This window comes from Gymnodraco acuticeps, unplaced genomic scaffold (genome assembly GCF_902827175.1).
Source record: "Gymnodraco acuticeps unplaced genomic scaffold, fGymAcu1.1, whole genome shotgun sequence".
NCBI lineage: Eukaryota > Metazoa > Chordata > Actinopteri > Perciformes > Bathydraconidae > Gymnodraco > Gymnodraco acuticeps.
The window spans coordinates 1-52,500 of NW_022992353.1; the positions used below are offsets into that span (position 1 = coordinate 1).

General features: G+C 40.2%; 3 protein-coding genes across 6 annotated transcripts; all 3 read right to left on the minus strand.

Annotated features, from left to right (window-relative positions):
- Nucleotides 1-2,201: 2,201 nt before the first annotated feature.
- si:dkey-118j18.2 lies at nucleotides 2,202-8,198 on the minus strand (the record flags this gene model as incomplete). Of its 2 annotated transcripts, none has more annotated exon segments than XM_034209619.1 (4): nucleotides 2,202-2,334; nucleotides 7,118-7,277; nucleotides 7,530-7,631; nucleotides 7,837-8,198. In XM_034209619.1, coding segments are annotated over 3 exon segments (313 nt in total), but the record flags the coding sequence as incomplete, so codon positions are not given.
- Nucleotides 8,199-8,978: 780 nt separating this feature from the next.
- timm21 (translocase of inner mitochondrial membrane 21) lies at nucleotides 8,979-12,224 on the minus strand. Its single transcript, XM_034209617.1, has 6 exons — nucleotides 11,711-12,224; nucleotides 10,869-10,931; nucleotides 10,686-10,783; nucleotides 9,723-9,796; nucleotides 9,458-9,563; nucleotides 8,979-9,376 (listed from the first exon to the last, which is right to left on the minus strand). Exons 1-6 carry the CDS (start codon nucleotides 12,027-12,029, stop codon nucleotides 9,284-9,286), a joined length of 753 nt encoding a protein of 250 aa, XP_034065508.1. The 5' UTR covers nucleotides 12,030-12,224; the 3' UTR covers nucleotides 8,979-9,283.
- A 608-nt stretch (nucleotides 12,225-12,832) lies between these two features.
- Nucleotides 12,833-44,702, minus strand: neto1l (neuropilin (NRP) and tolloid (TLL)-like 1, like). Of its 3 annotated transcripts, none has more exons than XM_034209613.1 (7): nucleotides 43,917-44,701; nucleotides 36,858-36,940; nucleotides 35,378-35,523; nucleotides 23,886-23,999; nucleotides 17,558-18,176; nucleotides 16,724-16,798; nucleotides 12,833-13,490 (listed from the first exon to the last, which is right to left on the minus strand). In XM_034209613.1, exons 1-6 carry the CDS (start codon nucleotides 44,028-44,030, stop codon nucleotides 16,738-16,740), a joined length of 1,137 nt encoding a protein of 378 aa, XP_034065504.1. In that variant the 5' UTR covers nucleotides 44,031-44,701; the 3' UTR covers nucleotides 12,833-13,490; nucleotides 16,724-16,737. The 3 variants fall into 3 exon arrangements, with proteins under 3 accessions (XP_034065504.1, XP_034065507.1, XP_034065505.1); XM_034209614.1 differs by lacking the exon at nucleotides 12,833-13,490 and adding an exon at nucleotides 14,138-15,373; XM_034209616.1 differs by lacking the exon at nucleotides 16,724-16,798 and having other exon boundaries at nucleotides 43,917-44,702.
- Between the last annotated feature and the right edge of the window lie 7,798 nt (nucleotides 44,703-52,500).

The window sequence follows — 52,500 nt, forward strand, 5'->3', positions numbered from 1 at the left end:
GTCTGTCTGTGTGTATCTGTGTGTATCTGTGTGTGTGTCTGTGTATGTGTGCGTCTGTCTGTGTGTCTGTGTGTGTCTGCCTGTATGAGCGTGTCTCTGTGTCTGTGGGTGTGTGTATCTGTGTGTGTGTGTGTTTGTCTTTGTGTGTGCGTGTGTCTGTATGAGCGTGTGTCTTTGTGTCTTTGTGCCTGTATGAGTGTGTGTGTGTGTGTGTGTGTGTGTGTGTTTATTTCAATCAGAGGAGATACAGATAGAAGTGCTTGACTCTTGAACAACACTTCAGACTCCAGATTCTGATGGAGCCGTGATGATGATAGGTGTTTGAGATGGATTCCTTAAAACATGTAAGATTAGTTTGAGGGTGAAACTAGCATTTCTCCTTCTGTGTGGTTTCAGTGAAGCCACAGTGTTTCTGTTCCAGTAGAGAGTGCATGTTGAAACAAATGCTCAGCTATCTTCTCCTTTTCAGAAACACACATCTATGAAAGCCAAAGGCCTCTCAGCGACCTCTGCTTACAGCTAGCGAGAGTGGAAGTATGTAAACACACCGACCGCGGGGACATTCAGAAATAAAACAAGGAGGGCTTTCCCGTTACTATCGCTGTGGCTGACAGGAAGTCAACAATGAAGACGTATGAGGGCAGAAATAAGAATGAAGCTTGACTTTTGATCCACATGCTGAAGGAGGAAGCAGGCAGACGTGTGTGTGTGTGTGTGTGTGTGTGTGTGTGTGTGGGATGGGAATTTGAAAGCAACAAAAAAACATTTTAAATAATGAATACATTTTCGTTTGTTGTGTAGGACTCTCCGTTAGAGTTCAGGGGTTAAGTTGGGATTTGATATGTGTGTGGGGGGGGGGGGGGGTGGCTCTCTGTGGAGGAACGAGGGTATATATACAATTATTAATATACACACAAAAAGGTTTAAAAATATCCAACCTTAAAATTGCTATTTTGAATCAGCATTGCTCGGCACACTTGTGAAATATCAAAGTGTGTGGTAACCCCTGGTAACGTTACACATTTAAAAGGGCACTGTCGTATACATGTAATTTATTTATTTTATAATATGTAATCAACTTAGGCACCCCTCCCATTACAAAAATTTAAATTACAATACAAATATTCTAATGCTGTCAAAATTATCGCGTTAACGGCGGTAATTAATTTTTTGAATTAATTGCGTTAAAATATTTAACGCATTTAACGCATGTGCAGAATGGCCCGCCCCATACGTACCACCAGTGGCAGCGCCAGGGTATGGCTGGGGCAGGCTACAGCCATACCAACAAATGGCTTAGCCCCACCATGAACAATGATGTTAAAGGAAGCGAAATAAAGTCCGCCAACTCGCGCGGAGTAAATTGCACAGACAGCAGTTAGTCAGATTGATTTCAGCCACTTGTCTGGAAATACCGAAGACCAGAAACGGTTTTAGAAAACTTTTGTCATGTAGTGATCGTCTTCTCATTAGAACATCTTTGATAATGTCTTCTGGCCAATCAGAATCAAGATAACGGCGTGGTGTTGTTGCAGGAAGTCCCGACGGAGAATACTTTTGCTGTAGTACAGGTAACACATAACTGGTACGCAGGTTATGTGTGTAATCTGAAATGCGTACCGTCACTTGTGCCACAAAGCGCATTTGCGTACCGACGTACTTGTGAAGCTTTTCCAGAAGGCGGTTAGATCACCGGACGACAGAGTCGGTCTCCGTGTGCACAGACAGGGCTGCTGTTAACGTCGGTCTGTACAACGGAACTGTGCCAAAACTACGCCAACCGGCTGCGGAGGGAGACTCTCTCTCTCCCCCCTTCACTGGAGCACTGCGCTAAAACAGCTGATCACAACGTTCACACTCTGTGGTCATGAAGTACTCCACTAGGCCCCCCCCCCCCCCCGACTTTCCTGAAGTACTCCCCCGTTGATAGAAATCAACACGTAATGAATTAAGACCCCACGGTTTGATGATTGATAGGTGTGTGGGCTGTCTTTCATTTTGACACACAGAAAAATGTTATAATAAACATACATATGTGAAATGGATATATCCGCCTTCTTTCATTTATCTTTCCATTCCCAACAATATACATAAAGAAATGGCATATTTTGGGCATAGTTCGAATGGTGATTAATCATGATCCCTTGTGTGTGTGCGTGTGCGTGTGTGTGTGCGTGTGTGTGTGTGTGTGTGTGTGTTACCTCCAGAGACGGCCTCATATGGAGGGGGCATGTCGAGCTGAGAGAAGGAAGCATCTGGAGGCAGGGCGGCGGCGGAGGGCTCCTCTGTGGACAGATCATCCTGAGCTCCATACCAACTGGGCCACACAGAGGTCTGCTGCAGGGGGGGGGGGGGGGGGGCACAGGGAGAGTTCATTACACAATAAACAGACGTACAGAAAAAAGTCATTCAAGATACATTAATAATAACATGTATATTTGAATACCAGTCCCTTTAAATAAGGGAGGACTGGAATGATAGCATCCAGGATAGCATTCTCTGCATGGCGGCTTTGAGTGTAATCACACAGATGTCAGTGTTTGTCTCCCCTCTTTCCCAGTGAAGAAGCTCGAGAGTCAGAATGAGTTCCTTGCCAAGTATGGTTTCACATTTTCTTTGAATTTATGACTAAAATAAAGAGTCAAATACATTTGAGTTAAAAAATAAGAGCAAGTAGTGCAAGAATCCATCATATATCAATCACTGAGTATAAGACAGATATAGAAACCGTAGAAGAAGAATAAGAAACACAGAAATATATATATAATTAAAATGTATTAGCTGTGCTGGTTGAAGTGGTTGTTTTGTAGAGAAAGGAGCAACCGTTTACAATAACAAGCTATTAAAAATATGTACAGCAAAAGGCCCGCAGAGATGAAGTGAGTAAATAGAGTTATGAAGAAAGCCGCAGCACAAACACACCGAGTTCAAGATAATAACGAGACACACACCCTACATGAGTCACCACTACTTCTAAAGAACTGATCAAAAAATCTCTCTCACTCACTCTCACTCTCTCTCTCTCTCACTCTCTCTCTCTCACACTCTCTCTCTCACACTCTCTCTCGCTCTCCGGCCCACATGCATCTCCTCCATCTCTCTCTCCGCCCCCCCCCCCCCCCCCCTGTGTTTGATTCATTTAACCCAGGACTCGAGTCGTCTTGGCGTTTCTCCAGAAGACGCTCAGTGTGCCAGGTTATGGACGACCACAGGGACCCTGCTGCACATTCTATTACAACCTTAACAGGAACATTATACACCGGAGAGGAGGAGAGACAGAGGAGAGGAGGAGAGACTAGAGGAGAGGAGGAGAGACAGAGGAGAGGAGGAGAGACAGAGGAGAGGAGGAGAGACAGAGGAGAGGAGGAGAGCCAGAGGAGAGGAGGAGAGACAGAGGAGAGGAGGAGAGACAGAGGAGAGGAGGAGAGCCAGAGGAGAGACTAGAGGAGAGGAGGAGAGCCAGAGGAGAGGAGGAGAGACAGAGGAGAGACTAGAGGAGAGGAGGAGAGCCAGAGGAGAAGAGGAGAGACTAGAGGAGAGGAGGAGAGACAGAGGAGAGGAGGAGAGACAGAGGAGAGGAGGAGAGACAGAGGAGAGACTAGAGGAGAGGAGGAGAGACAGAGGAGAGAGGAGAGGAGGAGAGCCAGAGGAGAAGAGGAGAGACTAGAGGAGAGGAGGAGAGACAGAGGAGAGGAGGAGAGACAGAGGAGAGGAGGAGAGACAGAGGAGAGACTAGAGGAGAGGAGGAGAGACAGAGGAGAGAGGAGAGGAGGAGAGACAGAGGAGAGGAAGAAGTAGGGGAAGTAAAAAAAGATTAAAATGTGTGTGTGCAAAAGGGAGAGAATGAGAGGAAGTAGTGGGACATTCTACTTGTATTATGAACCCTCCAGAGGTCAAATATGTTTAAACGTAGCACCACATCTGTGTAACAAATGGTTCAAACCTACAAATAGCTTCAACAACCCACAAGACATAATAGAGCTTGGGAATGACCCTCAAACACTTCAATTATAATGTTTGTATGCACTTTTACATGTTATTTTAATTAACTATTACATTTTTGGGAACATTTATATGTCTGATTTATGAGTAGAGCAGCTGCACACAAAGCGCTTCTCAAATCTATCTTCAGATGATCTCCCTCTGAACATGCCCTTTCCCCTAAACCTCTCTTATAAATAAAAGTGGTTAAACCGAATGTAACTTCTTATAAGAATCTGAGAAATGCAGGCTTTATAACGAGAGTGGTGTGTTTGAAATGGGGCATTTCCTGTTGCACAAATATTCCAAACAATGCTAAAAATACCCCAGCCTCTGCCTCTTAGATTTAACAACCATGATAGATATCTCAGAAGCCGGGGCGGCAGCAAGAACAAACCGGATTTATTTTTCCATTTAAAGGGGACCTATCATGCAAAATGCACTTTTTGATGTCTCTTATAGATCACTATGTGTCCCCGGTGTGTCGGGGAACTCACGCAGCGTCAGAAAACAAAACCCTCTCTCTTTTCCTCCGTACCCAAATCTCTAAAAACGGGGAATAAAAAAGTATTCAAAAGTAAAGATACCCTTATTACTTATCGAAACTGCACATACAATATATCCGATTAAAGCTGAGACTCCACAGATTATTTAAGTATAGTATCTAAAGGAAGCAAACACAGACATCACAACACGTACCTTTTACCGAGCTTTTACGGGAGATCGTCTCACCGTAGCTGTCAATCTGATCAAAAGACGTGTTCAATGGCATTAAAACGAGAAAAAACGCGGCTGAATCGGTTGATCCATAGGTTGATAATGTATCTGTGGCTTTGAAGCAATTGTTGATAATCCATAATTCCATTTTTATGTAAAAATCGGAGCACAAAAGTTAGCTGCTAATGGTAGCCACCACTAGCTATGCAGCTTCCGGTTTTGGCTACGCGTCGTCACTCTCACTCCTTATTTGGTAATGTGTGTGTGTTAGACTGCTGCCAAGACCGGAAGCAGCAGCCACTCTGGTGGCTACCATTAGCAGCTAACTTTTGCTCTGCGATATTTACATAAAAATGGAATTATGGATTATAAATGAAATGAAATGTTTTTTTTATACAGAGACGTTACAAACCTATGGATTAACCGATTCAGCCGCGTTTTTTCTCGTTGTAATGCCATTGAACACGTCTTTTGATCAGATTGACAGCTACGGTGAGACGATCTCCCCTAGAAGCTCCGTAAAGGTACGTGTTGTGATGTCTGTGTTTGCTTCCCCTGGTCGAGTTCGGATGACTCAGTGATAATACTATATACCTAAATAATCTGTGGAACCTCAGTTTTAATCGGATATCTTGTAAGTGCAGCTACGATAAGTAATAAGGGTACTTTTATCTTGAGTTCTGTGCCAATGTCCGTTAGCATTTTTCGCTCAGGGGTCATTTCGATGCTTCGTATGAGACTTGTGTTTTGGTAAAAATGGTTTGTATCGTCAGTTAGCTGAGATTATTTCCGTTAATCTGGTATAAGACATGAATAGGTTCTTAAATATTAAGATCCCCTGAGACACAGTGTCGTGAAAAAAAAAGTAAAGTACCCGCCGGGACTTTGGGGCTTAACAGGTTAAAAAAAAACCCGCAATATATATCACAGGGGAACAAAAAACCGCAATGTCAGTTTTTTTCAATATCGTGCAGCCCTAGATAAAACATTTAACCGGTGCTCGAGGGGAACAATAAACGATAAGCCTGTGATTTGTAGCTGATATCAAAATATGAATAAAAAGCATGTGGCAGCAAAAGTAAGAAACCAACAACTCTTACCAGGGATCAACTGACTCTTGAACAGCAGCTCAAAATATCCACAGACTAACCACGATGTCAAGCTAATTAAATATAATAAGAGATCTCAAGATAAATGGCGCTTATCAGTGGATGACATTTAGACTTTTTTAGAGTCAGGGAACAACAAGACCTTGGAAGAGGCACACAGTGCTCTCTGTGAATCAGTCCTCTCCTGCCTTGCTGTCTGCACTGATCATATTTGCACAAAGGAAATCTCACACGCTGGGTTGACATTTTACAAACTTGTTTAAAAACAAACAAGTTGAGTTTAGAAGAGTAAACCAGAACGACCTATTTACTCATCTTCACTCGCTTAGTATGTCACTGACAATTAAATGTCACGCCTCTCCTCTTTGCACTCAATGTGAAAGTGACTGAAACCAAAAGCCCTCTCTCTTTCTTCAGAGTGAGAGATAGCAAACAGCTCCTCTGCAAAAATGTAACACAACCGTGACCCTGCTTGACTTTCTCTGACTCCAGCGAAATCCAGTCGGATGGAAAAGTCCTGAGAGTCGGCACGGACTTCCCTTTGAGATGCGAACACTTTCTGTGGCCAAATGAAGCTAGAGTGGATAAAGAGGAACTACAGAATGTACTTTTTCATTGTAAGGACAATAAAATAGATTCTTGTTTGCATATAATGTTATGTTGTGTGAAAAAAGAAATCCTACCTTTTCAACTTGAAATTAGCCTATATGCTTCTGCTTGTAAATGTGTTTGCACTGCGCTGATGTTTTTCTATAGTTTTCCTGTTGATAAACGCTGCGCCTATTTAATTCAATTCATGAAGACTTCTCTGTTATTGGATTCCTTGTTCACCAAGCACGAAAAACAGCATTTCATCAAGCATTCAAGGTTACATGGGGTGAGTTATGACATATTAATGGTCTTTTGATGGGTACAAATTCCTTTAAAGTGAAATGTGTCTGCCGGGTTGAACTCAGACACCCACCCCTACACTGCAGATACAAAAAAACGATTTGGATGGCGAAAACACGAGGATGCCACATTGTTGCCGCTATGCAACGCACACTTTTTGCTCAGTGACCATTCTTCAGTCTCTCAGCCGCTATAAATAGATCATCTTTGTTACAAAAAAGTATTTTAGTTAGCCTTGTGCCTTAATAATGAGATATCCTCGAGGCGCTAAAGCACTCAAGTAGTTGACAGCTAGATTGCATGTTTCAAATGTAGGACGTGTGTGTGTGTGTGTGTGTGTGTGTGTGTGTGTGTGTGTGTGTGTGTGTGTGTGTGTGTGTGTGTGTGTGTGTGTGTGTGTGTGTGTGGTCTGAACTTACACTCTGTCTCTCATACATCTGATGGAGGTAGGCCCTTCCTCCGACGATGACTATCTGAGCGTTGCGTGGGTTGTTCAGGTACGCCGCCAGCTGCCTCTGTCTCGATCGATACCAGCACACATAGAAGCATATCTTGATAACGATGAATACAATGACAACTCTGGAGACGAAAGAGGAGAGGGGGGGTGATGAGACATCAGTTTTAAAATATTTTATCCAATTATAACTAATTATAACCAGTTACAAACTCAACAGGAAAACCATTGGAAACAGTTATTTTGTATATTTCTAATAACACACTGACACTGTGATATTTTGTTAACATGAAGGTAAAACATTCACAGAAAAGGCTCATAAGTGGATTGCTAGTGTTTAACCACAGACTGGTGAATTATATATCGTTGATACTGACATGTACCAGTACAGCTCCATTTCTCTGAGATGTCAGTCAGTGGTGAGAGGCTCTCATAGCTGGGGACAACTTTCTGATCCCTAGCCAACACCACAACGTGTCCTGAAAACAGTAACAACAAGAGACAGTATTCACTAACTTGCTTAATGTAATCAATTACAATAAAAGGCTATAAGTCAACTCCACGCTCAGATCGTCTCAGCTAAAGCACTATTCGGTAACTTAAAACAGATGTTAAGTTAAGCAGCTTATTCGTTCACTTAGCTACTTAACTTAGCTAAAAGCAGACAGAAGATGTTGTACTTACTTTACAGAGACAGCTCTTGAGAGTTAGCTGTGAAGGTGTGCCATTTCCCCCTCTTCGTTTCTGAGACGCAAAGAGGAACCAGCTGAAGCTAATGCTAGCTTAGCTATGCTAGCTTAGCTATGCTAGTTAGCAGGCCACAACAACAACAACAGCCTATGTATCCACTCCGCGATTAAAACAAACAGTGATAATGAACCACTTTATCCACATATCTTCTTGGGGTAACACACAAGGTTACTAACTAGTTACCTGGCAAACTACTCGTTAATTTAACATTGAATAAACAACTTATAATCGCGTTATTCATGAAGAGTTTCAACCGTTTCAACTAGCGCATCGCAACCGTTGGTTTGGTAAGTGGGCGGTGTTTATACAGTGGGTGTCCATAACAAATGTTGCCTTCACTAATACCCGGGAAATGCAGCTCCTAATGACACACGATTTTGTAACCATCAGAATGAGCCTATGTTAATGTAATGAAATTATACAAAATATGTATAAGATTGGGCCAAAGTAACTGTTTAAATGTTAAAAATATTCATAGGACCTAATTTCCTCCCCACAAAGGAAATATCAGTCGCAGCCTTTTCGACTGTTGATAATTATTTGGCGTTGTATTCAGTTTCATCAAAAATAGCGATGTTTCCGAGTGTTCGTGAAGGTAGCATACTTCAGTCTTTCAAAATGGTAAAATGGGATAAAATCAAAAGACTATTTCATTAATGTTGTCCTTATATAATCAAAATACCTTTTGTAGTTATTCCAACTCATATAGAATGGTTGTTTATAATTTAGAATCAATGATATATGATAAATTATAGACTACTTTAAAGGGTTATATCAGGTTGTTCCCCTCTCGAACCGTTGCATCCATCTAGTGGTCATGGTTGTGTATTGCAGTCTACAATTTAAAGAGACAACCACATAGTTATGTATTAAACAAAGACTAAAATAACAATGTAAATTGAATAAAAAAGGTAAATATTGTATTAAAAAAACTTCAAATGCCAATTAAAATACACCCAATTCAATAAAGCTGAAGAATCAAAGCTCCATCCATAATCTTGTCCCGAAGTAAAAGCACTGATACCTTTTTTTCTTGTATGTCTGTTCCTGTGCATAAAATAGACAAACAGTTCTTATTACAATCAAAAAGCATCTTTAATTACAGGTTGGCATCCAGGAAAACAATGCGTAGCATGTGTATTATTTACAAAACAATAACACATAAGAGTCCATGATAATTTCCTGTGAAAGAGACTGTGCTTCCCAAATGCTCCAGTGTTGTGGCAAAGTTAAAATCAACCAAAACTGTTGATTTTGAACACAACACCTTTTAATAGTCAATAACATTTAGACTTAATCTTAAGCTATTTATCCAATAACTCAAACACATTTTCCCACAATACTTTTTCAGCGAAGTGACACTCATATATTTATTTCTTTCTTATCGGTTATCCTCCACGATGATGGTTCGTCTCGGGTAGGTGTCCATTTCCACAATTATGTAACGAAACTCATATTTTCCAGTTTTGGGATTCTGTGAAATAACAACAGTATCTCAATTTGGAGGAAATCTGTGTAATGAAATGGTGCATCTTTAGAAATGAATAAAACAAACCTCTCTTGACTCTGTGTGCACCGTCCCTTTGCGTCCTGGCTCCGATCCTTCGACGTAAAACTTCAGTCTCAGATGCTTCACTTCGTCCTTCAGGAACTCATGATGACTGAGGTGGAAACACAAACAGGTTAAAAAACTCTGTAACACCTCAGCAGTACCACCACACAGATGCCTACCTATAAACAACACAATATATTTTAAACTGTACAAAGAAATGTGTACAAATGAAAAATGTATTCACTAGAAATAAGAATAAAACTCCTACCTGACTTGCTGCCTCCTCCCTCGGCGCGTCGTCTCTCCGTAACACTTGATCGGCTCCCCAAAAGCACCAACAACCTACAATTTCAATATACATATATGTTTTTAAACTTTGCTTTTCAACAGATGACTTCTTTAAGATATGCACTGAAATCAAAGTAGAGGAGGTAACATACAATACAACATAAATTGCAAATAAAGTGCAACTATAGCTGTGATGACTTGTTGAATCCATTTGTAGATCGACAGAATAATAATTCAAATATTTTGATAGTTGATGATAAATGTCAAAGTATTTAAGTTTGTACGTTTCATGCAGAAAATGCTGTTTTCAGCCTCTCAAATATGGAGATATCAAGCTGTTTACATCACATTAAAGTGGATGTTTTTGGACTGACAAATCAAGGCACGTAGAGAGAAACTAGGATGGATCCCTATCTCCCCAAAAGCACCAACAACCTTCAATTTCAATACACAGAAACTATTTTAAACTTTGCTTTTTAACAGATGACTTCTTTAAGATGTGCCCTGAAATCAACGCAGAGGAGGTAACATACAATACAACAAATTCCAATTAATGTCACAAATGTTTTTATCTATGTGCAACTAGAGCTGTGATGGCTTGTTCAATTAATGTGTAAATCGACAGAAGAAGAATTCATTTGATCAAATATTATGATAATTGATTAAATGTCAAAAGTATTTCGATGTAATGTTGTACGTTTCATGCAGAACATGCTGTTTTCAGCCTCTCAAATATGGAGATAAGTGGATATTTGTGCTTTTTGGACTGAAAAACAAGGCATGTTCAGACTTTGAGACCGTATGGATATGCGTCTCTATTTACAGACGTTTGATACACCAAACAAGTAATGAACTATCTAGAAACAAAATGTATTGTACCATTTCAGGAGATGTTGTATAGTTATTAACTGTAAAGATGAGAGATGCAATTTTATCCTCTTACCCCGGGGTCTAACCGGATTATGTTGAAGGCTTTCCCGTACACTTTGTTTGGACTCGAGGTGGAAAACAGCTCCTGGAAAACCACATACAGCAGCCCACCTGGAACATAAAGAACACATTGTAATGCTCATATCAATTATTTAACTTCAGATGATAAATCTGCCTGAAATCGTCTTGTAGTTACCCGTCACTCCCAGTCCGATGAGAACAACGATCAGGTAGGTGAAGTCTCTACCGGCCGCTATCACTGCAACATATATTTCACAATGAGTTAATGTAGACTCTTACTATGACTTTGGTACTTGTAAAAGCACTAACACACATATACTGGGTACAATCTAACATGTGCTTGATTTCATTAATAAAATAACGAATAAATAATGTTTTTACGTCCCCTTTTTTGTCTACCGTGCTATTTGAGAGTGTTACAACACTGTCAATGTTATAGTATTTCATGCTGCTACTTGTTGTCTTACCTTGAATATGTTTTTTATTAAGATTTAAAATCAGACATCCTGTAATTGTCCCACAGTGGGGACATGTACAATGTTACAGCAAAGGGCACAGTGTGGACACATTAAGACAAAAGGACAATACTAACATGTCATATGCACATGAATGCAATACCTGTTTGAACATGTTTTATCATAAGATAAATCCCCGTGGGGAAATTCAGTAGTTTAACAGCAACAGGGTGAGATTGAAAAACAGGACAGCACAGATTCATTAATACAATTAAAGATCTAAATTAAAAAATAACTATAAAATAAGAAATGAATCAAAATGAACATATATACATATTGGGTCATATATTAGTCATATTTAAATGTGTGTGTGAAAACAGTGTGTATTCTATGTCCAGTAATTGTGTCGTGCAATTCAGTTCCCAACAGAGGTCCACACTCCTCTGTGTTTCTAGTAAAACTACTTCAGTGTCTCGCTGACCTGAATGCAATACCTGTTTGAGCATATCTTATAATTAAGTACAGTATATTTCTAGTAAAACGTCTTCAGTGTTTCGCTGACCTTTCTGAGCCGCGGAGGGCTTCGGGCTCCCACTCGGATACCGGGACACAGACCGGTCTCTGTCCCCGGAGCTGCTGCTCAGGTTCCGGGCTGCAGAGCGGAGACAGACTCCCCGCTGTGCCCGGAGGAAGCAGCTCAGCACGGGCAGGAAACACCGGGGAGCCTCGGTCCTCTGGAGGGTCAAACCGGACACCGTGCACGCGTTCCGGAGTGTGTCTCTTATTATACATCCATGGTGTGTGTGCACGAGAAAACTCACGTGTGTGTATTTGTGTGTCGCTGTCCGGTGGAGAGCTCTCAATATCTGCGTGTAAGCCATGATTACTGTGTCCTCTGTGAGTGAGTACTTTAGCACGGACAACTAGCTAAAGCTGCACGCACACACGCGCACACACACCGAGCACAGGATCAACTAATATAAAGTTAATTATTATTCTTAGTCGTGTATGCACAACCTAACACACTAACTATTTGACATGCTGTGCTATCTGTGTCAAATTGTGTTTATGATTCAGAGGCGCATACTGTTGACGTCACGCACAATTTCAAGGACTCATGGGAAACTGAGTTTTGACCAGTAAGATCTAATCAACATTTTGCACAATATACCAAACAAATATATATATTTGAACACGTTTCTAGATATTTAAATATACCTCAATATATATGTTTACTATTGTATATTCAGTTCAGCTATTTAATAATATCAAAATTGATCTAAAATGGTTATACATTTATAATCATAAATGTAACAGTACATTTATCGTGAACCTCATTGTTAATATAAGGTCAATTTGACATGAATAAATGCAACATAACAAAAAGTACTCCTAATTGAACTGGATTTCTATGTGAATTTAAAGAATATATTAAGACTATTTAACGTGTAATCACTTAATAATTCCTTAGAAGTACATAGTGACCACTTTAAGCAAGAACAACATCTGTTTTTTATGTTTTCTTCTTATATACATTCAATTAAACATCCTCATGTCCTCATTTGAAAATATTAGTTTCTTAAGTCAGCTGTTTGCATCGATTTGATGTCATATATAATGGCCATTCGGGGCAAGTGGTAATAGACATTGTATGATACTGACAAAATCAATAATCACCAAACGATCAGTAAACATCAGTTTATTGAAAACATTTTATCCAGCATTTTCTGTTATCAAATCAAAAGTAAAGGGGTTTAAAAAACACCACAATGAAGTGAAGTGTGACCAAAGAGAAAGTAAATAACATTCATCAGAGAGAGAGAGGGGTAAATAAACAGTAGTGGACGGTCATAATCACGCTTTACGAGGTTTAACATCACTTTGTTTCAGACATTCTTCGTCTTCTCAAAAAGGCGTCTCTTGTTTAGATATAAAAACAACCTGATACTCTACTGTAAAGAGATGACATCAGGAACTAAAAGTGAAATCAGCAGCTGCAATGTGATACAATGATTAAAAAACCTGATTCTGTTTTGAACCACTTTACATTAAAGGTACTCTTTAAAACACACGTTCAGTCCCGTGTCAGATTTACCCGCTGCTCGTGTTTCCCAGCAGGTGTTCGGGGGAAATGCACCTCTGCTGTCCCAAAGCAAAGAAGACAAACTTGCGTACATCACAAACCTTATTTTTTTTTTTTTACTTTTACATTTTTCTCATCACAACACTCTACATTGGTAAAGTTGCTCAGTTCACTCAAGATGCATGGGAGAGAAAAGGTTAGCTCCGAATGCTGTCAAAGCTGGCAAGATGCAGAGGAATGATGCATCTGTCTGATGTATCTGCAGAGAAATGAAAACACTATTACTTTGAGTCTGTCCTCCTGGCCCTTTTCCATCTCCTGCTGCTCTGATCGAATTGGTGCAGACTAATTACTGAGCTGTCGGCCTCTGTCTATACGCTGGCAGATTACTTTGTGACGGTGTGTGTGTGTGTGTTCAAGATAACAGTTAAGAAGAGGGTTGCTTTCTAAATATATATGGTGGCGAAACAGAAAGACAACACACAGATGTGCAATGTGCATAGAAAAGAAACATTTTATTCAAGTCTCTGCAAAAGTGGAAAAGAAGATGGCCGAGCATGGATGTAAATAATACATGACATTGAATTCAGAAAAAGAAATGCACACATAGATGGTTACTACCATAAAAACTGACAGTAAGAAATCAACTCGGACAATGACAGAGTGGGAAAAAGGTGTGTGTGTGTGTGTGGCCTAGCATTACTATCCTTGTGGGGACCTAAATCTGTTTACACAGTCACGTGCGGGGACTCGCCTCCCTTATGGGGACAAAATGGAGGGGAATCATTAATTTTAGGGTGAAGACTTGGTCAGGTTTAGGGTTAGGCATGTGTTGGTTATGGTTAAGGTTAGGATAAGTCTCCAGGAAATGCATGTAAGTCAATGTAATGTCCCCTGAAGTGATGTATACATGGTATGTGTGTGTGTGTGTGTGTGTGTGTGTGTGTTGTGTGTGTGTGTGTGTGTGTGTGTTGTTTAAGTCAAAGCTAATCTCTCTTTCTGTGTATTGCAAGATGTTTTTGAGGGAGTGTGTGAGGCTGATCCGTCCTTTCTGCAGAGTGTGTGGGGTTAATCTCATGAGGGCAAACACCAAAAGTCAATTAACTTGTCCGTCACATACCGGCCATTATTTGGACTCTTTTTTATTGTCCTGTTATATGAAACTAATCCTCTAAAGATAATAAAGCAACAAGTAAAGAAAATGTGTGTGTGCTGCTGACAGTTTGAGGACACACGGAAAAGTAAAAGCCAATAAAACAAAGGTGAAGCTTTATTGTTATTTATTTTACAAAGCATCAGTAAAATCAGCCCTGAAAGATATTTAGAGTAAATGTAAAAACGGTCAATTCGCCCTATAGTATAAAAGTCTGTTTCCATACAAAGAGGCTCCTACAGTAGAAGAAGGCTAGAAGACAACCAGACTTTAAGTAATTAAAAAAAACAAGTATTCTAAAAGTGCAAAAAGTTTTTTGAAAAGGAGTTCAAATGAAAATGGTGCAACTCTCAACATGCAATGCAAAGATGCTTTTCTTCCACTACTTTGATGTGTTACTGAATGGGGGCTTTTTATATTTGAACGTTAGTTTATTAATGTTAATGGCTATAGACGAAGCATGCACAAACCTTGAAGGGTTATCAAAATTATTTTAGCTTTCATTTTGATTAGGTTAGTAACTAATGCCAATAAAACAAATCATCCTAGATTTTAAAAACAGCAAGCTTCTATAATTATCTTTAAAAATCATAATATGTATGCTATTCATTTGAAAAACACATGCTTCAAAGTAACTTTAATATACTTTATTACATTAATTTCAGTGAGGGATCTATGATAATGACACATTTAAAGTTTAATAATCAATAATCATGTTTATTCTAAAAGGTCCATTTCTTTCCAGAGAGACAAAATAAATCTGGATTTAGAGCTGACGCGTCTCACAGCACGGTGAGTGTTTCATCTAGTCCTTTGTGTTCATCACATGGTTACATATTCAATCTCCTCTCGTCAAAGTGTCCCTTCGTCATCATCATCATCATCATCATCATCATCATCATCATGCAGGTGTAAATCCCCGCTCCGCTTTCTCATATGTCAGTGACGCCCGTTCGTACTGATCCAGGATCGCACTATTCTCAAGAAGTCTACATGATGGAGACAATGCAACATAATGTAGAACATAAGAACACACACACACACACACACACACACACACACACACACACACACACACACACACACACACACACACACACACACACACACACACACACACACACACACACACACACACACACACACACACACTGTTCACCATAAAAGACAAAACTACCGGTAACACTTCCTGTGATCGCTCCATTGTGTGCACGCTTGAAGCTGCAGACATTTTGTAAATATGCACTGAAATGCAACTCTGTTATGCTGATATTTGCATATTAAATATATGTATTATATATTTGCATATTAAATGTATTGTTATCTTACTTCTTCATGAAAGCACGGTGATGGAGCATCCACATGAAGTGTTACACACAGGCAGAAATACTACTGTATGCTTCACAATAAACCAAAACACAAAATACTACAAGGACAGAAATCATGCACAACTACAGAGGAACTCGGCATAAAGGTTTCATCAGTAAATACTTACAGACTTTAAAAAGGTTTTTAAATAATCTCAATTCGCTTTCTTTAGTGTGTGCACAAACATCCCACTGATTTAATGGATGAAAACATGTGGGATGGTACGGAAGAGGATTAGGGACACATGTCAACACTTTGAGTTTTCAGAAATCTGAGAAAAAAGTTAGTTTTCGTTAAATAACAATATTTTAAAAATGTATTTGAGTTCTGAGATTAAAGTCAGAGTTCAGATAATAAAGACAGAATATATGTCTTAATTCATTTCAGTTTGTATTTGAGGTTTAAAGTGGCCTAGGTGAACTGACACATTTCTAGGAACTTTTGATGTAACTTTGACTATATAGCAATTTAGACTTTAATCTCAGAGTGAGATTTAAATCAAGAACTCAAACACATTTTTCACAATGAGTCCTAATCCTCTTCCGCAGTAAGGTGTCTGCTTTATAAATGTGTGCTTTGATGTGGATTTAACAAGCTTCTTTCCAAGATAAGTGTGATTTTCTGCAGGTAGAGAAGTGCAGAGGTTAGACATATTGTTCGATAACAGCTTCAACTACAGATGATTGAAAAAAGTCCATGCTGATGAAAATCCACTGAGTGATACCACGTATGTCTTCGGGAGACATACGGCAAACTGGAGCATCACAACAAAAAAAAAACGTACAAGGAGGGCAAGATGGCCGCAAGCAAGAAAACCATCTTGGTGAAAATGAATAAATAAAAGAGCAAGAAAACAACCCGCGCAAAAATCACAGAAAAGGAAAAGATAACTTACATAAAGTATAATTACTGACTGGGCAGATGATGACTACACAACAACATTTAGAGATGTCCGTTGATAGGGTGCTTACCTTGAGATTGTCTCTTAGACCCTAGTTGTGTTGTACTCTGATTCATGTTTGCTCAAAGAGCCAATGAGGCAGAACCTGAAATGTCACGGCTCTTTCTTTAATATCAAACTCGTTTTGCATAGAGAGGTCAGAATGCACATTGTGCTACAGAACAGAAATACACTTCATTGGTGCGTTGCTAGTCTCTGGGAGCCTGGCATGCAGAACATAGAGAATAAACAGTCAAGAACACTCTGGAAAGAGCGCATAGGAAGTGCATGCAGGAACGTGTTTACTCCAGGTATGCACACCTCCTAAACATTTACCTTTCTAAGCTGTAAGTACAGAGCAAAATACTGTTTTACTTCATAGAAAATCTTCCTCATGCCAAAGTGTTGAGCTTTATATAAGTATTGTTTGCAGTAAGAAATGCATATTTGTGCATGTTATTAATCACAATGAGGCACAGATTCAAGCCCTTGCATTAACAGTCAAAACTGGACTAATTATATCATTAATATCATTTACAATGAGGTCTGTATTGACACATTTCAAAGTAAAGTTTGGTAATAAGAGTTCAATCATGAGTTTAAGGTTGAAACTAGCAGGGGGTGCTTGACATGTTCAGTGATGAGCATGCAAGAGGGGACATAATTTAGCCCTTTGTGAAAAAAATATGTTTAATGATAGAAAGGGGGAGAAAAAACAGGGTTAATGCAAACAAAAAGAAGCTTATTATATTATTAAAAAACATGAGGAAGCTAAAATAAAAGGAAAATCAAAATAAATGTATCCCACACACACTTCCCCATCGCTAACTGCTGCTCTCCTCATCAGAAATCTATGGATACTGACCGCTGTACTGCCTTTTCGTGGCGGGAGAGCCGGTGGCTGGTGGTGGGAACTTCCTCCATTTCGTCGTCCATGTCGCATCCGTTATCCGCCGCTTCCTGTGAGTAGCTGTGCTTCATCACCAGGATGCTGCGTCTGTTACCAGAGGACGGCAGCAGGGGGCGCACCGCCATGTTCTGCTGCGGGAGGTCCGTCAGCAGCGCGGCGGCGTCGCGACTCAAGTTCCCACGGCTTCCTCGCCCACTGAGAGACAGCTGGGATAAGTGGGCGGAGCCAGGGTTTGAGGAGGAGCCACAGTGATGATCGTGGATGCATCTCGAAGAGGCGCGTCGCAGAGCGTGGTAGTTCTCAAAGTCCTCCGCCAGGTCCACTAAGTCTGCGGAGGTGTTGGCGTTAGCGTTGGCGCTGCGTAACGTGCACAGCTCGTAGTGAGGCGGCTCGAACACCTCCTGGAACATCGTCGGGTCGAAGTCCTCGCGCCGCAGGATGTACTTCTTGCGCGGCTGCTTGATCTGCACGATGACGGACACGATGAGCAGCAGGAGGACGATGCAGCACGTCACGCCGATGATGGTGCCGTTCGTGTTGTTCAGGTTGTCCAAGATGTTGGCTTTCCTCTTCTCTGTGCAGAGGAAGAGACAACAGAGCTTGATACATCTCAATGTCAAAACACAACTACAGTTCTATTCCCAGTTAGTCGACCATTAGCGAAACACTTGCGAGACTAGAAATGCAGCTCAGTAAGAGACATATTCTCAGAGTTGGGATAGTGCTTACCTTTTTCTAGCCTTAGCTGAACTAAAGGGATGGATTGAACATTGGAGATCAATGTCTCATCTTAACTGTCTTGCCAGAGTTTTGTAAATCGAGGGTAACCATCTAGACAAGACCTGCAATTCAAATGATACTGTGATTTTAAAGGTTAACTTAAAACCATTGTTTAGTAGCTGGTCTTCATCCATACTTAATAAAAGTTATTGAAGTGTTCAAACTAACCCAGAGCAAATTCTTGATACATCACAATGTGAAAACACAACTACAGTTCTAATCCCTGTTAGTCGACCATTGGCTAAACACCTCGAGACTAGAAATGTAGCTCAGTAAGAGACTTATTCTCAGAGTTTGTAAAGTGCTTTCTTATGTTTAGGTCTTCGGAAACTAAAGGGATGGATTAAACATTGTGTCTGCTCCCATGTTGGCTGACAAAGTGTTAGTAAGTCTAGCTACCTACCCTACTACTACAGTAGAAACCAAACCAAGCAGTTCCTCCAAGGACTTTTCAGGTCATTTCTAGACGGCACATCCTCGATTAGAAACTAGAACTCTTCGAAACTACTGCGACGTCCACTTCAAAACAACCCATCCTAACTTCCAACCATTCGAGTTCAATGTCTCATCTGAACTGTCTGGCAAGACCTGCATTTCATACTAAATGATACTGTGATTTTACAGGTTAAGCTAAAAAAAAAAGACATATTCAGAACTAGCACAACGATAGCATTGCTCCATCGTTTAGAAGCTGGTATTTGCCAGTAAATTAAGCTTTCAAACCAAAACCAGAGCAAATTGTTCAAACTTTTTGGCGCAATTTCATACAAAGTCAACGCAAAGACTCTTATAATTGCATATTTGCTCCAGGTAATGCAAATCAAACATCCTAAAGTCTGCTTAATTTGAGATGTGTGGAGAGTCCATGACGTGTGCTTGTCTTTTCGCTGAAAAGTCATTGAACTGAGCCTATGAAGCTAATTTTAGTTTTTGTTCTCTGTCCAAAATCGAAGACCTAATATCTAAAAAATACTACCAAGAACTTCAAGAGTTAATCTGCCATTGTTGTTATAATGATGCCATGTGATAACGGAGAGCAACAGTAACAAAGAGGGTGAGGCTGAGCAAAAGGTGATAATGATTTCCTTAGCAACAACTCAAAGATAGATAGCTCACATGTTCAACACAATTTGAACACATGCACAAGAGTCTGTGGCTCTCATATGAAAAAGACGGAGGGAAGGTCACATTGGGCCAAAGCTACGGTCTTTTGTCATGAGAGAAGAGAGGCAGTCTGTGGGGAGATGTGTGACATTGACATGCTGTATGAAGATGTAACACAGCAGCTTCACTGACACTAAATGGTTACAATCAGAAGGGTAAAGAAGAAGGGGATAACACCTGACATTTGATCACTAATGAGGACAAATGTAGTCAATGTGCGGTGAGAGAGAGAAACACGGCCTCTTCATGCTGCACGGTTACAAACGCAGGCTGGAGCGCTCTCTCAGTGTGAGTGAGGGTTTAATTAATTGATGCAATTTGTCATTTGCTCGGCTTAAGAGAGAGTAACAGTACTGTGCATACAGAATCCATCTGATTAGATGCAGGGAGGAAGGGTAACTGTGGGGCTGAAGGGAGGTTTACTGCAGAGCTACTGTTGGGAACATCCTGAATGTACTCTTCCAACATGAGAGTAACGTGATAACAAAGGTATCCCAACTGTAGCTGTGAACATGACAGGATGTGTGATTACCTAGAAGAGCATCAGGACTGTTTGAGGCAGATGATAGCTATGTGATTAACATGATGATTCAGCCTCTATGGAGAGAGACATCAAGCATGCTCATTTCTGACGTGGAGCTAATCTGAAGTAAACATTGAATACTGCTTTCTATTCCTCCATCTTGTGACTGTGTAACTCCCTCTCTTGGATATCAGCATGTGAAGGACACTGTTCAGGAACTAGTTGATGCTCTGTATGTGATGACTCCTTCCATTCTGGAGAGGATCACAGATACATGGATCCTGAGATTGAAACTCAAGCCGGGGACGAGTGAGATAATAAGGTAATTGTACCACAATAGTAGAGGTAGTTAGCGTTTATGCATTAGTTTGAAATAACGACAGATCTGACCTGCAAGCCAATGACAGCAGCGTAATGAACAGCAGAGACGTATTTATGGAGGTGTGAGATGCTTTAGGGCTACAGTATAGATGCCACTTTACAGTATGTACTACAGTTATGAAAGGTTGAGGAAAAGAACATTAATTAATTGGCGATATAATGCAGAGGAAAAACTTCCCCAGTCTTCACACGTCTCAGATAATTAATGTAGTGGCATACAAACGAAGAAGCAGCGATAATAAATCCTCAGTGAGAGGATGAATTATGGAGCGGCCAACAGCAGACCCTGGGGATCAATGTATGGATCCAGAGGCTTTAAAATTCAAAGTGCAGAGGGGGATCAAACTACAGCGGAAATGAAGGAATTGATGGTATCACAAAGTCAGAGAGTACACAGGCACTTGATGCCTGGAGGCAGGGAGGAAAGAGAGCAGCTTCAAAGACCTGGACCAACAACCAGATCAGCGGTCACAACAAATATCGTCCTCTAAAGTATATGATTTACTATAAATAACAATATCAATGCTAAGTTAAGCATTTTGTATTACAAGTTATATTGCTTTTACCTCATATAATATTTAACAAATTGTACGGTGTCCTTGGGTTTCATGAAAGGCATTTTAAATCAAATGTATTATTATTATTATTATTAACACTTGAAAACCAGTGAGGAGAGCACAACATAAATATCTTAATGAAATAACCAAAACGTTGGCTAATATTATTATGTTCATCGCATAAAAAATGAAATACAAATAAATTAGATCAGGGCTTTTGATAACACAAAACCTCAAATTGATTTAAATAATAAAAAAAAGAATAAAAGCTACCAATAATTAATACAAATAAATGCCTGATTCAGTGGATGATATTTAATCTGGGGTGCAATATGTTTCCCCTTGTTAAGTGACATTTAAAGGCAATCCTCAACCGTTTTTGGGCGGTATTTGCAAATGGACAGTGTTTGACTTTCTTCTGCGCATTTCGCCTTACGAATCAATATACATGTGGAGCTTCTGTAGCAGTGGCGGCGCTAGGGGGTGGCTACTTGGGCTCAAGCCCCGGATGTTTTCTGAAAAGCCCCGGATGTTTCACTTAAAAAATATATATATTTAATTAAAACAATTTGTTTTATATAACGTCTCGGGAGTAATGTGCAGTACCGGAATCCACCAGAGAGGCAGCCACTGTGGGACATTAGCCTGCGTACTGCGTAGCCTGCCCTGAAGAAGAAGTGATCCTTCCTAGTGCCTGACGAGTTTTAAGCTAATAGCCTATACAGTTATGGATATTAGAAAGTTATTGTCATCGAAGCAGCCGGCACCACAAGCTGCAGCTGTCGTCACCAGCAGTGAAGAAATGGATGATGTTTCAGGTTTGTGAATCTAATGGTGATATCTGCACTCTGGCTGACTGAGTAAGAAGTGAAAAAGAGTGATGTTATAGAGTTAATGTTATAGCTAGTAAACATGGAGTAACCACACTAAGTATACCCTTATATGTTAGTATGTATACAGAACATGACTAAACATTATCCTAAGATGTAACGTTAACCCTTCATAACTCAGTCTACTTTTAAGACACTAAAATAACGTATTCCAATTTTTATTTTGTTTTCACGCGTGGAATTATACCGGCTCTCGTTTCAGTACACATAACAACAGAACTGACAGGCAACCCTCTGAATCAGACTCCGATTGGCTGTGACTGCATCCACTCAGAGTGTCCGATTCAGAAACGTGACTCTACACTCTTTACGTCACAAACAAAGATGGAGGATGAGAATAGATCTTTAAAACGATAAGCAATGCGCCAGAATCAAGGTGAGACTATCCGCATCCTTTAAAACTCTACGCACATTCGTTACACCTTAATAAGTAAACGACTATTTGAGTGAGTGAAGGCATAAGTTTGCTTCATTAAAGGGTGTTAATGAGTGTTCTCCAGTGCCTTGTCCGCTCTAAGGTGTTATTAAGGTAGGGTTAATGTTGCTCTCAAAGTGCACCAGATTGATGCTTTCAACTTCAATATTTAAAAACAAAATCTTCCCGGGGGAGCATGCCCCGGTCCCCCCGAGAGGAGGCGATGACCCCCCTAAAGGATGTTCGGTCCACCCCCCACTTATAAAAAATAGCACTGTACCCCTGCACCCCCCACACCCCCCCCCAACCCAACGACTCCTGGGCTAAGCCCCGGATCTCCTACAATCCTAAATCCGCCTCCACCTGCTCAGTTACATGTTGTCGTTGTAAGTGTGTAAAGGATTAAAGTAAAAGTCCAGCAGTGTGTAAACCCTGGGTGTTTCTCAATGTCGGGGACGCTTGCTTGGTAGGACAAGTCCCTCCGAGTCACTTCCTTCAGAAGCGAGGCAAGAATCCTTCCTAGCCTCGGAAAACGAAGAATGGTGGAACAGGTGTGCGTCATATGAGAGGCCCCGCCTTCAATGGAGCGCGATTTCCGCCAAAGAATTGGAAATTGGTCCGTGCGCAAAGCATCTTGAGGCCAGGAAAAGGCTCTGTGACCTTTTTACCTGTGCTGGACTATGGTGATTTGTTATATATGAATGCACCTGCCAATTACCTGAGCAAGTTAGATGCTGCGTATCACAGTGCACTGAGATTTTTGACTAATTGTAAAGCACTTACGCATCACTGTACCCTGTATACCAAGGCGGTTATGCCATCACTTACTGTACGGAGGCTCAGTCACTGGTACTTTTTCATTTACAAAGCCATGCTGGATAAACTACCATCTTATATCTGCTCCCTGATCTCTCTGCGAATTGAAAGTACTTATTGCCTGTGGTTTTATTAAATGTGCCAAGTGCTAGGACTGTCTTAGGGAAGAAAGCTTTTAGATGTGCAGCTCCACTAACATGGAACAGTCTGCAAAAAGAATGGAAAATTACCAAGCTAGTACCACTACATGTTTTTAAAGGTTGGATGCTACAAAATCAGATGCTGTTGGTACCTGTACTTGTGGTTAAATATGTAAATTGTAATCCCTGTACATTTTGCTGTATGATGTCCTTTTGTTGTTCTGTTGTTTATGTTTGTATGTCTTCTTGTGGAACCTACTGCTGCAGGTCTCCCTTGAAAAAGAGATCATTGATCTCAATGGGATTTCACCTGATAAATAAAGGTTTTGAATTGAATTGAATTGAATTGAATTGAATTGAATTGAATTGAATTGAATTGAATTGAATTGTGGGGATTTTAAGACCGCGGAGTCTAAACACGCCGCCTCGGTAGAATTCCAAGGAGCCTGGACATTGGAACAGTCCTTCGGCGGGACTCGATGACGTAGCATCCTTGAAATAGTGGCTCTGGAGCATCCTTCCTCGACATTGAGAAACACTCCGCTCTGCTTCACTGCCGCTCTCCGTGGTGCTGAAACAATCAAACGTAGTGTCTTACGATTCTAAAAACATCTCACCTTTGCATTGGTTCTCATCCCAGGGGTAGACGCAGTTCTGCATGCCGTTACACACCAGCGTGCTGTTGATGCACATGTTGCTGTGGCAGAAGAAGGCGTCGGCATCACATGGAGCTGGAAGTATAAAACAAATACACACAATTACATAAATGTACTTACTTTTCTTTACATAATGCCATACTTACTCATCTGCAACTTAAGTGATTTACACTTTTTACGCTCATGAACAGAAGCAAATGTGTTTTGGATACGCTGCAACAGACCAGAGTTATTTAGGGCTTCAGAGAGTGAGCCAGATCTTGAGATATATTGGATGTGCATTCCTCAGATCAGACCTTTTCCCCCAGAACCCATCTGTGCCATGCAGAGGTTTGGCAGAGCTCTGGGACTGACAGTGTTACCACGGTGATACACGGCTGAATTAGAGTGAATAACCTCCATCTGTCTCTGAACCCCGACCCGTCTGCCAACACTTCCTGACTCACATAGTCTCTGTGAGTTCTCAGTCTTCCACTTCCTCTCTCTCAGACTCTTTTCATTCATACACTTTATGCCAACGGTGGTTTTTGTGGTCAGTTCCAGCAGAGGGAGCCCTCTTCTTCTTCTCCTCCTCCTCCTTCTCCTCCTCCTCCACCAGACGATATGAAAACTGAGATCCACATTTATCTTCTGCTAAATTAATTTCCCTACTCTCTGTAATATGTTTGCCCACACAAAAGCACACCCAGTCACTGCTGGGAGGATGAATTAACTCCTGAATGACAGTCTGATGAAAGTAGGTGTTTGTGCAGAGCGTATCTGCAGGGAAGCAACACATGGTAATCACTTCTTCTTCTCTCTTATTTAAAACCACCGTCGCCTCGCAGTACGTTGGAGGTCTTCTGCCCCGAGGCGAACTAGCAGACAGAGTTGACAATGAATTCAGATCACCCCACACTTCTCCTTTTAATCTCAAAGTAAACCGAGATAAAAAGTGCTCGGAGAGGATCTGATCCGAGACCCAGCAGAGATCCATACGTTAACAGAGCATTAGCATACTGTGTTGTTCTCAAACGCTCTCATGCATCCAGCACAAGAAGCTTTGCAAGAAAAACCAGAAGTGATGTGTGCAGTGAAGCCGGAGCAGATCTCCCTCTGAGCCCCGGAGATTTCTGTTGGTGAGGCGTAACAATGCTGACAGCCGGGATGTCACACAGGCACATTTATCACCTAAGACATAATTGCTTCTTGGGTAAAGATAGGCTTCACTTTCTTATACGTCACACTGGTAATCTAACGCTGTAGGTGTGCATAGCAGGAGTGTGTGTGAGCCTGGAAACAGATCTGCAGGTGGGAACGTGCTGGAGGTTTGGGAACATGTTCCTCTCCTAAAAGCTGCTGGTCCCACTGGGAAACAGCAGCTGTGAGCAAACAGAAAAGCTGCAGCGAGGGAGAGTTTATTGTGAATGCAATATAACCTGCAAAACACACTCTCTCTTGTAGAAGGGACACACTGTGTTGCTTTCACTTGGGGAAGGGAAGTAATTAACTTCATACTGTTCTTCTGTAGTTCTCCCCGATCAACCCTTTCATTAGCAATGACTTTCAAACATGTTTTGAGTACACTTTATATGTCAATAATGCAACAATGATTTATTATCTCCTTACAGGGCTGTGTAATAGTTATGAGAACCAATCAATACGCATTACAACAACCACCACTTAAAGGTGGGTGGGTAATTCACTTCAGAAACACTTTTTGTTATATTCCATGGAATGCTCTTAACATCCCGATAGCAATGAATATCTGAAGTGCTTTGACAATAAATACATACAATAAACCTCATCTGTGGAAGCCGTGGCGCTGTAAAAAGCACGACCAATAATTTGAGCCGGCTAAAGTACCTGGATGGCCTACCTGCCTGTCAGCCTTCCATCTCTTCACAGACTTATCTCGTGCCCTCATTGGTCATGTGCGCGTTCATGTGTGTTGGAGGAGGGGCTCTGTGAGGAAGTGGCAGATTTTCTCCGGCTGTGTATTTTTAAATTCCAGCGCACTCGAGCTGGTTTCTCCAAAATGACCGACCCCACCTTTAAGTATTTTATAATCACTTAAAAGGTCAATTATCATAAGACGTATAGAATATAATTGCAGCGCACTCACTGTTTCTTTCAAGAGTCATAATGTATTATATTTCATAAAGTTTAATTATAATCTTATAACAATGCATTACAATGTGAGTTTCTCTAAGTGGAAATGTTATGAGTTCATTCATGCAAGAACAACCCAGGAAAACGTGAATTCATTTGTCTTTACCTACAGAGAACAATGACCACCTGAATATATATATAATGATATTATACTTGACCTTATGAGGTCCTAAAAATGCTTTAAAATGTTGTTTAACCATCGGAAATGTTGATGGGAACATACTTCTAAGTCCACTGCTCATTAAAGACGCCTATCATTGGTTTACTGAACATATGTGAGTGGTTGCCGGGCAGCACAGGGTTGTTTTAGGCGACATTTTTCTTTAAAATCGTAATGTCAGTCTGTATTTTGTCCGCTCAGTGGAGTCATTAAAATACTTTCCTCGCCTTCCTGTGCCCTGCTAGCTTTCCAATGTGATGACTGTAGGCTTTTTCACTTGTTTTATACAGTATGATGAAATCAACAACAAAAATACACATAATGTGGGCAAACAAGTGAAAGAGTGCACACAGGTTATAACAATCTGTCCAAACTGTCAAAGAATAATTCTTCCTTACTCCTAAGATATTTAACCTTTCTGTGTGTTGACGTTTACGACCAACCCTGACTCTGTTATCTCCGTAAGGAATGTGTTAATGCAGTCATATGTTGATATTTCTCAGTTTAATGACCTCTGTCACAGAGCCTAAGAGTCAGGCAAGTGATTCAGTATCTCCAGATGTTGGGGGATATCTCCAGTGTTCCCAGTGTTTACGCACCATCCCCCAATATGTGGATTAACTCTCTGTAAACTAGTAAAAAAGGTCTATCGAGAGAGGCTGGTCAGATTTGATGTGGCAAACCACCGTGCAGTCAGAACCTCTGGCTGTGTGACTTGTGATGTGAATTTCTCCGGCCGATACTCGTAAATTAACATCAGTGTTTGACATCAAAGCTCCAACTCTCCTTGTGTCTCTCTGAGTCCTGACTCTCCATTGCTGCAGAAGTTTCCCTTACACAAACCATGTGACAAAATGCTGATGCGTATAGATTTAAGCTGCCTGGCTCCACTACTTGAGTCTAGTGTGTTTTACATCTAAAAGACGTTGCTCTGCCGCAGAGTGTGTGGAGACAGTGACTCTGCACCGCTCGCAGCGACCGGGGTAACGCTCAACAAAAACATTTGCTAAAATTAAATGTTCTTTAACCCTTTTGTTGTGTTCGGGTCTCCTTTTCAAGTTACGATTATACAATAACTACTAGTTGTTTAAATCGGAAGGCTTGATGATATCCTCCACAACAGCTTTATAAACACTACGAAACTGATTTTGACAATATGAGACATATTACCCTGAAGGTCTCTTTGAAAATAAAAGTGTATAATTGGGTGTTCGGGTCTAGGAAGAGCAGTGCATTGAAATCAAATTTGGACTAATCAAGATTCATCATTGACTTTAGACTACCTTATCTGTATCTAGCATTCATCAATATGGATCCATTTGACCCATAACACCACATAGCTTGCTAGTTAATAATATAAAGTTCTAAAAGCTTTTTTGGGGGAAATTGTATCCTAATATTAGCCTATTATAGTCAGATAACACTGTCTTCACCATAGGGAACATCCATCCATCTTCTCCCGCTTATCCGTGGTCGAGTCTCGGAGGTATCAGTTCCAGCAGAGAGCCCCAAACGTTCCTTTCCCCTCATCAACCAGCTCTGACTGGGGGATCCCAAGGCGCTCCCAGGCCAGCGAAGAGATATAATCCCTCCACCTGGTCCTAGGTCTACCCCTTGGTCTCTTCCCAGCTGGACGTGCCTGGAACACCTCCCGAGGGAGGCGCCCAGGTGGCATCCTAACTAGGTGCCCGAACCACCTCAACTGGCTCCTTTCGACGCGAAGGAGGAGCGGTTCAACTCCGAGTCCCTCCCTGATGACCGAACTTCTCACCTTATCCCTAAGGGAGACGCCAGCCACCCTGCGGAGAAAACCCATCTCGGCCGCTTGTATCCGCTTGTATATAATGAGTGTATTTAATCCCATTCGTTACTTAAAAATATGTGTTTTGGGGCCATACAATTTAAATAAATGTATTGGACTGTGTTATGACTTGGCTCAGAAGGCCACAACAAAGAGGAGACACATCATATCCTAGTTTAACAAAATATGTTAATTTTAGCAAAACCAAATGAATTAAGTTCAAAACCAGTAAAGTATGAGGTGTGGATGTCAGTGGTATCAGTAATGTAAATGCAGGGTGAGGATTGTATGGACGTGTATGTGTGTGAGAGTGTTGAAGTGCACAAAGTAAAGCAACTGAAGAAACTCATAATATACTCAACAAAAACCAGGATGCCTGCAGGGAGAAGCAGAGAGAGCACAGAGAGGAGCAGAGAGGCTTTAAATAGCTGCAGGGCACCAGACCCAGGTGCCCTGAGTCACTGCAATCACCAATCACCACAGCACAGACAGGACAGCCACCTCCTCTCTACTGATGCACCCACAGCGGCATCACAGACTGAGTTAAATCATGGGTCAAAATTGACCGGCAAACACCATGAACGGAAACAGCTTTCGAACCCAACACAAGGGCTAAGAGGCGAAACCTCTAGGTTTTACACTAAGTGGCAACCTTTCTTCAAATCTCTCTCAGTTTTGTCTACTGCATGGACCCCCCCCCTTTCCTCTTTATTATATATTTATTTGTTGTCTTTGTATTGTTTGATTATTATTCTTTATTATTTGTATTTATTTATTTATGATGTATTTTAGTTTTGTCCTATAGTCTGTACACCACTCTCTTACAAGTGCAGATCAGCTATGTATGGCTTGTCAATTGATGTACAATAGTAGAGACTAAGCTGAACACTAGTAGCTTTGAACTGTTGGACATTTGTAACTGTGGTTCTTATCAATGTACCAACTGTCTTATCTATGTGTCTTCAATACAAAGACGGGCTCCTCATTGATATCAGGACGGCAGAAAGTCTACACAGCTTCAAAGCAGACAGATGCTTCCGCTGCATCTCCGCCATTCAACTCAATAAAATAAAACTAAACTGCAGTACTTAAAGAGTTCAGCCCATTTGAAACTAACGCAGCAGCTCATCACTTTCACTGTAAATATATATAAGATGGAGCCTCAATGACTACCTCATGGTGGAAATGCACTTAGTGAAAGTCTCTTTGGATCTAAATAATGTATAAACTGTAATCATCACAGAGCTTCAACATTTTTAAGCCTATAAACCGGCATGTTTTTTGTTGATCTGAGTTTAAATCTTCTTAATGTAGTTTTTGGGAGAAGGGGTGGGATTAAATAAGTGTAAACTTCTTCCCACCCCTTTTCGGATGCATAATTAGGTAGATCATTTGTTTACATATAATTTGTAAGTCAATCATATTTTTGTTTATCAATTTGATGCTGCTTGAGTTTGAACAGCATTATAATTATCTTGTTTTTCATTATTATTAAAACATTTTCGAAATAAATCAAATCAAAACTCTTCATTGTTTATTCCACTTATTGTAAATTGCATTGGGCAAAAGCATCAGCTAAATATAATGTAATGATGTTGGGGTCTCGCTGCAGACCGCCTGAGTGACTTAGGCTGAGGCGTTGCCCGGGCAACAGCACATCCTGGCCTCACAAAGAGGACAACACAAACAACCCAGTTATAGTCATTAAACCAATTCACTACAACAGACACGCAATATACCGTAGAGGTATAATGTTGTAGAAATGAATGACCTTTCTTAAACATTGGAAACCAGTTTGTGACATTTAAGTAAATCCAATCAACCGTGAAGCATGACGTAACATCTGCGCATACATGCAGTGTAAAATGATGTTTGTCTGTCAACAGGATTATGGTATAACTTCTGGACAATTTCATGAAACTTTGTGGAAAAACACTCTCTTTTAAGCAAGGATCAGAATCACAGGGAGAATTTAGTTTTACTTGCAAGATTCATCGTATTCATCATGTGTTGTCTGTACAATCCAGATTAGGAAAACTCGTCCTAAATATGTTTCCACAATGTGATTTATAAACACCAAAATCGGACTTCCCGAATTTTGGAATAACGCACCATCAGAGGAAACACATGAATGCACCATTCATCACGTCATACTAAACATTTTTGGGAGCCCTTTGTTGTTGTTGTTGTTGTTGTTGTTGTTGTTGTTGTTAATCTTGACCTCATCCACTTTGCTGTGAGAAATTCCTCTTCAAGATTCAAAGATTCAGAAGTGCAGTGTGTGTGTGTGTGTGTGTGTGTGTGTGTGTGTGTGTGTGTGTGTGTGTGTGTGTGTGTGTGGCATTTAAAGGAGATGAATGACATTGACCTAATGTATACTGAAGCCTCAGACCCTCTTCATTCACCTCACTATTACAAAGGATGCCCTCTGCAACCCCTGTCAAACTACACGCTGCCATCAGTGAGCAGCAAGAGGAAGAGTTACTGTGTGTGTGAAAGTGTGTGAAAGTGTGTTTGTGTGTGTGTACATACTGTAGTTCATCCTTTGTCTCTCTCTCTCTCTGCATCTACAAAGAACAGTGCTGGCTGAGCTAAATCCACCAATGCTATCATATCCACACTAACCCGGAGGCGATATTCCCTATAATGGAAATCACATACCTCCGTTTCCTGCTTGCTGCAGTTTAAAGTTTAAACGCTCATAAAACGAAATAGAAACCTGTGACAGCACCTTTCCTATTAACAGCGTGGGATATAAGTCGCCATAAACGTGGTGATTCCACCTCCTCCTGCACTCAAAAAAACGATTCAAGCCCTTCTTAGACTTGACACATTAATAATTGTTTCACTTTACTTAAATATTTTTATTTAAGAAATAAACCTAAGTATAGTTCATTAGTGTAACACAAATTACATTAATCAATTCACTTATTAAATGTATTTAAGACAGAGCAACTCAAAATGAATTGTTTTCATTTGGGACCGCCCCTTTGCACATCACCTTTGCGCATGCACAAGATCCGTTCTGTCATTTGCCGCCTTTTGTCTAACACTGACGGTGTGAAACTGACGGTGGAAAGTCTATTATTTGGTAAGTATTTGTTTTTTCTAGTAGTTTAGAATGTTCCCTGTTTCCAAGTAGGCCTAATGCCTTTTCATTATATCGACAAGAATATTTGAAACCACCGTGTTATATTTTGCTCCGTTTTTAGTTGGGTCTAAACAGCAAGCTAGCTAGCTTGCTAGATATGGTTATCATTGAATACTGGATAGTAGAGATCATTAGATTATATTAAATTAGATGTCACGTTATTGTCATTGAACACAGTACACCGAAATTCAGTTTAAATTCAACCAAAAAATGCAAAGAGTAATTCAAGTGCACGAGGTAAAGCTAGCTAGCTGGATAACTGGTTTGTTAGCTAGCTTGCTAGATACGGTTAGCATTGAATACTGGATAATGGAGATCATTAGATTATATTACATTCGATTTAACGTTATTGTCATTGAACACAGTACACCGAAATTCAGTTTAAATTCAACCAAAAAATGCAAAGAGTAAGCGCCGCCATTTTCTATCATAAAGCTCAGCAGGTCTGTCCATCTCTCTCCTGGCCTTAGTGCAGGCAGAGGAGGACAGGCGGAGCCACTCGTTTCTGTAGGAGTTCAGTTGAGTTTAGTTTTTTACTGCCAAATATTTAATATAAATAATGAGATAATATATATATGTGAATCTTGTATGGGTTACCTCACTCACAAGCAGGCACCCAGAGTTGTGCAGAAACGTAGGCCTGCTTTATAAAACATGTCTACTAGACTCTTAATTTTAAAGTGTGATCTGTTATCATTTTTTTTTTGGGTTGTGCAATCTTAGGCAATTATGTGTTGTCTGTGAAAATTCAAATATATAAGCATTTTAATCACACCTCTAATATATTTATGTTGTCTTTTGCAGTTTGATCAGCATTAACAAGCATCTTGGGGCAACCTCTTATTTATGGTAAGTACACGGCTACTTTCACATTACTTGCATAAGCTGATCTGTGACATTGTCAGTTGTTCAGTGTCAATTGCTAATTCTCTTTTTTCTCTTTTTCAGGTTATGCATGTGGCAGTGCAAACACTGCAGTTTGGAACTAGCTAGCAGGTATTTGTTGTTAAAACATTTCCGGCAGACACATGCACATTTAAGGGGCAGTTGTCGCTATCCATGTCCATATACTGATTGCCCATGTTCGTTTGACACATGGAGTAAACTTTTAAATCACACATACAAAACTCATGCTAAACAGCTAACACCAAAGCCAGTAGAATTAACAAGTAACAATTGGTTGTATTGTGCTTGTTAATAATATTTTTAAGGTGAATGCGGAGTTTTTGAGGATCACAACATCACCACTTCAATCAAAGTTCATGTGGCAGCTGGACCACTTCTCAGACAAGCTCTTGAAGATCTTCAAGACCAAAGGAGGAGTGAAGGGGCACAAAATCAAGGAAGCCCTTGCAATATCAGATTCGGTTAGTATAAATGCAGAGAACCTCGTTTTTCACTGTATTGTTTTTGTCCATGATCATATGAACACATTTAAGAAATTGTCTGCTTTTATAGTGTTTTTAAGGCAATAGCTTATTGTGGAAATGTAGGTGTAAGGAGTCCTGCTTAGGGACACACACGACAGATACAGCCCTCTACGTTGTAAACTACCTGCTCTGTTGCACATGCATTGTGCTTAATTGTCTTTGATTTATCGCCCCTGCTTTAGTTTGAAAACATCCACATCAAGAGGGGGTGCATCCTGCGAAGCATCGCGATCTACCTCAACGAGGATCCAGACTCTTTTTTTAAGGAGTATCAGGTATGTTTATCACAATATGTTTTCAATGTATTGGTTAACAGTGTTACCCACAATTATAACCACCATTACTTACATTTATAATAAGAAAATTATATGGCACACAACCCTATCCCTGCTTACATCTAAATATCTTATCACATATCATAAATACATGCAGAAATAAATAAATCTATACATTAATATAGGAATGAATATATGTAAGAATGAATAAATACAGAAATAAAAAAATAATAATAAATAGATACAGAAGTAATTTCATCGGGCAAGTGTTAAAATAAATATAGAAAAAAGTGAATTAATACATTTATACAGATATAAATACATCTATAAATTAACATAGGAATACAATTGATAAATACAAATGTGAATTAAAACATGAATATATCTGGAAATAAATACAAATAATAAATGAATGCTGAAATAAATATTTACATTTATATATAAATACATCTATAAATGAATAAATAAATATGGACATGAATACATATGTAAGAACTTATAAATAATTGAATAAATACATAAATAAAATAATAAATAAATGCTGAAATATATTAATCAATAGATTCATGTTTAAAAAGGTATGTGAATGCAGCAATTACTAAATTGTTAAAGGAATAATTACATAATCACATAAATCAAGGAAATAAATTATTAAAGAATAAATAATCAAATACATATCGAAATAAGTAGGTAAATGCATAATTAACTACAGGAATAACAACAAATTACATTATTAAGTAGGGACGTAAACAAATAATACCTGAATTAATAAATAAGATAACGTTGATAATCAAACAGAACATACAGGAATATATCTTTATAACTTATTTATGCAAACATTTTCTTTCAAGCTTAATTTAGTTCTGTGTTGGAGGTCCTAACCTTCTCTGGTATCACTCGGACATTTTTGTCCAAATTGGTAATTTTTCACATCAGATTTGGCTATAATGATTTTGTGTTTTTTCTAGATACTTTTTGGAATTTCAATTTTTCTAATCGGTCTCGAATACACTGTACAAATTACCCTAATTGTCCATTTAAAAAATGTTCCCACACTTCCCAAAAAGTGTGGGGGAAAAATATTTAAATATAATATTTGTATCATATCATTTTATCATTCAAGTTTTTGAAAGTGGACATTTTTATCCTGAGTGGCCAAATAGGGTAGTACATTTGAGTGATACCAGAGGGTTAGTCTAAAACTGTTTTGATCAATTAGGAGAGCCACATAAGTAAATCTGCTTCTATAAAATGTAGTAATTCAGGTTTTAGTTAACACATATGTTGTATGTTTGTGTCTTTGTTCAGGCCTCTGCCTCTGAAGATGCCAAGAGGGACATGGCAAACACAGTCATGGGCATATACACACTTCAAAGAGATGTGGATGGGCAGCCAGAGGACGTGGGAATTGTCATCGAAGGCAATATAGTCATGGACAACTTGGGCAGCGTGATTGTGGGGTTTGTCATGCTATTGGGACTTATTTATGCCCTGGATTTGAGCTTTCCGGACAACCTCAAACACACCTTCGAGTTCATGCAGAAGGTAGTGATGAATCTGGATGGGCACAAGCTGAATGGTAAAATCGAAAGTCTGAAGATCAAGTTGTTCGATTGAAATGTGAAAAAGAAGTGACTCATGAGTTCATTGTTGTCATTTTATTCACGAGTTTCCTAATCAGAGCAGATTGAGCCGTTATATCAATCATTTGTGCTTTTCTGTATTTGTTTGTTTCAACACACTGTAACACTATTTCCATATGTTGGTGTTTGCAGTGCACTCTTTATGTTATGTGTTATTGTCCTGTTAGAAGAGCAGTGCATACCCCTGTTATATTGTATTCATTGTATTTGGCAAAGGGAGATTTGTAAGTTAATTATAGGAGTTCCATTTCTCTGCCATTTTAAAAATGGTATTATCTTTCAGAAATGTTTTTCATCTTTCAGTGTGAATTCATTCATTTTAAAAAGACTGTATTGAATGGAGGATTGTTTTGAATAATGTGAATTTAAAAATAAAAAAAACTAAACCATGTTTTCTATCATGTGTAACACATTTTTATTAAATTATATTTAACCTCATTATTTCATTTTCAATTAATTAAATAGGATTTAGGTGGACTAGCATTATTTAAATTCATAAAGGTAATGTTATCATTTTACTTAAACTCTATTTGAAAAATTTGAGTTGGACTAACTCATTTACATTATACTGCATGGATGCCATTAGTTTGAGTTTGTGCCACATATATTTATTGGATGGAAAACCTGCCAACAATAAAATTGAGTTAATCCAATGAGTTATTTCTTTGAGTGTGCCTTTAATGGCGACCACTAAACACCAGACTTGTTTTTTACTCTGCCTTCCTGTCAAGGAGCGGCGGTCTGATTAATAAGGCTAATCAGTTTCCCTCAGATGGGCGGGTCATGCTGCAGTAAACATCTTTATGACAGCGTGTGTGTGTGTGTGAGTGCAGATATCTCACGCTCTTGGTAGGTGGTGAACAGGATGCGGAAGCGGCTCTTGCGGCTGGCCTCGTCCGCCCACATGCGGATGACTCCCAGCGTGGAGACCAGCATGATGTCGTTGGCCACGGTGGAGCAGAACTTGTTCTTCAGGTCCTCAACCGAACTAAGAGAAGGAGAGGAAACAGCCATCAACAATCTCAATATGAATCTTGTGAATGTGAAGCATTTATTTGATGTCTTAATCCCCTCACTCAGCGGTTCCCAACCTTTTTCAACTCAGGACCCACTTAAGAATCTAAACAAATTTCGCGGCCCACATTCAACCATAAACAATACGGAGGCTGAATAAAGTTCTGATTGGTCGATTCAGAACATGTGACACGTTGTTAATCCAGTAGAACAGACCGCTGTCAAGGACTGTAATGACCGTTGCTAAGGAGGATCGAGAAAGAGAAAGGACAGGAGGTTCAAATAAAAATAACCTTAATAATTAAATGTTTCCACTCAAATCATAATGTTTGGGAAATTATTTGGCGGCCCACTTGCAATGCCTTCGCGGCCCAGATAACAATGTAGATCTCATAGTCGTTTTTGACCACTTAATGATCCAATTACATCCGTATCTTCCATGCCCTCCTTGTTTGTTCACACCATGTAAGGCGCTATACAAATTGAATCTATTATTATCTCAAAATATCAATTATTTTTTTCTCTGATCATGATTCAATCTTCTCGCTATATTGAATTAAAATAAGTCTTTGTGTCGCCTTTCAAATAGCTCTCTGGCTGTTCAATCAAAGGAACAGTTTGATATTTGGAATCCAAACACCTGCTTCACTGATGAAAAGATTGATAGCCTTCACTTATCAATACGAAGCAGACGGCAAAAAAATACATTTTCAGAGTCTGAGATATGTCAAGAAGTAGCAACAACATTGATTTTAAGGCTCTGTTATATTTTGGTCACATCTAAGATGAAAGGCCCCCCTTCCTAACTCTTGCGTTTCGGGTCAAAAGTGACCGAATGACTTTTATTTTAATCATAAATATTGTGTTTTTCATCCAATTACCTCAATACCTTATGTTATCCTCCACACTAGGCCTCTGAACATATACACTTGATGATCACCACTTGCATTGAATTTTGAGTGATTGGGGTTCCAGAGATATCACTGTGCAAAACACACCGGTCAATTTTGACCGAAAATAGCATGGGAAGGGGGGCATGACCTAACGCAAGAGAAGGGTTAACACTAAAAAAAGACAGATGACATTTCTTGATTTCTCATAAAATTATTCCTGTGTGTTGAGCAAGGACAAGGGAACTGCATGATGTCAAAACCATTAATGTCTTGTCTTGACATAATTAAATACGTAACTCTTCACGAAAAACTAAATTGTCAGTTGTTATGTTCAGTTAATGACATGATTAAGTCTTGATCCGGAGATAATGAGTCTGAGCATGATTTATCTGACTGAAAGGTTGAAATGTCTCACCTGCCACCGTCGTACACAGCCACAAAGTTGCGCTTGCACTCGTTGGAGTTGGCCATTTCATAGTCGAGAAATCGCAGGTAGATCTATCCAAAACAAAGAGGAGGTTTGAAGACAATGAGGACATGACGGAGGAAATAATCCATCTCCTTCATTTGACTGATTATCCAGCGCCTGATGAAGCGGCTCAGTGATGAAACCGGGCCGACAGACTGCTTCTTGTACAAAGTCATTACACACTCGTATCAAATGAGGACTCAGACTGACAGAGGCCATTAGACTCATTATTCATATCAGTTGAGATAAAGCTAACCGTGTTACATTTTACCACAAGAGAAAGAAAGGTGTGCTCCATACAGAGTTAATTTCAGACCCTTTATTTGAAAAGAATGGACTTCAAAGACATATATTAAAAGCATGGCAGATATAAGGACTATTTCATGATACTAACAATCCCTCGTTACTTCCCTATTGCCTGTGTATCATTGTCTGTCACTCATTCATCAGGCGGAGATCGTCCAATCACAGTTCTGGTTCTGCTCCGATGCACACAACACTCGCCATCATTACGGCGGTTAATTGTGTGACAGCGAAATGTGACCGCTCAAATGCCCAACGAGGAAAGCTGCAGATGGAGGAGGATAATGGACCGAACTCGCCTTCAACAACATGACAGGTGAAATGGATCTGAGAGAGGGGGGGGGACAAGCGAGTCGATTTCCCCCGGGGTTTCCACCTCCAGATTTGTCATATTCAGCCACTGTGTGTGTGTGTGTGTGTGTGTGTGTGTGTGTGTGTGTGTGTATGTGTGTGTGTGTGTCTTTCCTGAAATTAATGTGTCCTTGTATTGATATTAATGTCTTAATCCCAGCAGGAGAGGGCCTCATGATGGAAGAGGCTCTGAAGACTTTATAGTGAAATGCTTTTGCGATGGTCTATTTCTATCCAATATTGCACGGATTCCCAGAATGAAATGTGAACAATTGAGATATGGTTTCTCAATAACGTGGATGAACTTAGAAAGAATCAATGATCAGGTCAGTGATCCGAGTCTTTACATGCCTTAACTTTCAAAGTATGAAGGACTTTTTGGAAGAAAACTGTCAGCAATCACGCATTAAGAACGAGGAAAGTAGGTTTTATGGGTGGACGACAATGTTATTAAAAATGTCTCCATTCCATGTGGCTCGTTGCCAAAGAGGACTGATTTCATGGGTTATTGTTAAGGTTACAGTCAAGGTTCAAGAGGCCAGTAATGGGGAGAGGTAGCTATCAGCATGTTAATTAGCTCGCTCGTTCTCTCGTCAGCGAGCAGCAGGTAAATCAGACGAGAGGTATTCCTCCCGCAGCACAAAGACTGCAGTTAGAGCAGCCGTCTGTAACCAGTAAAAGATAATTCAATAGACCCATTACAAACACAACACATTGTTGATTAAGTGTACTGGTTTTAAGAGACTTCATGTGGTGGTAATGGCTGGTTAAAATGTCAATGGTTTAAAAGCATAATCCTCCACATTGACCAAAGTACTGTAACTGATTTGTTTGATTTGCATGTGTTTTACATCCAGAGATGGAGACTTTGTACACATTCATGGTCCAGAGGATGAATATTAGAATTATAAAGATGCCATATTATGCTTTTTCTGTGAACTATTTCAAAATATACTTGAAGAATAGCACATGATTTGATACAACTATTCATGTGCACCTTTGAGTAAGACCTTTAACATCATATTGACGCTTCACTAGGGATGTAACGATATATTGAATATCGCGGAGAGACAATGCACAGTTTGACCCACTGCTGTCACCCATGGCCAAAGCATGTCTCTCTGTCCCAGCAACATCAGTACCAAGCAAGAGAGTTGTTTCCACAGCAGGGGATTTTGTAAACGCCCAAACATCCCAGCTTCTACCTGGAAATGTGGACATGCTCATATTCCTGAAAGATAACCTTGATGACGCTGAGAGAGTGAGTGAGAGAGTGAGTGAGTGAGTGAGAGTGAGTGAGTGAGTGAGTGAGTGAGAGAGAGAGAGAGAGAGAGAGAGAGAGTGAGTGAGTGAGTGAGTGAGTGAGTGAGTGAGTGAGTGAGTGAGTGAGTGAGTGAGCGAGTGAGCGAGTGAGCGAGTGAGTGAGTGAGTGAGTGAGTGAGTGAGTGAGTGAGTGAGTGAGTGAGTGAGTGAGTGAGTGAGTGAGTGAGTGAGTGAGTGAGTGAGTGAGTTAGAGTTGAGTTACTTGAAAAACTAAAGTGAAACTTGATTTATTCTATTGCAGGGTCTGATTATTATATTGTTGACACTTTAAAATACTACTATCCTACTAAAATGCTGTACAAATCAGATTTATTATTTAATAATAATAATAATAATATTAATATATATAATATTTTCCCTTTATTTTTCAATATCGCGATAAATATCGTACCGTGAGTTTTTTGGTATCGTTACATCCCTACGCTTCACTGACTGATTTGTTTTGCATTATGGTTGGAAAAACAACACATTTCAATAGAACATAAGCACTACAGATGTACTACTGCATCTTAAAATGCAACTGTAGGAACTGTTAAAGAACAGGACAGAAGGAAACAGCTAGCTTTGTGCTGACAGTTGCAGGTTTCACTTGTAAGAACCAAGAAACACAATTATTGTTTTTTAGCGTTACCAACACAATGATGAAAGCATAAAATACTTGACTATGCTGCTACGTACAGTAAACCCTTTTATGTTGTAAAAGATTATACTGTAGTCCTACATTAGAAATGTCTTGTTTTTATGAAGTGGTACCTTGGCCTGCATTTGTTCCCATTTTGCTCGTTGCAAGGAAAAACAAGAACTAGCATTGTCATGCCTGTGATATATGTTCCTAACATTTGCACGCACTTGAGTAATGTCTGATAGATGCTTGTTACTTTATTTGGCTTGGAAATAAAAAGAGGGACATGCTGCAATAAGAGTTTGGGTTTTTCTTGTGTCAGAACACTTCTAACTGGCCGATGATGAAGACAAATCAGACTGCAGACGCCATCACAAACCCAAATGACGGCAATGGATCAGATAGATACAATCACCAATTTGTAAGGCGAGAGATTGCTCTCCTGCAGGAAAATAGGCTGCCTCCTCATTGATTCTGCAGCGCCCAATAACGACGCAGAATCCATCACTGACTGGGGCAGAATATGTTCTCAGTGCTTCCTTAAAAGGGGCCTGTAGCAGCGTACATGCTGTTCATTATAGTCGGTATGAATGTCCATATTTTGGCCATTACCATCAGGAAGGTGTCAGACAGTGAAGACCAGATGGTGAAAAACAGACGAGACACACATGATGAATGCAGCAACTGTTATGTGTCAAAATACGGGAAATATTATATATATATGATATAACAGCTGAGAAGAAGAAATGATGCAAACAGAGAGCAGAAGATGAGAGTTGTGTGTATGTATATTAAAAGGTGATATTGTGTTTAACTGCATGCTTTACGTTACACCTAAAACTAATTAATTTCTTTCGAGGTAGTCCTGCAGAACCGATTTACGGGAAGGAATTCAAATGACACAAGGTGGTGTAAGGCAATCCCATTATGGCATCAAACTGCTGCAGTGCTGTCACTTCTGGCAACAACACATGGTCATTACTGCTTACTTGCAGCAGGTATATTTTTCAGTCTGTGTAGCCACCTCACCCTTAAACCTCCTCTTAGTGCATTTAGACCATTGATAAAATGCATTATTGAGTATCGTTCCCTTTTCCCCTTCTTCCTCCTCCCCTCTCCTGCCTTCCCTCTGGAGTGCTCCGGTTTAATTAGAGCCTCCAGTGTAGGATGTCATTATCTCTCTGCTGTTTCAGGCACATTGGGTGAGTGCAGTCCTGTATCAGCATAGAGTCATAAAATCACGCCTACTGTACACAGCGGTCTCTCACTGCAGCAGCATGTGTGTGTTTTAAAAAGACAGTAGGGTACATTTGTATGGGTAATTGAGAGCGAGCAGTGGTGGTGGGTGTGAGATCTTCAGGACAGATCCGTGCTAACATTTTTATTTGCTTCCTTGTCCATCAGAGCCAATGACAGTCCGGCTTTTGCCCTGCGAGACACATTCCTGCAGGGCTGAATATGACACTGATACAGACGGAGGAAAATACATCATACTGCCAGGCTCCATCACTCTGTCGCTCTTTCATACACAGCCTCACAAACACACACACAATGCTATTTCGTGCAAAATTGACTTATTGTCCTCGTTGGTTCTGCAGCCGACATGTACTGGCTGTCGTATGCAAACCACTTAGAGGCACGGAGGAATCAATGCTGCTTTTTTTGCATCGACCTTAACATTAAGCCGGGGCCAGGGTCCCTCCTATACCTGCTGCAAAGTTTATTGGATGAGTGCTGATGGTAAGGAGAATGGCTCTGGGTGGATGTCGCAGTCCTTTCGTTCCCGTGGCCTTGGGCATGAAAGTAACGAGAAATACGAAGGACGTTTCTGAACGGGAACCATGGGCGCCAGCAGGAAAAATATGCAACCCGAATAATACGTTAGATAAGAGATAAGAAATGGCTGTGGCCATGAATCACAGCAATATCATCAGCAGGGCATAAGATTGTGTGTGTGTGTGTGTGTGTGTGTGTGTGTGTGTGTGTGTGTGTGTGTGTGTGGTGTGTGTGTGTGTGTGTGTGTGTGTGTGTGTGTGTGTGTGTGTGTGTGTGTGTGTGTGTGTGTGTGTGTGTGTGTGTGTGTGTGTGTGTGTGTGTGTGTGTGTGTGTGTGTGTGTGTGCAGCACAGTGTGAAAGACCTGCATGGAAAATGTGCAAGTCGTCATCAGGGATGGGAGAACGTTTAATAGCTTCCCTAATGTGTGCTGTGTGACTGTAGAAAGAGTTCTGTGGTGGCGGAGGATAACATCTTGTAACGTTAACTAGCGCTGCATTAGTGAAACTGATAGTGACGCGGATAAGCAGCTGCATTGTTTCACTCTGCACACACTCTGATCCCAAAGGGAAAAACCTTCATAGTAAGTCACTATTTCACCTGTATTGTGAATAACCTTTAGGAAATCACTCCCACAACAAATCAGCGACTGCACTGACCTCCCAACCTTCAAAACTCACCTTTTCAGACTAGCTTTTAATGTGTGATTAAAGTGTCCTTGTGATTCTTAGCTCTGTGAAGCGTCTTTGAGCTCCTGATATAGTGCTAGTAAAGTAAAATGTATTATAAGGGTTGAAGGATGTTTTTCTATCTGCGTTTTTACATTCTTACATAGTCTCAAATGTCTGAAATTACATCGTAAAAAAGCCTTTCAATTACGAAGAAAGCCAACCAAACCTTTTAAACTAAAGAAACTGCAAGCCTCCTCAATTCTGTCCAAAGCCAAAGTAAAAGTGTGGCTTTATTCTTTTAAATCAAGTCCTGCTACACTATTCCAGGAGTAGATTTACTGCAGTGCGTATATGATCGAGCCATATGAGGAGTTTTACTGCTGCTCGGGGGACACTTTTAATCCGTTAGCTTTAATGCATTGCAGGTAGCTTGTGTAGATAAGAAAAAAGCATGTCTGGGATGTAGTAAAGGTGTGTGTGTGTGTGTGTGTGTGTGTGTGTGTGTGTGTGTGTGTGTGTGTGTGTGTGGTGTGTGTGTGGTGTGTGTGTATGTGTGTGTGTGTGTGTGTGTGTGTGTGTGTGTGTGTGTGTGTGTGTGTGTGTGTGTATGTGTGTGTCAGTATTGTTTATGCATGTGTGGAGAAGACCTGCAGAGAAAACAAATACAGGCTGTAGGAGTCCTCGGGGTCAAACTGCATGGCAACGCTGTTTCATCAGCGCTAACTCTCCCTCCGTCTCTCCCTCTGCTTCCATCCCTTCATTCCTCTTGGCAACAGTTTGCTGATTACAAAAAAGGGGGGGGGCCTGACCTGGAGTAAACCCTGCTCCTATCTGTCTGACCCCAGCACAGGAACAATCCCCCCGCAGCCACCAACCCTCACACCCTGCTGACAGCTGCACACTAACCCAGCAGCAGAATCAAAGCTTCCTGATGCAACCCCTGATCCAGAGGCGGGTGTGAGGGAATGCAAAGTGGAAACATGAAATTAAGATGAAAAAATGCTCAATAGAGTCTTAAAGTTGGAGCTGAAAGTTTCCCAAATATGTATTTTCCAGCGTCTATTCTCGTCTGCTGCTGTCTTCATCCCAACACAATCACATTTCCATTTTGTTCTGTGTGACATTTTCAGATTCGGCAGTGAATCTGATGGACGGACGTAGCTTAGCGTCACTGTCGTGGCTTCCTTCCTTGTTTTTCTATCAAGCCACTAGACGCCTTAAACAGACATTTTTGTACTCGTTTTCTTTCCTTAGACAAGGAAGGAAGAGAGGTAGGCCTATGTCTAAACAAATCTAATTTGCAATAGAACTGTACCAGATATATCCATACATACTGGTTGGTGTTCAATAGCACCTAGACAATTCAGTAATGGTATATTTTTTAGGGATTTCTGTTTCTCTGATAAATGAGAGTGAGTGAGTCCTATGTTCCTATCACCAAAAAGTACAATTTCCGTCTAAACTAAAGCTAAGTTTACAGGACTATAATTCAGTATTTATTTAGTTAAATAATTGTCTGACTATTTGGTGATGTAGGACAGCTACCTGGTTCATACCTGAGCAAATCTGAAGAGGAAAAGAGTGGTCATTCTCAAGTTATGGGCTTTTTTGTCACCTTTCCCATATTCGGCCTGTATGGCTCTTTTTCAGGGATTGGGGTAGTTCTAAAGAACAACCAAAATAAAATGTGACAACAATCAATTTCATTAATGGGAGACCCTAAAGATAATAAAAATCATTGTTGTGTTTTGTTCTACCTCGGGTAGGGGTATCTCAAAATCTGAGGGCCCTTCCTGCTAGACTATAAAAACGGTGGCGTCTTTCTAGCAGGTTGCCCATCACTGTCACTTTAGAGGAGGCGCCATGGGAACTGTAGTCTTTTATACTCTGGTTGACTACAAACGTCACGATTAGGTGGCCTTTCTTATAAAAACAAAACACTGGCTCTAACAGTCACTCACCTTGGAGCGAGGTGGAGCTCTGATGTACCATTTACAGTCCACGGCCTCCGAGGCGCCCGCCTTCCCGTCTCTGGTGATCTGATGAGACTCTACGATTCCTTCTGGACCCACCATGTCATACTGACAGGCTGCAACACACACACAGGCATAAACACACACACACACACACACACACACACACACACACACACACACACACACACACACACATATACAGGTGTGGATAAGCTAACTAACACACGTGGAACCACAACAAACAGACATATACGACCTATTTCTGTTATTGCTTATACACCACTGTATATATATATATTAAAAACATGTTACATAATGAATTTTAACGTATTATGCTTATGTACGTAGTTTTTATTTTTATTTTAGAGAAAGTTATAATTTTAGTTGTATTGTACTTTTTTTCTGACATTCTTATTTATATATATATTATGTATTTATTTCAATCTAAAATGGACAATCACAAAACCTAATTTCCTCAGGATAAATAACGTATTCTCATTCAGAAAATATAAAAAATAACATTTACCTAGGACCTATTTCTGTTATTGCTTATACACCACTGTATCCATTTAGAAAAACATGTATACATACTTTTCTTTTACATTTTAGAGTAACTTCTCACTTTTATTTAAATATATTTATTGTATTATACTGTATGTCTGTATCTCACATTCTTCTTTCAATTTTGTTATTTTAAATTAATATATTTAAAAAATGTTGGACTATCACAAAACCTAATTCCCTGGGGGGTTATTCGGATTCAGTTAGCATTACAATAAATAGCATGTAACTGGAGAAGACAGTATAACTAATGCTTGTTGAGGTACAAATGAGTTGAAACATGAAGAGCAAAGAGAGAGAAGAGAGAGAGAGAGAGAGAAGAGAGAGAGGAGAGAGAAGAGAGAGAGAAGAGGGAGAGATAGAGAGAGAGAGAGAGAGAGAGGAGATAAGGAGAGAGAGAGAAGAGAGAGATAGAGAATAACTACATGGGAAGAGGGGGGGGACTCCCTGGTCTTGCAGAAGTCCCGGATCTGAGGAGAAAACAGAAGAGAGGAGGGGGGAGGGGGCATTCATTGTTTAATTACAGTGAAACAAAATTCAAACTGAAGCTAAAACAACCAGGTGGGACTTCCTGCACACAAAATGTCCTCTCTCCCTAAACTAACTTGCTTTGCAACACTCCAATGTCTGAAGTTGAACCCGAAAAACAACCTAATGTAGGACTTTTACATATTTACGTTTTATTACACGCACTGTAGTGGCTGTATACGATGGGTGCAACGAGTTCAAGGGACAACGTTTAAAGAGTGACCTGTGTGTGGTTCCTTCATGAAAACCAAAAGTCAACGTTAAGTTATTTCAATTTAATTCGGAGAAAATGTTTCCCTCATGACAATTGAGTTTTGCTGTATGGGAACCAGCATGCTAGCACACACACTGACCATCCTTACACACTGATGTTACTCATATATAATGTTTGCTACAGTCATCCACCAACATTTCTAATTACAACTACATACAGTTTAGGCTGAATGTTGCTCGTTTTTTCAAATGTGTATGCATATACCAAATAAATGGAACGAGTGTATTGTAATCTATTATTATGAGGAAGGCAATAAGCTTCACATTTTATGTCAATCCCTCAGACTCAAATGTCAGTCTGTAAGTAGTGTTGCAAGTATGGCTAAAATGTTAAGGGTCACATGTGTGCTTTATGCATTTAATAGCGTAATATAACCCTATATTTCCTACTTCCAGTACACTAATTAAAGCTGTGTGCAAAAGCCTTTTCCCGCCACATTAGAGTCGAGTGCATTCTGTAACTGAAAAACTCATTTAGACCCAAAAAGGCACAGCTCTAAATTGCTGTTATGCTAACCAAATGATGAGAATGAGCCCACTTGTGCAAAACACCTCCATTAGAGCTGGATGAGTCAGACTCTGGAATCAACCAAATTTACTGGCAATTAAGTCTTTGCAGGCAATGTGAGAGGAGCGGGGTCAAGACGCTCTCTCGGGGTTTCATTCAACATGCATGAAGAACACGCAGCTGTATTTTACTGCAACTTTGACAGTCATTTTGTTTAATTAGGTTTAATATAATAAGACCAGATACTCTTTCTTGGACAAAGTGTCTGTGAAACCATGTTTTCTGGGGGAGTCACAGCCGGTCTAACTAAAGCTGAAAGGCAATAAGCTCACTGTGGAGCCACTAAAGACTTATAAGATGAAATAACAAAACACCACGGATAAAAACTAAGCTCAACAAATACGTTTAAGTCTTATTGTTGTTCCCTTGTGCCGTGGCAGAACAAAAAACACATCTGAAGCTTAAGAGATGAATAGCACATTATAAATATCCTGACGAAAGGTTTCTAAACACCGTCTGGGACTATAAGCCTTACCCAAACTGAGAATAAAAAACCTTAACAAAGCTGATGCCATACGTTTTGTCAGCTGAATAAGATCAGGGAAGCGTCTGGTAAAGTTTTGAAAGTCAGCTTGAATGGAAAAGCTTTTTTTTTTTTAACTCTGTTTGCAGGTAAATTACATCAACAGGCTGAGGTGCGTTACCTCGTCTTGCTGCTGAAACTTCACAGTCTCCCCGCAGATTCAATATCACTCCTCAGATGACTTCACACAAGACAGAAATTGACTCTTGAACAATCTCTACTGTTCTTCCACGTCAGTGCCCGCTGTGCAGGGACGTATACCCAGGCAGAATATCACATTTATCAGCCTCTAAAGCAGCACCTTATTCCAACGATTTTTAAACCCGATAAAAGGGAAATAATAATGGAAACTATTACAGAAGCAGCGGGATAATGTACTTATGTACCAATTTCTGAGCTAGAAGTTTGCTTTAATGGACGCCACCTTGTCGCCATGCCATGAAAATCACTGTTATTTTAAAATTATCCATCCTGCTGCTTCCATTTAATTCCAGAGCAGCAGCAGTGCCTTTAAAGAAGCCTGTGAGCTGTGAGCTGCATTCATTGGACGAGGAGAATACAGGGAACACAAAAAGGCTTCACATGTACTCTGACTGTTGGCTACCTCTGACTGAGCCCAGTGTGGAACATGAGGTCTGATTGCACAGCGGGAACCTCTTGCATAAATGTCACCGCCTTTATGTCCGCCCCAAATTTTTCTGTCTAGACATGAGTCAGAGCTTCAGTGTGTGTGTGTGTGTGTGTGGGTGTGTGGGTGTGTGTGTGTGTGTGTGTGCTCACCGGACAAAAAAAAAACAGGTCATTCGGTGTGTGTGATGATGACACTCGCTGCACGAAGAGAGTCTTGGTCTGAAACTACGATACGATAATACTTTAATGGTCAGATCAAGTCTGACATTTGACTTGCATCGCTATCAAGACACAATACATGAAAAACAAACATTTAACATAACAGCACAATCACTGAGAGAAAACATTTTCAATGACCCAGCGTGCATTTGATGTGGGATTTAGCTCTAGAAGCTCCACCTTAGGCTGCAGCAAAGCTTCGCTCCTTGACGCAGTAAAACATTCATGTGAACACAGAAGCATTCAGAAGAGCCTCTGAGGCTTTCACTGCCTATACTCACGAGTAATGGTTGCTTTCAACTAAACTCAAAGGATCCTATCTTTAAAAGGCTCAACAGGAACTGCGGTTCAATTTAAGGTGGCCCCATGGCCTTGGTACTGCTAACTGGTAGTGAACAACGTTTTATTTGTCTGATGGGAAAGCGATGCTCTGCTTGGTGGGCCGTAAACATCGACAAAGAAAGTGATTTTTCTTTTTAAGAGCAAGACACAGACGTCTATCATTTCTCGTCTCTCAGTTCCCTCAGAAGTGAATCAAAGCTGTCTAAACTCGTCCGTTATTCAGACAATATGGTCACTTATAATCAAATATTCACATTGAGAGGCTAGATTAACCCCTTGGAAAATGTGCCATTGTAGCGTAGAAATTATTTAACTTGCGACAAATCAATATGACGGGTGTTTGCTGCAAACCTTTTAAAAGAAAAACTGTTGGACGGACATTTTAGGAAAATCTTCAAGCTCAATGAGACGACTGATTCCCTTTAATACATGTAAGGTACATATGAAGCTAAAGCAAGTGGACTAAAGGAGCTATAATGTTGCTGGTAAGTGGATTTGACCTTGGTAGCGAACCAGACTAGCTTTTAGTCTTTATGCTAAGCTATGCTAATCGTCTCATTGCTGCAAAATCATATTTAACAAACATATCTTATATCTAATTTTCCGTCACTAAAACAGTGAATATTTCCCGATAATGTCGACTTGTGCAGTCTATTTGTCCCGTGATCCTCATCATGTGTGTGCTCCTCTTGTTTGTCGAGGTGTGTGAGGCGAGCAGACAGGAAGGAGTGATGGGAAAATCAAAGTGAAAGACAGTTAATGAAACGGCGACCTTCAGGTCATGTGTTCTCGTTGCGTCAGAGATTTATTATTGGGCTTTCGGCATCACTTAACCCGCCGCGATCACAAGGCCAAGCATGATATACACACACACACACACACACACACACACACACACACACACACACACACACACACACACACACACACACACACACACACACACACACACACACACACACACACACACACACACACACACCAGATGATTCCTGAGGTCCCACTCAGAGGACGCTGTGCTTGTAAATGTCTCTCGCTGCGACCCTTGACCTTTTTGAGGATCCAGCTTCTGAATTTCAATCAGGTGAGTTCCTTCCCCTGCTCCATCAATCATCCCCCCCCTCCCCTCCTTGATCAATCGATCCAATCAATTACATGGATTGATAAAATGATGGATGAACTAAATAAATGTGTGTTCTCAGCACACATGTGTAATATTTGATTACCAGATTAATTCAAGCTGTACGGTGAATAATAAATACTATACACACACACACATACCATGTATACATCACTTCAGGGGACATTACATTGACTTACATGCATTTCCTGGAGACTTATCCTAACCTTAACCAACACATCCCTAACCCTAACCCTAACCAAGTCTTCACCCTAAAAGTAATGATTCCCCTCATGGGGACCTCCAATTTGTCCCCATAAGGGAGGCGAGTCCCCACACGTCACTGTGTAAACAGATTTAGGTCCCCACAAGTATAGCAATGCTAGGCCACCCACCCACACAAACACACACACACACACACACACACACACACACACACACACACACACACACACCCACACACACACACACACACACACACACACACCAACACGTTCTCACTCCCATCCCGTCACATATTGACGGACGGTCAGGGCCCCTCCCCGTCGCTATATTACGTACAGGGTACCCCTTGAGCGTCAGGCTTCTACGGGCAGGGCGTCCCATAGACCTTCATTGCGAACAGCGGACCCCTTGACCGTCAGGCTTCTACGGGCAGGGCGTCCCATAGACCTTCATAGACCACGTGATCAACAACAATGGCCGACCTTCGTGTTATTCTCGGTGGAAATGCCTATTTTAAGGTTCATTTGGCCATTAAAATGCGTTTTGATGTCATTTTATGCGATTAATATGAGTTGGTATTTCTGATTATTTGTGCAGTAGATGTACATGATGTTTAGTTTGCTAGTTATGACGAAGATTATTTCATGAATGTGTACACATTCATGGTTGCTAAGGTGGTTGCTATGGACGCTGCAACAGCTCCCAGACCACGTGATCAACAACAATGGCCGACCTTCGTGTTATTCTCGGTGGAAAAGGCCTATTTTAAGGTTCATTTGGCCATTAAAATGCGTTTTGATGTCATTTTATGCGAGTAATGAGTTTTTATTTCTGATTATTTGTGCAGTACATGTACATGATGTTTAGTTTGCTAGTTATGACTAGTTATAAGATTACTTCATGAATGGTTGCTCACGTTTTTTTGGTGGAAATGTGTTTTTTCACAGCAAAGTCACCCTCTGTACTTGGACTTATTGGGAGAATCTAAAGGCAAGAACATCCCAAATATTCATTTAGGTCTTTATTTTAGACCTTTAGTGTTGCCGTCTGTGAGGAAAATAAATGGGGCTCAGAGCCTCGTATTTTTTAAATCTTTTTTTCCTTCTAATTTGTTATTCTTTTCAAAATAACACACTGTTATTTACTCACCAATAACACACAATTATCCTTTCTTTTATTTATTGGTTTAATTCCATAATCTCGGGCTTTTTTGGCGTCCTCGTAATCTTCTGCAGCTTACTCTTTGCAACAGAAAATGCTCACTTTAAAGCCCGGGTCAGACGGTAAGTCGCCCTCCAGCTGCCGATGGGAATTGATCTCATTAATACCTATAACGTCATATCAACTCGTCTATTACCAGCGTTCAGGGAGCTCTATGTACGTCAATGGGGACTCCCTGTTAGTTAACCAAGGGTCCTGGTGTGTGAGGAGCTCCGCGGATTGGTCCATTTGGGCCAATCCGGTCATTTGTTGTTGATCTGGGTTTTCACACGTCACAGAACCCAGGAAGCAAACAATGGAGAAAGAGAAATGTCCAACGAGGCGTTCTGGGGCAGCACAGACAGGTCTTCTCTGTGTTAGAGTTTTACTCGCTACAGGGTGTACTTTGAGGGTTTGTGACTCTGCAGACCGTTTACATGCAGAACAACCTTCATAACACAAGGGGACGGGTGATAACCAGAAAAGCATGACATGGAACCTTTAAGGTCTGAAAACTAATTAAAAGATGGATTTATTCAACTTTCTCACCATTAATTAATTTAACATTTGTATTCTTCCTCAAGGCTGAAGAGTTTTCTTGTTGTCACTGCCTTTTATTAAATCAAATTATTCATATCCTACACTGTACTGTAACATTGTTATTGTATTTCAAACCAGTATTATTGCCTTTTAGCTTGTTTTACTTTAAATTCCCTTGGTTCTGTGCAGACTTTTATTAATGTACTTAAATGCCAATGCACCAATGGGCATTATATGTTTTAATATTTGTGTAAAGCACTTTAAATGGTGTTGAAATGTGCTGTATAAAAACATCTAATATCTAATCTAATAACTCAATGCAACTTCTGTTAAAGTTTGCTGTTTTTTTTAAACCGCTCTCCAGCTCATCAAAAAGCAAATCACTCATCATCCGAATATCCAAAACATGTGTGGCACCTGTGGAACAAACCAAACCCAAAAGCATCGTTTACAGAAGTTATTTGCAAAATGCCTCCAGAATTAAAAAAGCAGCAGCTTGCAAACAGCAGCTCAAATACGCTCATCACATTGCTTTTCAAAAATATGCTCGCAGTGCGGCGACAGTAATTCACTCTGACAGCCAGACATAAAAAGAATCATTAGGAATTTGTTCTGGTAAAGAATGACTAAACCAATGATGAGTAGACGCTGGGTTTGGCTGCGACCTTTATTTAGAAAGCACTGCGAATGAAAAGGGGACTAGCAGAAGTGTCAGGAGATGCAATTGCATAACACTATGTTTTATTAATACGACACCACACTACGTCTCCTTTGGATTTGAGCTCTGCCTCGGCCCCTCAGTGTGAGCTGCTGACTGTAATGTATGTTAAACAGCGTATGAATGAATGCTTATCTGTGTGGCAATATTCCAGGACACAAAAACTCAATTTCCCAGCGGCCTCATTTCCTCTCGCTGCTCGGCGGTGACATTTAAATAAGCACCTGATTAATAATCTCCGCCAAAGTGGTTGATCAAGCTAATGGAAGGCGGCCATTAATCTCACTGTGGCTGGAGCTGTGGAGACGGGAAGAGAGATGGGAAGGAGAAGGAAACATTTCCACACTTTGATTACTTCCAGCTCTTTCAATCACAACTAAAGCACCATTTTGGCAGAGGTGATTGTCTCTGTCATTTTCTTTCACAGAGCGCTATTGAGTCTGCAGTTTCCAATCTAGCAGGTCGGCAGGCTTTCAACTTCAAAAACAAGCACACATTCAGAGGTGGAAGTAAAAGTAGATTGTAAAAAATACTTAGTTACAACTAAAAGTCCTGCATTTAAAACCATAATCAGGTCAAAGTACAAAGGAATTGGCATCAAAATATACTCAAAGTTAGTGCAATTCACAATTTTTCTTACTTAACAATTAAGTTATTTACAATATGTTAACGTTACAGGCTCTTTCAATACGTTATACATTCACTTAAATGTTGTTACGATACTGCTACTTGTATTTAGGTTTATCGTCTAAATAATGTGTGCTTTCCTTTATCTAATATATCAGTCTAAACTTTTATAGACGTTCACCTTTTATCTGCACTGTATCTTTGCTGCTGTAATGACGTTATTTTCCCTGTTGTCGAACAAATAAAGAATTTCTGAAGTGTAATGACCATTCAATATCATATTATATAACTGGATTATGATTATTAAAGCAGTACAGCTTGTAAAGTCATAGCTAATTTGATCTGATTTATATATACTGTTCCTATTTACAATATAGTATGGTAATTTATTAATTGATTCATAGTGTATGAGCTAAAACTCAAGATTTATAGAGTAAAAAGTGCAATATTGGCTTCCAAAATGCAGTGGAGAGGAAGTAACAAGTAGCATAAAAT

Excerpts from the sequence above, each read along its gene's own strand:
- timm21 (XM_034209617.1), bottom strand. The coding sequence starts at position 12,029 with ATGGCTTACACGCAGATATTGAGAGCTCTCCACCGGACAGCGACACAC. Across the intron at positions 10,932-11,710 it reads GCCCTCCGCGGCTCAGAAAG|TGATAGCGGCCGGTAGAGAC; the intron begins GTCAGCGAAACA and ends TATATGTTGCAG. Across the intron at positions 9,377-9,457 it reads TGCACACAGAGTCAAGAGAG|AATCCCAAAACTGGAAAATA; the intron begins GTTTGTTTTATT and ends GTTATTTCACAG.
- neto1l (XM_034209613.1), bottom strand. The coding sequence starts at position 44,030 with ATGGTGGGTCCAGAAGGAATCGTAGAGTCTCATCAGATCACCAGAGAC. Across the intron at positions 24,000-35,377 it reads GTTCACCACCTACCAAGAGC|CTCCATGTGATGCCGACGCC; the intron begins GTGAGATATCTG and ends TTATACTTCCAG. Across the intron at positions 18,177-23,885 it reads GGATGAGAACCAATGCAAAG|AGAAGAGGAAAGCCAACATC; the intron begins GTGAGATGTTTT and ends TCCTCTGCACAG.